This window comes from Pinus tabuliformis, chromosome 4_1 (genome assembly GCF_031772625.1).
Source record: "Pinus tabuliformis cultivar Carrire ecotype Pingquan chromosome 4_1, CPIR1, whole genome shotgun sequence".
Lineage (NCBI taxonomy): Eukaryota > Viridiplantae > Streptophyta > Pinopsida > Pinales > Pinaceae > Pinus > Pinus tabuliformis.
In genome coordinates this window covers 178,336,828-178,408,916 of record NC_142303.1, presented here as the reverse complement: position 1 = coordinate 178,408,916, position 72,089 = coordinate 178,336,828, and the positions used below count along the sequence as shown (strand labels likewise).

The 72,089-nt window shown below is 39.8% G+C and overlaps 1 pseudogene; it reads right to left on the bottom strand.

Annotated features, from left to right (window-relative positions):
* Positions 1-15,171: 15,171 nt before the first annotated feature.
* Positions 15,172-45,764, bottom strand: LOC149174770 (glutamate synthase 1 [NADH], chloroplastic-like; annotated as a pseudogene).
* Between the last annotated feature and the right edge of the window lie 26,325 nt (positions 45,765-72,089).

Below are 72,089 nucleotides of genomic sequence, written 5' to 3'. Positions count from 1 at the left end.
CCGGTCATTGAAGATGAACCAGCTGAATCCATACCCGACGAAAGTCAAAAGGTCGAGGCGGCAGTTGACCCGGTCTTGCCTTCAGAGGATTTATCTTCGAATGACACAGTCACTGAGGAGAATAAGGATGACACCATCCAAATTCTCTTCATCAACATAGACTCCGACGAGCACGGGGGCAATCCACCCATTCCCTTATCGCAGGAAGGAAGTTCGTCAGAGCCGTACCTAGCCGTCTACTCGGTCCCACCTCCAAGCAACCTAGTTGTCTCCTTCGACTGGAACCAACTAGGCAGACCTCGTTTGCCAGCAAGCATACCATTCAGAATTATCGTCCAAATATACAGAATGGTCATGGCTGGCACCATCATTGATGAGGGGGCATCTGTGAGTATCCTTTCCTCTATTGCTTGGAAAGCGCTTGGTTCGCCATCACTTTTGCCTGAAATGAGAAATCTGATAGGCTTCGATAAAGGAACCAGTTGACCTTTAGGGATCCTCCCCAATGTGCCCATAACATTGAAAGGGAAGACCGTTCAAATGAACGTGATGGTCGTTCAAGGACCCTTGGATTATAACCTACTCCTTGGACGAGACTATATATATTGCATGGGAGCCATCGTCTCCTCACTCTTTAGAGTAATGTGTTTTCCGCATGAAGGAAGAGTGGTCAAGATCGTGGACCAGCTTTCATTTCTCGGATCACGCATCGCAAATAGTCATATACCATCCCTAAATGGTCTCTTTACGCAAGAAATGTCTCAACCCATGGTCCGTCCTCCCGGTGAGCGCGAGTAATTCGGAGGGATATGACTGGAACCCAGGGGGCATGCGTCCTGGTCTGCTTCGGCAGGAGAACTTTGGGTATAGGGTAGGTTTCCGCGGGAGAATATGACTAGTTTGTAACCCGTCCGTGATTGGAAGAGGGGTTGTTCTAGAATAAGATTCTTTTGTCAAAGTCATGTGAGTTGGCGGGCATCGTCGCTCATCTTTGTTTATCTAGGTAGACATTGCCGAAGAAGTGTTTTGTTTGAAAGATTAATAGAACAATCTTTGGGTGACCTGAAAGAGGTAGGCCTCTCTCGGTAAAACAATTGTTTTGGCGGAAGTGAAGTAGAGGTAACCTTGAAACTCTGTTTTATACCTGGGGGCATGCAAACCTTTTGGAATGCAAGCAAGGGGTTGCTATTTATTTTTTAAATTTTTAGGTCCTCCCTTTAAACCCGTAGGTCTAACCCTTTAAACTCGTAGGATTAGTCGTTTCGAACTTGCATAAAGAAAGGATGCGGGGCATAGCTTTGTAAGGCGCAAGCCCCATAAAAAATGGAATCTTACATGAGACATTCTTATCATATGACTGGAAGATCGAGCAGTGTTACCGCAAGGTTCAAGCTCGTTAAAAAATAAACCCGCATCGAGCAAATGTTTCCACCCGCGTTTAAGCTCGTTAAAAAAAGAACTATCCCCGGTAAATAACCACCGTGAATGAAACAATATCAGCCATTAAAGCCTTGGTTGTGTTTGCACCATCACCTCCACTTTTCCATTGGCCGATCATTCACCTCCATTTGATTGTTTACCCATTTTGAGGAACAGCTGCGAAGAGTGATTTCACTAGCCATCCTTGTGACACTGCCGTGCTTGGAAAATTCCAACCCTTACCTGGAATCAGCTGCTACCCATTTTTATCACTCGTTCCTCAAAAGACGAGTCTTCTTTAAGCTCTTTTCAATTGACTCGTAAAATATGAAAAGATTGCCGAGTTTTGGCCTTCCAGCTTGTTAAAGCGACCGGAAGAGCTATCCCTCCTCTAGATTTTAATCTTTTTGGACCTGAAGGATTATTGCACAAAAAGATCGAGCGCTTGTTTTGTTCGGCTCGTTAAAACTATCGAAAATTCATCCCTTCTGTATTGTTTTATACTTTTTCGGACTTAAGGGATTAGATGACGAAAAAGGACTTCCGGAGTTAACTTTACGTACCTTTTCAGACTCTCTAAAAATGAAAAGGATCGAGTTATCTTTGTCGTTAGACTCGTTAAAAACATTAATAGCAACAAACTTGTCTTTAGACGAGAATGAGTTTCACTATCGCTAGGCTCGTTAAAAAATAGCGATGGGTTTGCCCGAAGGGAAAATTATAGAACAAGCATATGTTATCCTCCTCAAGCTTGAAAAAAATAAAGAGGTACTGGTCAGCAATGACTGGGAAAAATTGGGAAGAAACTCAAAGAACCTTTATTGGTAGCAAGTCGCTCTTGAACATGACACTTCCACTCCGTGCCTGAGTCGGGTTGGGTTGTTTCATTCACCGGTCACATCGCCATGGTCTCGCCATACCATCCACCTTTGGGGTAAATGCTACCAATCCATCATATAAGTGTCGCTGATATGTTCAAGAGAAGTCATCCAGAGAAGTCAACCGTATCCCATCCACTACCATACATTATACTTCATTCCTTCATGACCGCCACCCTGAACCATATATCATCAAATCGTTTTCACCTCCATAAAAATCATTTGCTCCGTTCCGTGTCACTGATGTGGGATACATCAAGGCCCTCCTTTGACGGATCATTTCTTGTCGACATCAGCTCATTATCCAAGAAGTTGATCTAGGAACACCCCCTTCAGTACTTTGAAGCTTGCATGCCTCAATGGCAAGTTTCTCACTTCCGGCGACAGGTATACATCAATGACCTTCGACCGAAAGATTTTGCGTGGTGTTCGATGCCAAGTCCTTTATTCACACCATGTGAATTGTACTGCAGTACCTTGAGGGTCATTATCATTATCGGTGATTCCTCTCGCGCTTGTTAACAGTTTACATCATTGACTGGTAATCAAGCGATGTCTTTCCATGTTCGACTTCAAAACATTTCTCACATGGATCGACTTGTACTTAGAGTGAAGATCGGACGATATTGAAGACCCTGGATCTAGTTTCATCCATCCGGGCTGCGATATACATTCAGGAAAAATAAAGACATTGACATGTACAGCATTGCAGAACAAATAATCATCCTACCAAAAGGATGATGATTTCATCAGAATCATCAGTCTACCATCAGACGATTGTCTGTCCTATGTACGTAAATTGAATTTATAAAGCTGAGCATGGGAATGCCCGCCTCAGCTAGATCATGAAAACAGTATGAAAAATAATGTATTGTATTGTATCTTATTACAGGTCTCCTCCCAGCATTGAATGAACTTCGGATCCTCCTAATAAAGCATTTCACCCGATAAACGGCCTCATACTTTAGGGGGCAACTGTTATAGATATTTTTGTGCCTTACAACTATAAGCATGAAATGTCCATAATTCAAGGGATCCAAAGTCCCTAAAGATGTTGTTACAGCTCCTAAAGGAACAAGGTCAACCAATGACAGCTGTTACACAGTAATTTGTCACCATCCCTGTTACTCCTCTTGTCGTACTTTGGAGGACTCATCCCGGGAGTTATAAGAAGTGAAAAAGTCTAAAAACACTTGCATTATGTTCCCCTGAGTATGTACTTCATGTTCCCTGAAGACACCTTCTACAGATTATCCCTGAAAAGTGCTCTTTTTCCATTGGCGCAGGTCCACAGTATCTTACCCGCGCCAATCATGGAGATCCTCAAAAGAGGGCGTGACCATTGGCGCTCTGTCTTAGAGCAACAGTCGCGCCAACCAAGTTTGGTCATGCTTTTTGCCTTAACGCACGCCCGACTGTTGTTTCCTTCATTACATGGAGCTTTTTGAGGATAAAAAATCAGTCTTATGTCGAGTTCTATCCTATCTCCATCCTTAATGGCTTTTGGGGATAATGTTAATCCACAATAGGTGTCCCGGTTCATCGTATCCTCCTCCCTTCTTCATCTATATAAGCTTGTCCTTATGCATTTGACAAGCTAGTCATGGAGTGCTAGTTGTTGAGTTCTTGAGTTCTTGGAGGAATGCTAGTTATGATTATCATGAGTGATAATGAAGCATAGAGAGGTTATGCCGCCGGAGAGGAGATACATTGCAAGACACATATAGTTGCTCACCCAGCCAGAGGAGAGGTTCAACGTCAGAACCTTGGTTGTAACTTTTCCTGTCTATTATTAATTAATGAGCGACTGCTATTATAGTTCCAATCTCATTGTCTATTATAGTAATGTGTGATTTATTTCCTTTCTGACTGAAATATAGTTGTGCCTTGGTGGATTTTATGCTGGTATCTGTTTCTTCCTTTGCATGTGCAGGTGTCCGTTTATAATCTGCTGGAGCGAGGGAGCGGGAATATCAACTTTTCTTCGACTACAGCGTTGGATTCCAGGTTGGTCTTCTTAATTCACCTTTGATGCATAACTAGGAACTTGCGTGGCAACATGGTTTGATTGTGGCTAGTTCTGTTTTAGACTAGTGGGATCGCCTCTGTCTGCAGAGGGGATTTACCTAACCAACAATTTGGCGACTCCACTGGGGAGAAGCTATTTGGAGTTTGTCTTGCATGTTAATTTTCTATTGCTTGCTTGAGTGGATGAGCTTCCTGGGTCAGTTTTGAGTTTATTCTTTACTGTTTGATCCATCTGAGCACTGTCAACCCGACCTGAGGTCATGTTTTTTATTTTTCTAGCCGGCAAGCTTGATTGGCGTGGTTATTACTCTGACAGTCGCGCCAGTTGGCGCATGTTGCTCAAAAGCAACTCGCGCCAATCCTTTGGTAGCGCAAGTTGCAGGCTGACAGTCGCGCCAGCCCTGTAAATTTTGCCTGTGTATGGGTGGAAAGCTCTTTCAACCTCTTTTTATATCTCTTACAACCTCTGGAAGTGTGTTGAACCTCTGTTTGACTGGTTTTAGCCTTTATCCTTCAGTTGTTTGCTTATTTCTATTGATTTTCGTCTCAGCCCTAGAACATCTAGTGACTTTGCATGTCTAGCCTTCTGTGGGAAGTTTCGGTCTCTTGATTATCCAGTCAACTTGTTGGTTGTGTCCTGCACCTATCCAGTGATTTTTTAAAGCTTGACCTTCTATACTCTGAGTGATTCACTTCTAGCCTCCTTGGATTTTACTTGACTTCATTTGAACTTAGATTACATGGTTCATTGAAAGTCTTTGTGTTTTTCCTTGCTTGCATAGTTCATTTTGGTGTTTCAGAGTTGGTTCTATTTTATTGAGTGAACTTGGATTGTGTATATCTCTTAAGATTTGTTTAGATGCATCATGCCATCTTAAAGGAAATAAAAAGAAAAAATTTCATTTCTTGTTATTAGTTGCATTAGGATCTTTGTTGTTTGTTGAGTGATCATTTCGTTTGTGTAAAGATCTCAACCCTTCTGTAGATAGAATTCATCGAATCAAATGATATAGTTTTGGCATATAGTTTGCATTTAAGAAGTTTTTTGAGATATCACATACGGTAGGACCAAAAAACTGAAACATAATCGAAGATAAACTTTAAAATAAACTCAATGAACATAACAACGCATTGGAACATAACGCAAATACTCTAGAGGTCTAGGTTAGAGACGTGTTCCGGCGTCTTTAAACCTGGTAGTTTATCGTCGAGTGGTTGGGTGATTCCTCCACGGTGAAACGATAGGTGCCAATACGGACTGAGCTCCCACGTACCGTCGCGTATATACGGGAGACCCCACTAGGCTATTATCCTTTATCCATAGGAAGCCGAGTCTGCCGCCTTACAAGCCGTAATGCACTGAACACAGCATTCGGGAAGATTGACTGCAGTACGGGAAGTCCTTGGTTTTCATCTGATTGCCAAGGTGTATAAGCAGTTTTACGGATTGTTTGGTAAACCTTATACCTAGAGTCTCCAGAGTAGTCACTTTTGATCCTTTTCGGACTCCCTAAAAGAAAAGGTGCCTGTGAGCGTCTTGTCACTTCGTGCTCATTAAATATTCGAAGGAGACTAGAGTCATCTTTTATCCTTTTCTCGACTCTTAAAATATGAAAAGGTCAAGTTCAGTGTCTTAAAATTTATTGGCCACGATAACATCTACCCAATTAGATTTTGTTTGCGTTAGCTTGAGTAGGATTATTTCTCGTTCAATGGCAGCCTTCCCGGCGCCCACCGGCCAAGGTGTTCCTCCTGATGGGAACCCTCGTCCATTTCCTTCTGTTGGAAATGTCGGTGTTCAGTATATCGCAACATTGTCTTTGCCTGGGTTGACCATTGGTTTACCCGTATGGTTGTTTTCAAACTCGGTGGTCTCGAGTGTGATAACTCCTGTTCCGCCACCACCTCCTCCACCCGAACAACACCATGTTGATTCTAAGGTGGACCCTTCCCCTTCTTCGCCCATTGCTGCGTCCTCATCTTCTACTTCGCCTGGTGAAACCTTGGATTTCAGTAACCAGGTGGCTAAAAAGAAGAAGAAGAAGACCAAAAAGAAGAAGTCTCCTAAGGGAAAGGTCGCATCTACCACAAGAATATCTGAAGTGGAACCACCTTCTGCTCCTCCGCGGAAGGCTAAGTCTCCTTGTCGATTATGCAAGGAGGACCATTTTCTTTCTGATTGTCCCGGTATTCCCAGGATCCTAGATATATGGTCCCGTGACCCGCCTCGCCCCTTGTCGTCACAGATCGACGATATCTTATCAGTTGGTAAGAGAAAAGGGAAGGTTCGTTTCCCTTGTCGACTTTGTGAAGGTAATCATCTCCTTCGCCTTTGTCCACTTATGGACGAAGCCTCCCATCTTTTGGAAAGTCTGTCAGTTCCCTTACCCCAACTACCCGCTGGATATCAGCGTCTTTTTGCAACTGCAGATCATCTCTCCGCCAACCAAGTGATCAAGCATGATTCCTCTTTGGTCCAGCCCTCTCTTCCCGAACCTAGCTATGCTCCGCCTGTTCCAGACCAGTCCCTGGTCAGAACGAGTGTTGATTTACATTCCTCATCTATGCACCACTTTATCATCAAAGATGAACCACCTGAGTCCAAACCAAACGAAAGTCCAAAGTTCCAGATTACAGTTGACCCGGTCTTTCAAAAGGTCCAGCTTACAAGTGACCCGGTTTTGCCTACAGAAGTTCCATCCTTAGATGATCTTACATCTGAATCCAAACCAGACAAAAGTCAAAAGGTCCAGCTTACAAGTGACCCGGTTTTGCCTTCAGAAGTTCCATCCTTAGATGATCTTACATCTGAATCCAAACCAGACAAAAGTCAAAAGGTCCAGCTTACAAGTGACCCGGTTTTGCCTTCAGAAGTTCCCTTCTCAGACGATGTTATCACTGCAAAGAATGAAGACCCCACCGTCCAAATTCTATTCATCAACATAGACTCTAATGATCAAGTGATCATCCCTCTCATTCCTTCGCACCAGGAAGAAAGTCCATCAGAATCATATCTGTCTGTCTATCCAGTCCCACCTCCAAGCAACCTAGTTGTTTCCTTCAATTGGGATCAACTAGGCAATCCTCGGTTACCAGCCTCCATACCATTTCGAATTATAGTCCAAGTCTACCGCATGGTTATGGCCGGTACAATTATTGATGAGGGATCTCCTGTGAGTATCCTTTCTTCAACAGCTTGGGAAGCACTTGGTTCCCCACTGCTTCTGCCTGAGATGAGAAACCTTACAGGTTTCCATCGAGAAACCACTCGACCTTTAGGAATTCTTCCCAATGTACCTATCACATTAGAAGGGAAGACTGTTCAAATGGGTGTCATGGTAGTCCAAGGTCCATTAGATTACAATTTACTCCTTGGACGAGACTATATTTATCGCATACGTGCAATTGTGTCCTCACTCTTCAGAGTGATGTGTTTTCCGCACGAAGGAAGGACGATCAAGGTCGTAGACCAACTTTCATTCCCCGGTTCACACTTCACATATAGTCATCTACCATTCCTAAATGGTCTTATTTCCACAGGCAATGCCTCAAAATCCACTCCGTCATTCTGATGACGGCAGTTGACCCGGGCGCGTGACTGAGGCCCGGGGGGGCATGCATCCTCCTTCAAAATCGAGTCTTTCCAAGTAAACCTTCATTCCATCCACTTCGTGAATGCCATGAAGCTTGGGGGGCATGTACCTCGATTTGCATTATCATGCTGGGGGCATGCAAATTTATAGCAAGCATAGTTTTTCGTTTCAAGCTTGTGTAAACATGAAACCAAATCCAAGCAGAGTTCTCCATGGTTCAAGCTTGTGAAAAAAATGAACCCATACCTGATTTACATCCCGTGATTGCCTTTTATCTGCTAAATTCTGCTAGATGAGCCTTGGTTGTTTCATTCCATCGCCACCATCTCTTTGGCCGATCATATGCTTTCACTTGGTTGTTTCTCCTTTCCTGAGGAACCACAGCGATGAGTGGTTTTATTAGCCAGCCTCTTAACCTTTAAATGTTTCGAATAAGTTCCACCATTACCGGAACCAGTTGCTACCCTTTATACCACTCGTTCCTTCAGGACGAGTCGCCTTTACGCTCTTTTCTGACTCGTAAAATATGAAAAGATTGCCGATTATTTTTCCTTTTTGACTCGTTAAAGAAAATAAAAATGGAGGTCTGCTTTTAGCTCTTTTCTGACCATTTAAAGAGGAAAAGATTGCCGAGTCGCTCCTCTTGACTCGTTAAATGTTAATAAGGGGCGGTCGTTTTAAGTTCTTTTTGTCGACCGTTAAAACATAAAAAGATTACCGGGTTTTTGTCGTTTCAAACTCGTTAATGGTTACGAAACGACGTGGTTTTGACCGCTTTTTTACTTTTTCAGGTCGAAATCACTAATTATGAAAATTACTCCTCGATCGTAATGATCAGGTGGTTCTTTCGGGTATTATTTTATACTTTTTCGGGCCCGAGAGACACAACTTTACGAAAAAGGACATCCCTGGAGTTTCCTTTTCTGCTGTCTTTTCAAACTCTCTAAACATGAAAAGACGCCGAGTTCTTCCTTCGTCAGACTCGTTAAAACTTAATGACATCGGATTTTGTCACACCACAAGCATATGCTATCCCCATCAAGCTTGTTAAAAATAACTGGGGTACTCGCCAGAAATGGCGAGGGGAAAAGAAAATTTTTGAACCATAATTATTACCGTGACGGCAGTATGTCGCTCTTGAACATGGCACTTTTCTGCTTTCGTGTCCAGGGTGGGGATATCTCATCTCATATCTTTCACTTGCTTCCATGGACTTGGGTACCTTATTTGACCTCTCATCCACTCATTGCCTCATCATCATGACCTTTGATACATTGATGTCAAATACTGCCGATTCCGTTAATGTGCCGCCGATATGTTCAAGAGAAGTTGGCCTCTGCAAAGAAACAACCTCCCTCTGATAGTTCGCACAATCTTGATTCACAACATTATCTCTCTGTCTCGTGTCGATGATGTGGGAAACCTTATGGCCCACCTTCGATCAAGGTCACTTCCTGTCGACTTCAACTCATTATCCAGGAAGTTGATCTAGAGACTCCTTTCCGGTGCCTTGGAGCCTGCATGCCTCAATGGCAGGTTCTTCGTGTTCGACGTAAGGTTTTCATCATTGGCCTCCGATCGAATGATTCTGCGGGTGTTCGACTTCAGATCATTAATTCACACGCCGTAGATTGTACCTATAGTACCTTGAGGACCATTGTCATTATTGGTGGTACCTCTCGCGTTTGTTAACAGTTTCCACTATTGACTGGTAATCAAACGATGTTCATGCATGTTCGACTTCAGCTCATATATTCACATGCTTGAACTTGTACTCTTGTTTGGGTCGAGATGGAGCGCAAGACCCTGGATTGTGTCTGTTGTAATCCAGGCGTGATTCTTGATACTTGACTCATTCACTGGATGGCTGCGACCATACCTGAGTCAATTCGTTGATCCTAACCAGATGGCTGCGTCCATACTATGGATCTAGATTATTTATGTACTCTCTTATGGATGGTTGCGACCATACCAAGTACATCATGTAATTGAACTATCAGTCATGTCTCTTAACACAGATCCTCAGCGGCAGCTCTATATATGTGTTCTTGTGTGTTCTTGTAAAGCATTTCACCCCTCTCCACCTCTCGGACCTCATGCTTTAGGGGGCATCTGTTACACAGTAATTTGTGACCATCCCTGTTACTCCTCTTGTCGTACTTTGGAGGACTCATCCCGGGAGTTATAAGAAGTGACAAAGTCTAAAAACACTTGCATTATGTTCCCCTGAGTATGTACTTCATGTTCCCTGAAGACACCTTCTACAGATTATCCCTGAAAAGTGCTCTTTTTCCATTGGCGCAGGTCCACAGTATCTTACCCGCGCCAATCATGGAGATCCTCAAAAGAGGGCGCGACCATTGGCGCTCTGTCTTAGAGCAACAGTCATGCCAACCAAGTTTGGTCATGCTTTTTGCCTTAACGCACGCCCGACTGTTGTTTCCTTCATTACATGGAGCTTTTTGAGGATAAAAAATCAGTCTTATGTCGAGTTCTATCCTATCTCCATCCTTAATGGCTTTTGGGGATAATGTTAATCCACAATAGGTGTCCCGGTTCATCGTATCCTCCTCCCTTCTTCATCTATATAAGCTTGTCCTTATGCATTTGACAAGCTAGTCATGGAGTGCTAGTTGTTGAGTTCTTGAGTTCTTGGAGGAATGCTAGTTATGATTATCATGAGTGATAATGAAGCATAGAGAGGTTATGCTGCCGGAGAGGAGATACATTGCAAGACACATATAGTTGCTCGCCCAGCCAGAGGAGAGGTTCAACGTCAGAACCTTGGTTGTAACTTTTCCTGTCTATTATTAATTAATGAGCGACTGCTATTATAGTTCCAATCTCATTGTCTATTATAGTGATGTGTGATTTATTTCCTTTCTGACTGAAATATAGTTGTGCCTTGGTGGATTTTATGCTGGTATCTGTTTCTTCCTTTGCATGTGCAGGTGTCCGTTTATAATCTGCTGGAGCGAGGGAGCGGGAATATCAACTTTGCTTCGACTACAGCGTTGGATTCCAGGTTGGTCTTCTTAATTCACCTTTGATGCATAACTAGGAACTTGCGTGGCAGCGTGGTTTGATTGTGGCTAGTTCTGTTTTAGACTAGTGGGATCGCCTCTGTCCGCAGAGGGGATTTACCTAACCAACAACAGCTTCTCCCAGAAGTTCTCCACCAGAAACCACTCAGAAACAGTCAATTCAGGATCAATTCAAGTGTTCCACTAGCTGCTTGCGTTGCAAAGCACCCCAATACACTGTCTAGGTGCGTTGCAACGCACTTGAATGCGTTACCCAGGTGCGTTGAGCGGGAAATGACAAGTGGCAGAGTCATCCAACGAGGTGGAAATACCATGGAAGCTTCCAGAATCTTCTCCAATGACACTTGCCTCACTGAATTCGACCAAGTGATGAGTAAGAGGCTCTCAGTCTCCAAGTGGAAGCAAGAACTGACAGAGAGAAGCCACAAGTCAAAACATAAGCTGACTCATCCTCTCTGCTTACATCTATATATGGATCCCTCATCCCAGAGATCTAGAGGCTGGAATTTTGTACTTTGCAGAGAATTGCTGTTGGTTTGAGATTGAGATTAGTACATTGGGTGATTTATGCTTTGTTGGAGGAGAGGAAGGGATTCCTTTGCTGGGAGGTAGATGCTGGATCGGGACTCACTTGGTTGTATCTCCTCTTGGACTTTCTTATTCTATCAATAAACTATTTGAGTTTCTCCTACATGCTTTGTACCAATGATGTTTTGTTATATTTGCATGTTTAGCTTAATCTGATCCTGAGCTTTTTATGAATGTATATCTATATATATTCATGTAGTTTCTCTCTCTTGTGATCTTGCAGGAATTCGGTGAAGCTGGGCCGGAAAGGGAGCTGGGAATTGGGAGCTATTGAAGAGAGGAGTGATTGGATCAACAAAGTAGCGAAAGACACAGGTTAGTTACATCCTTCCTCCTCATTTACATTTCATAAAGAAGAATACTCAAGTAGTTTGTCTTGTTTGTTGCTAAGGCACTATCACACCTTAGAGTGGGATAGGGGCATTCTGAATTAGATACTTTTCCCAACAACAAGCGGTAGAGAGAGCGACAGTGTAGGGAATCCTAGGACAGCGCATAGCTAGCAAGCTGCAACAATGCGAGAGGCACAAGTGTTTTGCACAGTGCTAGGTGGCACAGAGAAGTGTGCAATGGTGCGCGATGCATGGAGATGTTGCAGTAGCGTAGATGTCAGAGAGGGAGCACTTGTTAGCAGCAGGTAGAGCTTCAGCATCAGAGTATGTTCCTAGCCAATAGAGTGGTCAGTTGGGAGTGTTTTTGTTCCAAGTGTTGTCGGAGCAAGTGGACCGGGCAAATGTGTTGCATGCAAAACATTCCAGAGTTGTAGGATAGGGGTTGCAGATAATCCATATCTTGTTGAGAGGGAGTGTTGAAAATGCAACAAGATGATGGAGCTTAGTGGAAAGGAGTCGCCTTCACTAAGTGGGCCCATAGGCTATTTTTGGCACAAAGTCTATTTTTAGACATATGGATCATGGTCTATGAGTTGCAGGTTGCTATTTGTGGATGATTGGTCATGTTGGTAAAAATAGATGGACTTCTATTTTTAGACATATGGGCGGTTTCTATTTTTAGACTGCCAGGCTAAAAATAGAATAGTCGAATATTATTAGCTCATAATAATATTTGGACTATAAACATTATCTTATCCTCTTGAAGCACTTCAGTTTGAGCTACAGATGTGGCACATGTAGCTGTCAGAAGGAAATATGCTTTTCTTGTGGGTCAGTTGAGCTATTGCATGCAGGACTTCAGTTAGAACTCGTGGTTGAGTTTGGTGGAGTTGATTATGGAGTTGATGGAGTTGTGTTCAGTTTGACTTGGTTAAACTAGTTGTATTTAGTCTAACTGCAAAATACACTAGTGATGAGTGATGTGAATTAATTGTTAAATTAATTCACTAATTATTAACTCATAAAGCAACTAAAGAATACATCAGTTAACTTAGTGCATGGACAATTCAGTGGAGACAGGTGTTAGAGGTTGAGATTGCTATCAATTGTGACTATAGTTGTGCATGAGATCTTGCACAATCAATGGGATTGAGTAATTCCAATGAGGATTGTGTGGTTCAGCCAAGGAAATATGAGTTTGCTTCAGCCATTCATCATTATGCTCATGCAGGATTGCGCAGTGGAGGCAGGGAAACAGTGGAGGAGATTTGAGGCTTCAGATCTAAGCTAGTTTGTGTGTAACAGGTGGAGATAGTACTGAGTACTTGAGAGGAGTATTGTACTATGTATTTTTACATGTTCTCAATCATTATAATATACAGATAGTGTGGGGTTTTCAGCTGTATGCTTTCCCCAGGTTACATACTGTGTTAATGTGCGCATGCGATTGATGTTTCATTGTTTTTAATGCTGCTAAATTGATGATCAACGTAGAGGAGGTTATGTATTGTGCATGTATTCAGCAATAGTGTATAATCGGGATAATCTCTATGAATAAGTGTTTAATTATTCAAAATTTCTACATCATACATCCTATAACAACACTACCATTAAGAAGAAAGTTGGTGATCAGATGGGATCAATGCTTGTTTGCATCAAAGGTGAAAATAAGAACAATCAATACAGGGTTGGAGAATGGAGAATGCCTCATATATTTTACATTTATAAGATACACACATACTAATAAGATGCACAACATATGATTCCATAAAGAATAAACAAAATTTATACAGAGGAAGGTAATGGAGATATGCCATATAGTATACTCTTAAAAAAAGGTATGTTAGGATCACTTCCAAGCATAGGCACCAACTGCTACGTAAAATTCAACAATGAATGTAACCCTTGAGACATTAGAGTCTACTTGTGACTTTGCATAGTAGTGACAAAGGAGATAGATTTCCTTAGTACAAAAAACCATTGTCACATTGAGATAAGAACAAAATCCCTATATTGACATATTTATGTTATTTGCAATCTTTTGTATAGTTAATTTACATCCAGTAATTCCTATGAACATGAGTGACTATCTATCTCTCCATTTTATGGATAGAAAGGAAAGGCCTTGTATGAGAATTATGTCACTAACTAGCTTTTGTATCCACAACCGAAATCTTTGCTACAAAAAGCAGAGCGTACATTCCCTCTAGTCTTTGTGTGGACTTAGAAGAGCCACTTTTAGCAAGTTGAATTAATGGCTCCACCAAAGGTATCATCTGGTTGAAAAATAAAAAGAAATTAATTCAATTAATACCATCTTCAAAAGAAATTTCAAGATGGGGATATTTCATTTAAAACAAAATATTTAAAGCTATAAAATCATTTATCACTTGAAACTTTTGAACCATTAGAGCCAGACCACAATTATTACCCGTATCAAAATCTTTGAGTTCTGACGTGCTAATTTCAGACTACGAAGGTGTGCTCTTCACAAATGTTCCTTCTCTTTAAGTCTCATAGCAAAGAAAAAAGCAACATCATGTACAAAGCCATTTGTTGATTTTGCAATCTAAGAACCCAAAGACAACAATATTGCAATGCGTGCCTCGACATACCTGTATCTTCTTTCCAAGAAAGTTACTAAAAAAATCAAATAGCATACTAGAAAAGAACAAATCAAAAAATAGAAAAAAAACCAAACCTGCACAATGGTTGTAGGACCAGGAGTTATGTTCATGCACATCTTCAGTCCTTCTTGGATTTGTCATTCAAACGGAGAAGTTATCCATTGTTTAAATAATTTTTCTAAGTTTCTCTTGTCAACTACCTCGATACAAAAAGATTCATTTCTCCTTCTGAACCACTAAACAACTATCACCATGCAAAATCCTAAGAGAAAATTCAAGTGCCATGTCAAGAAAAAGGACTAGGAAACCACATTTGCACTCCTCCAAGGGAATAATTATGGATTTCAAACATCAACATCATAGTCAGCGTACATAGGCAGAAAATGGGATACAATTGCAAATGATGAAAAGTCTATTGGGACTTAAATCTCTCATATAGACCCGTTTTCCATCAAAAAGTCCTTAGACCAGGCAGTTAATGCTTCCAAAAGACCCTCATTGTTAGTATTAATGAATAGCAATGTGAGATATTCAAAGAAGAGCACTTGACCTTTGATTCCTTTCACAATTTCAATAACAAGGCATGTGAGTGGCATGTTTGACATGTTGTTGCCATTTTTCCTAGGATTATGACTTTCTATAACAAGTTTCTTAGGGGGCACTTATGTTTTAAAAGTGAACATTGGGCGCTTATCCTTGTCCTCCACTCTATCTTACAAGTTTTGATCAACTCGTATTCCTTCATCACAAATTTATTTATTTGGGAAATTGTTGGTCTTGCTTCAACAATGGCCCAAACAACTAGTGATTATCCACATCTATAGTCACCAACAACAAAAACACCATCAGTAATTGTTGCAAAATCACTGAAGTTGGATTTAAAATTTGATGTGTTATCGCTTTCTATATCAAGCTTCTCTGCAATACTCTGTCAAACCAAATAAAAAACTAAAATTAGAGTAAGGAGGTAAATGGAGAAATTCTAGAAAATATAGTGTGTATGTCCAATATCTTTTAGACATAGAATATAAATGTTGAAAATATGTCTATTCAATGTTATGGATTGGGAAGGATGCAATTTCAATTAATTACTCAATTTTCCAAAGAAGAAAACATAGTCCAATAATGAATGTTGTCAACTAAATTCATATTGGATCTGAATCGTTACATTGTGCTTATCAATAAAAATTTAAAGGTTTATGTCACCTTAGTCGCAACTTTGATGCTTAGGAAAATATAACTTACTTGTTCTAGTCCAAGAAATCCCATTGCTAAGAAAACAAGTTTTGCTTCTATATTCTCCTTTGTGCCCTCCATATATTTCAATTGGAACTTTCCACTCTCAGCTTTTTCCATTTGACCTTGATCAATTCAACCCCTTTATCATTTCCATTTTCATCATCTATAAACCTTTTTTTCAAAACTTCATATGACTTGGGATCTTTACCAAACTTGGTAATAGCTTAATCGGAAAGCCTTAGGCCACTACCAAAATGTGAACAAAGACCCATAATCATGGAATTGTACTATGATACAACATGCTAGAAAATAATAGATAGCTAATTTTTATTTAGATGAAGATGAATAAAGACAAGCCTAAGGCCAAAGATTCCCAAGAGCACGTGAATTGGGGGGTTGTGGAAGGAGCTCCAAATTCACAACATTTCTACATCCATGTCTTATGGTTTTTGCATACAATCAATTCCAGTGTCTCCTCTAATGGAAACCACCCTTTTCCCTTTTGCAGAAATAAACTTTCCATCTTGCATTTCATTGTCCAACAAACTCTTGGTATTTGAATGAGGGAACTCCATAGAAAAATGTATTCCCATTAATTCACGGCCAGTCATAGGAAGATCCCTGCAATTTATCTATATATATATATATATATATATATATATATATATATATATATATATATATATATATATATATATATATATATATATATATATATATACATATACATATACATATATATACATATACATATACATATACATATATATACATATATATATATATATATATATATACATATATATATACATATATATATATATATATATATATATATATATATATATATATATATATATATATATATATATATATATATATATATATATATATACAGTGTACAACAAGGGCCTGACTCCTATGGGAAAATTCTGAATTAAAATCAAATATAGAAAGTGTACCTTGTTTTTGTTGCACCACATGCCAAAAGAAGAACATCATTTTGAGTGTGAAGCTTCTCCATAGAGAAAAGAGAGTGAACTCCTACATTTTCATTCATAAAAAAAATTAACATCTTCCTCTACCATCAGATCAACACGTCGTCAGATAAAATCAAGTTTGTTTTTCATATTAGGAAATCCATACATCGTCAAACCTCCAATTTGATCAGCACGTTCATAAATAGTGATAGAGTGCCCATGAGATTTATTAAGTTGATCAACAACAACCAAACTAGCTGGCCCACTGCCCACTATAACAAATTTCTTCGACCTACACCCAATGACCCATCCATATCAAGATCTATGTCACCACATCGTAGAAAACAAATATATTATTTTCAAAATAATAAGCATCATAAGAATGACATTAAGACTTATAAAGGAAAGACACATACCCTGTCCTCTTCTCAAGTGGGCATGGAACCATGTAACCTTCTCTGAAAGCTTTATCAATGATGGTACATTGAATACTTTTAATAGATACTGGATTTTCAATTATTCCTAGTACACACAAACCTTCACAAGGGGTAGGGCATACACATCCAGTGAATTATGGAAAATTATTTGTTTCTAGCAGTCGGTCCAATGCTTCTCGACAATGCCCTTGGTGCACTAATTCATTCACTGAGGTATTTTGTTCCCAAAAGGACATCCACTATTATCCTGAATGGATGAAAAAGTTTCACACGTTCATAATACAAACAAGTGTACAATCTATCAAAAAACAAATGTACATGAACAAGGAATCTAATTAAGCAGCTTTGCATTATACAAAAAGGAAACCACTCAAATAGTGAATATAAGTTATAACATATGAAGTTTGAATTGTATGACTACATTATGTTTCAGTTGCTATTTTAATAAATAAATCGGGGAAAATAAATGATGTCTAGATTTTAACTTGATGACAAAAGTGGGTTCCAAAATTCATACACCTAGCAAATTGTGTCTTCAGCAGTGGCCCTTGCTTGTTTTCCTCAACCACTTCTTTCCAATCATTCATCTATGCTGCAACATCTCTATATGCAAGACTCTCACTCTCATACATCAAAAAACCACTTTTGTAGGTCTTTGTGCCACCACTTTCTGTTCACTTAGTTGCAAAATAGATAGAAATATTAGCCCCATGACCAAGCCATCACACTCAACATTTATACAAGTTAACATTTGATGACATTTTCAAATCATTTGAAAGAGTCAAGGATTTTATACGGCGGAGTTAATATTTGATGATGATATACATGCTATACAATTGAAATTAAAATAAACAAAAAATGAGTTGAACTACATGAAAATGTACCTTGTAAGCCTTGTCATTTTTTTATGGTGATTTGAAGAAAGTTTTTCCATCCTCTTCAATTCCTTAAAGGAATATTTCTTCATCTAGTTAACCTCCTCTTCTTCCTTCACAATATTCCTAGCCTTCATTTCTTGGAACATGCTTTTATAGTATTGTGGGAGTACTTTCACAAACTTTGGGAGGAAAGATTCAAAATCAGCAAGGACTTCTCTTGCCAACTAACTGTTAGAGTGATGCTAGTACTGTTGTATCATCATCTTCAGTGTCATGACATCATCTTCCTGTTCAAAATTTTCAAGGTCTAGCAACTCAATATTGCATCTTGAATCAAAGTTTCCATCAACATTAAGAGCATAGGAAATACCTCCACTCATTCCAACTTCAAAATTCCTCCTAGTTTCTCCCAAGATGACCATAGTTCCACCAACCATGAATTCACATCAATTATCTCCTGCTCCTTCAACCACTTCTTTCGCACCTAAATTCCTCACACAAAACCTCTCTGCTACCATGCCATTGAAGTACGCTTCTCCATTTGTTTCCCCATATAGAGAAACATTCCCAATGACAATGTTTTCTTTAGGATCAAAATCGCTTCTTCTAGGAGGGTAAACCACGATCTTGTCTCCTGATAAACCATTACAAACATAATCACTTATGTCCCCTTCTAACTCTAGGGTAACACCTTAACAAAGGAATGCCCCAAGGATCTGACCTGCACTGCCTGTTATTTTACAAGAATCATGTCTGTGGGAAAACCTGTCATATTGTATCTTTTTGTAACTTCATGGCTAGGAATTGTACAAAAATCTCTATTGACATTCCTTATGGGCATCTCCACGTAAGCAGGTTTACCTTTTTCTAGATCTGCCATTGAAATCATGATCATCTCTTGGTCCAAGGCCATATCTAGACCATAATCTTGGGCCTAAACATGATATTGAGCAACTTCTGGGTGAATCTCCATTACAGGTTGAAGTAGAAAAGAAAGATTGATATTTTAAAGCTTCTAATTACTGTCTATAACCTATTTATCCATATCTAGCATATCTGCATGGCTAACCATATCCTTTAAAATTTTGAAACCCATTTCAAACATAAGCTCACAAACCTGTTTGGCAAGTATGAATAAGAAATTAATGACATGTTCGAGTTCTCTTGCAAATTTTTCCCTTAAAATAGGATCCTGAGTAGAAATACCAACCAGACATGTGCTTTTGTGACATTTTCACATCATGATGCAAACTAGACTAATAAGGGGTGATGTACTAAAATCAAACTCTTTTATACCAAGAAGAGAAACTATGACAACATCTCTTCCTATTTTCATTTGACCATCTATTTGTAGAACTGTACGACCATGCAAGTCATTAGCCACCATTCTATGTTGAGTCTCTGCTAGCCCAAGTTCCCATGGCAGCACACCATTTTTTATTCTTGTCTAGTGAGATGCTCGAGTACCACCATCATGTCTTGAAATAAATACATGATTTGCATGGCCCTTTACTACACCACTTTATATCACTCGATATGCAGCTTCAGAGACCAACTTTATGTTGATTGTAGCTACTGGATTAAGATTTTGCAGCAAAATCCATCAAAATAGTCAGATACATCTTTATCACCTTCTAAGACTACAAACCTCATATCTCGAACATGAAACCTTACAACATTCAAAGGCCCCCAACATTTGGTTCAGAGGAAAGCAGATGGTTTTGACCCACTTTTGTTGACGATCCTTTTAGGAGATGTACATTTCATTGTTTAGTCTAACAAACATTGGAAATTGTGTGTGGTTTATGTTAGGCGCCTATACTACTAGTGTAACCCCTTATTGTTATTAGTACAGCCTCCTTATTATATTGTTGTACCCATGTAGTCCCCATATTGTTACTATTGTGCCCCATAGAAGCCCACTATTTTTATTATTGTGCCCTTACATTATTATTGTTATGTCAGCTCTGATTATATTATGACTCCTTAGACTCCTATATATAGAAAGGAGGTCTTGTCATTTGTATCATCGAAGAATTGTTTGTTGAAAAGTGTGCAACAAGAAATGCTTGTTGAGAATGCAACAAGATGATGGAGCTTAGTGGAAAGGAGTCGCCTTCACTAAGTGGGCCCGCAAGCTATTTTTGGCGCAAGTCTATTTTTAGACTATGTCTATTTTTAGACATATGGATCATGTCTATGAGTTGCAGGATGTTGTTTATGGATGATTGGTAATGTTGGGAAAAATAGATGGACTTCTATTTTTAGATCACAGCGGAGTGACTGTCAGTCTAAATATAGAACAGTCGAATATTATTATCCCTTAATAATATTTGAACTATAAACATTATATTATTCTCTTGGAGCACTTCAGGATGAGCTACGGATGTGGCACATGCAGATTCCAGAAGGAAATACGTGGTTACCTATGGGATGACTGATCTTTACATGCAGGACTTCAGTTAGAACTTAAGTGAGTTGAGTTTAGTGGACTGGAGGTGGAGTTAATGGAGTTGTGTTCAATTTGACTTGGTTAAGCTGGTTGTATTTAGTCTAACTGATCAATAGACTAAGTGATGAGTTGGGTGAATTAGTTATTAATTAATTCATAAATTATTAACTCATAATGCAACTGAAGAATACATCAGTTAACTCAGTGCATGGACAATTCAGTGAAGACAGGTGGTAGAGATAAGTGAAAGGGTGAGTTGTAGCTATCAGTTGTGCATGAGATTTGCACAAGATTGAGTATGCCCATGAGAATTGCCCAGTAAATAGCCTGTGCCCACGTGATTCCCAGTGTGAGTGACTTTTACAAGGTAAATAAGAACTTGGAACGAGTTTGAATTCATTCATTCTCAACAGGTATTGTGCAGTGGAGGCAGGCAAGCAGCGGAGGAGATTTGGAGATCAAATCTGAGCTGTATTGTGTGTAACAGGTGGAGATAGTACTGAGTACTTGTGAGGAGTATTGTACTATGTTTGTTACATGTTCTCAATCAATATAATATACAGATAGTTGGGGTTTTTAGCGAGATGCTTTCCCCGGGAAAATACTGTGTTGATATGTGTGATTGATGCTTCTATGTGCGCATGTTATTGTTTCTGCATCTGTAAATTGATGATCAACGTAGAGGAGGTTATGTACTATGCATGTTTTCTACAATAGTGTATAATCGGGATAATCTCTGTTGAATAAGTGTTTATTATTCAAAATTTCTACATGGTATCGGAGCTGGTTGATTTGTAGAAAAATTTCTACAGGATATCAAAGCGAGGATTGATCATCGGATCTATTATTCAGAAAGCGTTTACATTTTATTTCTTCAGGCAGAGTCTATAATCAGGCCAGGTAGCCTCTGGATTCATCCTTCTTTTGGAAGGTGAGATATCCGGTGAATGCCCATACAGTCGATCTCTGTACAAGAAATACTTTGTTCTCACGAATTTTAGATCAGAAGCGGTTGAGTTTTGAGCTGGTGGAATGGCGCTCAAGGATAAACTCAGAAACATTAAGTGTGAGAATGGAGACAGTATGCCCCAGTATCTCACGAAGTTCACCCAATGCTGGGATGAGCTGGGAAGTGTGGGGGTAATTGTTGAGGATGAGGATATGGTGATTCTAGCACTCCTTGGCCTTCCTAAGAGTTGGCATAGCTACTAGGACTCGGTGAATGGAAGGGAGAAATTGCCAGGATGGGAGAGACTTTGGTCGGATCTTGTGCAAGAGGAGATTAGATGACGCACTAGAGATAGTTCTTCATCTATGCATGATGAGGAGAACTATGCCGTAGCGAGTAAGGAAAAGAAGGGGAAGGGGAAGGTTTCTCTTTCCGAATCCAGTTCTTCCAATGATGGGAAGAAGGTTGACAAGTCGAAGGTGAGATTCTTTCGTTGTCATGAGTTGGGCCATTATGCTACTAATTTCCCAAAGAATAAGTCCAAGAAGGGATCTGAGGAAGGATCTGAAGGTGAGGCAACCTCACTTGCTTCACAGTTTGAGTTGGACTTCACACTCTTCGCATGCATGGTTTCATCCATGGTGGGAAGTGGTTGGTTTCTTGACAGTGGAGCTTCTTTCCACATGACCGGTGACAAAAGTTTGTTCAGTACTTTGGAGGAGAAAGATCTCCAGATACTCATAAGGATGGGTAATGATGAGAAGTATAGTGTCTCAGGTGCAGGCATGGTTATTTTTCAGAGGGAGCATGGAGCTCGCCTTACCTTGACCGATGTCAAGTATGTACTAGGACTGAAGAGAAACTTGGTGTCGATTGCGATGCTGGAAGACAGAGGCTATGGCGTAGTCTTCAGTAAGGGAAAGGTTTTCCTTAGACACATCATCACTAGACAGGTGAAGCAGATTGGTTCACGGGTCAAGAACCTGTATGCTCTTGAGGTTCAAGATGCATGCAAAGCCTTGAGCAACAAGGCAACTGATGGAGACTTGGTGGTTGAGAGGGAGCGTATATTACCTCTCAACATGCAGAGCCAGAAGAAGTCTCAGACGATTGTGGAGGAGCCATGATTGGTGCAATAGCTTCAGGAGGTTGTGGAGCAGCCACAACAAGGGAAGCTGAGAGGAGATCGAGTAGAGACATCTACTCATGCAGAGACCTCCAGTAGGGGGAAACTTCGAGCCAGGTGGGCTGAGGGATCACATGCAGCCATACCTCCAGGTAGGAGGTGGGGTGATGTGGATTGATCGTCCCAAGGAGGAGGGGCAGGATCCTTGAGGTACCCAACCTCTTGGATGAGACCTTGCTACGAGATCCCTAATGTGGAGTAGCAGGAACTGACTGATTGGGTAGAGACAGATGCGGATGGAGCGGCAGAGAGAGCAACAGTGTAGGGAATCCCAGGATAGTGCATAGCATGCAGGCTACAACAATGTGAGAGGCACAAGTGTTTTGCACAGTGCTAGGTGGCACAGAGAGGTGTGCAATGGTGCGAGATGCATGGAGATGTTGCAGTAGCACAGATGTCAGAGAGGGAGCACTTGTCAGCAGTAGGTAGAGCTTCAGCATCAGAGGGTGTTTCTAGCCCAACAGGGAGGTCAGTTGGGAGGTGCAGTGCGGATGCAATGCTGGGAGATAGAACCAGTAGCAGCATGGATGTAGTCAGAGATCAAAGTAATAGAGGCTAGAGCAGTCAGATACTGAAGAGCACAGAGATGCAGATTTTTCAGTCGACAGAGGCAATAGCAGTCAGAGACTTTGATGACAGAGCAAGTGGATCGGCCAGATGTGTTGCATGTAGAACATTCCAGAGTTACAGGATTGGGTTTGAGAGGAAGCCTTTCTTGTTGAGAGGGAGTGTTGAAAAGTGTGCAACAAGAAATGCTTGTTGAGAATGCAACAAGATGATGGAGCTTAGTGGAAAGGATTCGCCTTCACTAAGTGGGCCCGCAAGCTATTTTTGGTGCAAGTCTATTTTTAGACATATGGATCATGTCTATGAGTTGCAGGATGTTGTTTATGGATGACTGGTCATGTTGGGAAAAATAGATGGACTTCTATTTTTAGATCACAACGGACTGACTGTCAGTCTAAATATAGAACAGTCGAATATTATTAGCCCTTAATAATATTTGGACTATAAACATTATCTTATTCTCTTGGAGCACTTCAGGATGAGCTACGGATGTGGCACATGCAGATCCTAGAAGGAAATACGTGGTTACCTATGGGATGACTGATCTTTACATGCAGGACTTCAGTTAGAACTCAAGTGAGTTGAGTTTAGTGGACTGGAGGTGGAGTTAATGGAGTTGTGTTCAGTTTGACTTGGTTAAATTGGTTGTATTTAGTCTAACTGATCAATAGACTAAGTGATGAGTTGGGTGAATTAGTTATTAATTAATTCATAAATTATTAACTCATAATGCAACTGAAGAATACATCAGTTAACTCAGTGCATGGACAGTTCAGTGAAGACAGGTGGTAGAGATAAGTGAAAGGGTGAGTTGTAGCTGTCAGTTGTGCATGAGATTTGCACAAGATTGAGTATGCCCATGAGAATTGCCTAGTAGATAGCCTGTGCTCACGTGATTCCCAGTGTGAGTGACTTTTCCAAGGTAAATAAGAACTTGGAACGAGTTTGAATTCATTCATTCTCAGCAGGTATTGTGCAGTGGAGGCAGGCAAGCAGCGGAGGAGATTTGGAGATCAGATCTGAGATGTATTGTGTGTAACAGGTGGAGATCAGATCTGAGATGTATTGTGTATAATCGGGATAATCTCTGTTGAATAAGTGTTTATTATTCAAAATTTCTACATTGTTCATTTTTGTAATGTAAAGGAGGTTTCCCACTCTAAGACACTGATTTCTAAGGCATTGATCTTGCTTTTCTATATTTTTGTGAGCTGGTTTCATAACATTTGGTATCAGAGCTTTGGATTCTAGGGTTTTGCTGCTCCAAATAGGTCATCATGGCATTCTCGCTATAAAAAAAATTTCTACGACGTTTCAAAATAAAAAAAAAAAAACCCATTTGAGACGAAATCGCACTGAACGTTGGGTCTGAATTTCAGATCATTTTGCGCTATATTTTCGGAGATATGATCTGAGGAAGTTGGCCTTTTTCTAGAATCCCGAATTACATTCCAAACAGGTGACCTGGGGAAAATAGTCATAACATTTGTTTTGAGCATCAAATTGAAATTTCATAAGAAGTTACAGAAAGAGGATGGACTTTAGTTTCCTGTATATATTTTTCAGATCCTAAGGTCGAAACAGTGACACCTGGCACTTCCTACAAGTTCGCTCTACTGAACTAGTTTATAATCAGGTCACCGTGGGAGATTTGGCATAACTCTTTCTTGGAGAATCCAATTTGGATCAGAATGGTGGCATTGGAAATAGGAAACAGAGGGCTACTGTAGGTCGCAATTTCAGAACTGGAAGAACCAAAATTACAGAGTTATAGTCGTTTCAAGATCGAGCTCCTAAAATCAAGAAAAGTCGATATGAGGAAGTTTGATGGCAAGGATCCGGTAAATTTGATACTCTAGATGGAGCAATATTTTGATCTACATGGTGTACCACTGTTACAAAAGGTATGTATTGCATCTTCATATTTAGAATCAGATCAATTTTTATGGTATAAAGGGCTTTGTTCTTGTAAAAAACTTGTTACGTGGTCAATTTTCACGGAGGAAATGATAGCACATTATGAGGATACAAAGAGCAACACCTTCTTTAGAGCAACACCACAACAATTGGAAAGAGTAAAAGAGCTTTGTTACATAGTGGAAAGTAAAATTATGGCAACAATGAAGTCTACCCCTCACAACTATAATAATGGAAGTGTTTTTTCTCCTAGCCTTCCACAACCTACAAGGGTTACACCACAACAATTGGAAGAGAAAAGAGAAAAAGGGCTTTGTTACAATTATGATAGCAAATGCACTAAAGGTCATAAGTGTGCTGAGAAGAAATTATTTTACATAGATTATGAAGAGGAGGAAGAAAAGGATCAAGAAACATCAAAAGAAGAGTATATACACCAGGAACCAACCCCAGAGAAAGAAGAAATGAATCCGACCATATCTTGTAAAGCATTGGCAAGAATTACCACTCCTCAAACTCTCAGGATAGAAGGACATATCAAGAAGAAAATGGTTCAAGAAGTGAAATATCACATCAAGAAAGAAGAAATGAATCCAACCATATCTTGTAATGCATTAGCTAGAATTACCACTCCTCAAATTATCAAGATAGAAGGACATATCAAGAAGAAAAATGTTCAAGAAGTGAAAGATCACATCGAGCATCAAGAAATGAATCCGGCCATATCTTGTAAAGCATTGGAAGAAATTACCACTCCTCAAACTCTCAAGATAGAAGGACATATCAAGAAGAAAAAGGTTCAAGCAGTGAAAGATCACATCGAGCATCAACAACAAGTTCTCCAACTTTTAAAGGATAACGCTACTTTCGAGCAAAATTGAATGAAACAACAGGTAGATCAACATTGTAGTGAAAAATGTTTTGATGTAGGTGATTGGGTATTTTTACTGCTACATCTCAAGCAAGCTATTTATGAGAAGGAAATGTTGGAAATACTACATGCAGTTAAGAAATGGCGACCTTACCGAATGGGAAGACACTTCAAGGTCAAAATGGATCATGATAGTCTTAAATACTTTTTAGAACAAATATTATCTATATAAGAACAGAAAAAATGGGTCACAAATATATTGGGTTATGAGTTTGACATCATCTATAGAAAAGGGAAGCAAAATTTTGTTGCAGATGCACTCTCAAGAAAGGATGAGGATGTGGAAGCATTGTTTTGTGTTATTTCTACTATCCAACCAGATTGGATAAATGAAGCAAGGGATGAATGGAAGAAGGACGAAGAAGTGTGGCCACTCATTCAAAGGTTGCAAAAGATCCCAATTCAAACAATATTGCCAAAACTTGAAGAGGAAGGAAAAATCATATTAGAACCTGGAGCAGTCACAGAAAAAAGAACCAGACAGCTATGAAATCAATCAATTTCAGAGTATCTCATCAAGTGGAAGAACTTACCCACTGAATATTCCACATGGGAGGACAATAATATTCTACAAAAGCATCAATAACTACTCAAGCGTTGAGGACAACACTTTTTGAAGGAGAGGGGCATGTTAGGCCCCTATACTACTAATGTAACCCCTTATTGTTATTAGTACATCCTCCTTATTATATTGTTGTACCCATGTAGTCCCCATATTGTTACTATTGTGCCCCATAGAAGCCCACTATTTTTATTATTGTGCCCTTACATTATTATTGTTATCTTGGCTTTGATTATATTATGACTCCTTAGACTCCTATATATAGAAAGGAGGTCTTGTCATTTGTATCATCGAAGAATTGTTCATTTATGTAATGTAAAGGAGGTTGCCCCCTTGAAGAGGCTGAATTCTAAGGCGTTGATCTTTCTTTTCTATCTTTTTGTGAGCTAGTTTCATAACATTTGGTATCAGAGCTTTGGATTCTAGGGTTTTGCTACTCCAAATAGGTCATCGTGGAATTTTCGCTATAACTTTTTTTCTGCGACGTTTCAGAAGCGAAACAAAAAAACCCATTTGAGAACAAATCCACTCCAATTGATAGAACAAATCCATTCTATCTCTTTTGAGCTGGTTTCATAACAGTTTAAGAAAAAAGGATTGGGAAAAAAAGATAATACTCAAAGAAGACTCCAAATTCCAGACATCCAGAACACGCACATCAAATTATAGTCTACAGTTTAGATGAAATTTGTGCCTGTGCATTTCATGTCAGAAAAAAAAATGGCTCTACTAGTATTTAAGCATAAATTATGAAATGAATTTTGCACAGATTAGTTGATAGAACTACATATAAATTTCAGGAATAAATCCTTTTAATCTTCAACTAGAATGCCCAACCCATCTCCTTCTAAGATATCCCAAGGCATGCTAGATTATTAGACCACTATAAGTACTGAATAAAAATAAAATAGCGCATAATAGAACAATGTGTACATAAAGTAAAACAAAAAATCTTCCTTTAAGTCATTACTCTATAATTTCCTCAAAATCATAAATAAGTTGTGCTAGATCTTCAATGGAATAAATATCATGATGTGGAGGGCTAATAACCCCCACATCGGTAGTTGAATTTCTTGTAACAACCATATCACCAATGACTTTATGGCCATGAATTTCACCACAGTCACCAAGCTTTGCACCCTGTAGAGGAACATTTAAAATAAATGTTAATAGAAAATATCCAGTCTAATGTAGGAAGGAGCATTCACATGCATGACTGAAAGTATACCATGCATAAAACATAATAAGCCTAATAACATGTCTTGGCAATAAGTGCAAATCGTGGTGTTATCTTAGAATATGTGCTCTCCCAAACTGCCACCTGCATCATCTATGAAGTTCATTCATGTCTAAAGAAAATAAAAATGAGAAGTTGGTCAAATGGCCAATGGAGCAGCATCCATCATAGATGGGATTCTCAAACTTCTGGGCACATATACACATGAATGCACATATTTTCTAGTCATCTTGTAGACCTTGAAACTTGATAAAAGTCGACAGAATTTCAGAAAGATCAAGCACACAATAGAGAAGTAACATAATATCTTTGATGTGCCAAGTGACACTGAATGAAGGCAACTTTAATTAAAATTTTGAACCACAGGAGGCAGAGGAAAATAAGTTTGAAAAACATTTAATAAAATTTGGCTACAGTTAATAAAGAAATTGATGTTTTTTAGTATTTCATCGTTTTTGTAACCATGAAAAGTGTCTTTGAGATTACAAAAGTAGTGTCTATGTCATGACAAAATCAATGTGTCTGTTTTCCAGTAAAAGAGATAGAAATGAAGTTATGTGAAATGCTAGAAAAGGAAAGTTCATTTATGCGAGAAACCAACAAAATGATCAAGATGAGTGATTCATTTTCATCCTCATAAACATACAACTGGTTTATAAGGAAATATAAATACTCTTCTTCTTGTTAAAAAAGGCCTGCGAATTTTTTACAAAAAATATATCAAAATGGGAAGTTTTTCCACTTGCAGCGAACTCTAGGCAATATAGAATTCAAGAAGAATGCAGAAGAGTACACCATAATTCCATAACTAAATACCTTGGAAATATTTTTAGAGATTAATTTTACACATACTCCTTGAGGATACATGAGTTCACTAAATTTTTCTATCATATTCCTCTCGATCACCATGGTCATCGAGAAGACAACTGCCCATTTCTCACTTGACCCAAACCAAGCCTTGCATAAAACTATATACCCATCTCCCATCTTTGTAACCAAAATTCCCCCTACAATGTACCCTATCTTCAAACCAATGACACCGAAACCATAAGATTCTTTTTTCTACTTAAACATAATTTGTCTCCTAATTAAATACAAATGCACGCAGTCCATCCCCAAAGAAATACCAATGGTTTTCATTTTCACAACAACTCTATGTTTAGAGGGTGGCATAGAGTTTATGGCCATACCAATTGTTAGAAATTCCTTCCAGCCCAAAAAGCACAGTCCAATTGATAGAACAAATCAACTTCACAGAACTCACTATTAAAGACAATGATCTGATGCCTACAAGACAACCTCTAAAACTCAACAATTAGCAAGTTCTATTGGAATTACACTTGATCATAGCACTAGTTAAAAATGCATTGGAAACAAAGCCAGTTCCTTTGATATCCACAACATAATCTCTCATCGTCCTTCTAGCTACTAAAGAGCTAGAGGAACCATCCATACTTAACCAACCAGTTAGTGCAATATTGATTAATGTTTCTATGAACCTTGGCAATATTAAAGAAGTTGTGTTGTATTTGTTCTTTAATTAAGGAAGCAGTCTCATATTCTTCTACTAATAACATTGACTACCCTTTTCCACTCTAGGAAATGAAGTTAAAAAAGATATCCAAACCCAATACCCTCACTTCTCTATCTACTTGACCTGAGACATATGATCAGCAACATTATCCAGTCATCATCACCTGCTCCTCTAATTGGAATGAAGATATAAGTTACTCTTTCCAAATGAATTATGGATCAATATCAAATATTTCAAAAACTGCAAGGGAATCGACCTCTTAGTCACCTTTGTCAATCTCCCATTCTACACATGAGACAAGCCCTGGTTGCACCCATGGCATTCTTTTCCCAGGAAACACAAACATGGAAGTAGGCACATGATGTCAAACAATCATTCAGAGTTCCAAATATTTGATGAGAAAGCATGATTGTGGTCTCTTCCTCTGTCCAAGACATAATGCATCCACATACCCCTCCACATCTACATATCTCTGGAGTCTGCAGTGATTGCTACAGAATTTAAAGGAAGGAATTGGAATGAGATGGACTTCATAGCATGGGCATGGTAGATATATTTCATGAATTCCTTCATGGAAGGATGGGACATGTTGTTATATCATAAAAACATCAGGAGAATAATGTGTGCTCAATATAAACCCACTTATGCCTTCAGTTTGGGATCTCTTTTGGTGGCTGGAACATCTCTCTCACTGATCTCTGAATCAAGCCTTCCTCATAACAGGCTTGTAATAAATTTCCCACACAAGCGAATCCCGCTTCAGAAAACCCAGTGGTTCCCCTTACAACTTCACTAAAGCTAGTCATTGTATCCATCCAAATATGTTTATGATAACCAACATAATCATGCATCAACTTCTTTCACTGTTAAATACCATCATTTCAAAAAACACTAGAGTGTGAAATTTTCCGAACCTCTGAGAATAAAAAATCATTCATCGATCAATCCATTTTTTTTTCCTCCTTGCAAATGCTAATTTGTTCCCTTAATGTTTAATTCTGCCTGTTAGTAAAGGAAATTACTTAAAATATCAAGGAAAATTTTATCTACTTTTTCAGTAGGAAAAGAAAGGCCTTACATACCAAAAATTGGTAAAATTAACAAACCATGAAAGGTGGAGAAAATGACTCCTTGCAAATTCTAACTATTGCCCTTAATGTTTAATTCTACCTATTAGTAAAATAAATTACTTAAAAGCTTAGGGAAAATTTTATCTGCTTTTTCAGTAGGAAAAGAAAGGCCTTACATACCAACTATTGGTAAAATGAACAAACCATGAAAGGTGGAGAAAATGAGGAAGGTAAAATTATCAATGTTCCAATTATGAGGAAGGTGAAATGTTCCAATGTCTTATAAATTATGTTTTGGTCCTTCTATGATTGTTCAACATTCTTATATCTATTTTTCCAATCCTCTATTTCCCTACAGTATGCTTCTTAGAAAGTAGTATAGTTTAAAGTCAGGAACTCATAACTTTGCAAAAACTACAATTTTAATGCCCACTAATTTTCTCACTCTTAACTTGTTCTTGCAAGATACGTGTAAGTCCACATACCACTAGAACAAATCATATTCTCACCATATGCAGTGATCAAATCTTTTCTACCTAAGAAATTCGTCCAAACCATAGACACTCCCTTTTACAATTTAACCAAAAATATTTTTACAACTTGAAAGTTGAGACAATAGAAAAGATATTTTTGGATATGCCTGAACTTTTGTCCTCCACATAACATCTTTTTTTGTCATTTATATAGTTTCTACTACTTTCCAGAACTATGTTATTTTCCCCATGACATGGGTAACACTTTGAAGTAAATGCATTTTTGGTTCATAAACATTATAGTTTGAGAAAATGCCAAAGCAATGACTCCTAATCATAAGTGCAGAGCTAAAACTAAATAGAGAAACATGGATGAAAGTAGTCCATGATGAGCCTTTCCACCTTACTCCAGAAAAGCCAACCCTGGGATAGAGGTGTTGTGTTCTCCTAAGACCAGGCATCTACACTTGTTCGTCCATTAAAACCCCTTTCATTTCAGTTTTTGGGCATGAAAAGGGCAACAGAGAAGCATTTCATCCAATTCTGGGCATCATTTGAAATAATTTCCTATGGCAACAACCTCAAATAAGTCTACCTATGGAGTAAAGGATGCAGATCATCTAGCACTGAAGCCCTCTTGGACATATTTTTCCTTGGACAGTCTTCACTTCATAATTTATACCCTTGAAAACTCGTTTTATAGCATACATGGAGAGTATTTTAACAGTGTCTAACAAATGAACACAAAGTAGGTTAAAGACACTTAGGGTTACATCGAAAGCAAACACTACGAGACTTAAAAATGCATAATAAATGGTTGACTATAATTAAAGGAGCTAAAAAGTAGACTCTATTCCAAAAGAAGTAAATTGGAATCTACATATAAGCTAATCATGAACTTTTGTAATTCTAAAACCAAACAAAGAAATATGGATGAAAGTAGTCCATGCTGAGCCTTTTCAACTTACCGATCAATAAGTCATTCATTATTATTTGTAAAAGCAAGCCTACTCAAGACAAGAAAGCCTGTGATAATTGGATTTATAAAAGAAATCCTACTCCAGACAAGCCAAGCCTGGGATAGAGTTGTTGTGTTCTTCTAAGACCAGGCATCTACACTTGTTTGTCCATTAAAACCCCTTTCATTTCAATTTTGGGCATGAAAAGGGCAGCATAGAAGCATTTCATCCAATTATGGGAATCATTTGAAATAATTTCCCATGGCAGCAACCTCAAATCAGTCTACCTATGCAGTAAAGGATGTAGATCAGCTAGCACTGAAGCTCTCTTGGACATATTTTGCCTTGGACAATCTTCACTTCATAATTTATACCCTTGAAAAATCATTTTATAGCATACTTGGAGAGTATTTTAATAGTGTCTAGCAAATGAACACAAAGTAGGTTAATGGCACTAGGAGTTACATCGAAAGCAAACACCATGGGAATTAAAAATGGTTGACTATCATTAAAGGAGGTAAATAGTAGACTCTATTCCAAAAGAAGTAAATTGGAATCTACATATAAGGTAATCATGAATTTTGCAATTCTAAAAATGAATAGAGAAATATGGATGAAAGTAGTCCATGTTCAGCCTCTCCACCTTACCAATAAATAAGTCATTCATTGTTATCTATAAAGGAAAGCCTACTCCATACAAGCAAGGCTGTGATATTTGGATTTATAAAATCAAGAATACTCCAGAAAAGCCAAGCCTGGTATAGAGGTTTTGTGTTCTCCTAAGGTCATGCATCTACACTTGTTTGTCCATTAAAACCCCTTTCATTTCAATTTTGGGCATGAAAAGGGCAGCAGAGAAGCATTTCATCCAATTTTGGACATCATTTTAAATAATTTCCTGTCACATCAACCTCAAATCATTCTACCTAAGCAGTAAAGGATGCATATCAGTCAATACTGAATCCCTCTTGGATATATTCTTCCTTGGACAGTCTTCACTTCATAATTTATACCCTTGAAAACTCATTTTCTAGCTTACTTGCAGAGTATTTTATAGTGTCTAACCAATGAACACAAAACAGGTTAATGGCACTAAGAGTTACATTGAAAGAAAACACTATGGGACTTAAAAATGCATAATAAATAGTTAACTATAATTAAATGACGTAAATAGTAGACTCTATTCCAAAAGAAGTAAATTGGAATCTTAATACAAGGTAATCATGAACTTTTGCAATTCTAAAACTAAACAGAGATATATGGATGAAATTAGTCCATGTTGAGCCTTTCCACCTTACCGATCAATAATTCATTCATTGTTATTTATAAAAGCAAGCCTACTCCAGACAAGCCAAGCCTAGGATAGAGGTGTTATGTTCTCCTAAGGCCAGGCATCTACACTTATTTGTCCATTAAAACCCCTTTCATTTCAATTTTGGGCATGAAAAGGGAAGTAGAGAAGCATTTCACCCAATTTTGGGCATCATTTGAAATAATTTCATGTGGCTCAGTCTACCTATGTGGTAAAGGATGCAAATCAACCAACATTGAAGCCCTCTTGGACATACTCTGTCTTGGATAGTCTTCACTTCATAATTTATATCCTTGAAAACTCATTTTATAGCATACTTGGAGAGTATTTTAACAATTTCTAACAAATGAACACAAAGTAGGTTAATGGCACTAAGAGTTACATCGAAAGAAAACACTATGGGACTTAAAAATTCATAATAAATGGTTGACTATAATTAAAGGAGGTAAATAGTAGACTCTATTCCAAAAGAAGTAAATTGGAATCTGCATATAAGGTAATCATGAAATTTTGCAATTCTAAAACTGAACAGAGATATATGGATGAAAGTAGTCCATGCTAAGCCTTTCCACCTTATTGATTAGTAAGTCATTTTATTTTTTTATAAAAGAAATCCTACGACAGACAATCCAAGCCTGGGATAGAGGTGTTGTGTTCTCCTAAGGCTAGGCATCTACACTTATTTGTCCATTAAAACCCCTTTCATTTTAGTTTTGGGCATGGAAAGGGAAGCAGAGAAGCATTTCATCCAATTTTGGGCATCATTTGAAATAATTTCATGTGGCAACAACCTCAAATCAGTCGACCTATGGAGTAAAGGACACAGATCATCCAACATTGAATCCCTCTTGGACATATTCTGCCTTGGATAGTCTTCAATTCATAATTTATACCCTTGAAAACTCATTTTATAGCGTACTTGGAAAGTATTTTAACTGTGTCTAACAAATGAACACAAAGTAGGATAATGGCACTAAGATTTACATCGAAAGCAAACACTATGGGACTTAAAAATGCATAATAAATGGTTGGCTATAATTAAAGGAGGTAAATAGTAGACTCTATTCCAAAAGAAGTAAATTAGAATATACATATAAGGTAATCATGAACTTTTGCAATTCTAATATAAGATAATATAATGTTACTAATGTCCAACAAATGACCACAAAAATAGGGCAATGGGAATGAAGAGTACAACCAACATGAATATAATGTGGGAGTGCTAGTGCAACTCCTAGAAAGTGCCAAAAATAATATAAAGCAACAAACCAACATAAGTATAACATAAGAACATATGTATAGTAGACAAAATACATGTGGGAACCAAGCAAGAGATCAACCTTCAGATATCTATATGAATTTTGAAATGTTGCAACCTTTACACCTAAACTTATTTTTGTTGAAAAGGAGATCATGTGCAACATGATATTTGTACAAGTCTCAACCTAAACAGAGATTCCTAAGATCAAATGACCAAATTGATTTTCTAGTATTTTCCCACTCTACTACTTAGAATCAATGGCAATGGATTGTTCCGGGATAACCTAAATATGTTCCTCAAATTCATACTAAAGCCTCTAATGATTTCTGAATTATCTATAGACTCTGGCTGGAAAACCCTAATTGGAAAAATGGTGGCATTGTAACCTACTTGAGTACATTATATGATGATATGATAAGAACAAGGTCTTTAAGAACAAACATTTTCTAAATACACAATCATGAACACTCCTTGCAAGTGATACATACCAATTGTACAAACTCATTCCCATGGAAACTTACACCACTAACCATTACTTTATCTATTGTGCTATCATTGATAGACCAAGAACAACAGTCTTCCAGTCAAGGATTTTGAAGCAATGAAACCAGAGTTGTCAAAGGTAGCCATGAATAACTTCAAATCCGAAATGTGAAAAAAATCTTACAATACCCTAGTCTAGAGCTAAGTGGCGTTGAAGGAGAAACATATAGGGCATAAATTAACTCCCAATAAATGTCATCCTTAATGGCCACATTAATCTCATTTCTGTTTAAAGGAGATCAGTGTGGTGTACATAGTGCAAAATTACAAGGATATATGTAATCTACAAAGGCACTCATTTTGCAAAGAACCAAAACTTATTATGCTCAACACACCCACCAAATAATTTGTAAATTCAATAAACTATTAGACACGTATGTTTTTGAACAGTTGCCTCCCACGAAATTGTTCGTATGTGAATAAGATATAAATTGTATCTAGAGAAAAGAAGCAACAACACCAAAGTTTGTGTGAACACAACAAAAAATTGACAGTTCAACTCATTATGAATTCAAGCATGATTTTGTCAGCCTCCTCCATGTATGCCAACTTTTTTTCTTGAACCAAATGCCCATATTTTAAAACAATATAGCGTCATAGGTATCACCAAAACAGCCAAGAATTTCATCTTAGATGGGATGCCCAAAACATGAAGTTTGAAACACTGCTTATTTAAAAATTCATGGGGGGAACTTTGGCATTAACATAATTCAGACTTAGGTGACATGCTAATAGTTCATCCTAAATTGAACTCTCAAGAAAATTGAAAGGTGGGATATGAAACCTCACCCTTATATGTTACATGAATTCTCAATGGAGTTGTCTTTAGTGCGACTTTTTGGACTTTCTGGTGCCATAATTCACCGGAAAAATTTGAGGTGAAATGTTGATTTGTGTTATTTAAATTGGTTTTTTGACTATATATATAGATTCAGTAGCCTGAAAAACTCCTAGGGCACTTCGATTGTGTAGAGGTTACCATCAAGCTTGTGATTTAAATAAATTCTTGCTAGATTTTAAAGAAATTAGACCACAAAAACCCACCAGAAAAGCTTCCAAAACGTCGCACTAAAGACAACTTGATTCTCAATGGAACATCTTCGAAATTCTCAATAACACATCTTATACTGTTAGATCCAATATTATGGCGTGTGTTTGCTAGCTTATATATTGCACTTATTTGTACCCACTACCCAACTGATATTTCAACATCACATAGGTGGATTCACTCTACATGTTACTTTTTATTAACTAACACTTATTGCATTTAACAAAGCAACAAATGTAGAAATAGTAAAGACTAGCTACATTTGATTTTTAACACCAAAACTATAATGATTGGGGAAATAATAATGACACAGACAAAGCAATGATGTCGATTAACTAGGATGGGTAAAGGTGGGGATAATGTCCTCCAAATGCTATTGAGGAACAAGAACAAATTAAATGTAAATTGTTGGGTTGTGTTATATTCTTTCCACGACTAACCCATGTAGTGAACCGGGGGGTTAGAAGGGGGGCAAAGCCCCCCCTTCGTTGCGCCGATTGCACAGCGGGGGGGTCACGGGGGAGCGGCAGCCCCCCCTATCCAGGGGGTTTGAGGGGGGCGGTAGCCCCCCTCTACGAGGTCCGGGGCAGCGCCCCGGGAAATTTTTTTTTGGACCCTATATTAGGTTGGGCGAACCTACCTATGGTTTTCGGTCCTTGGTTTTGGATGCGATGGTTTTTGGTCCATGGTATTGGATGCTTCGGCATGTATAAATATGTATTGTAACATTGAAAGGAATATAATGAAAAATCAAGCTGGTAGTCCCGATTTTGGGATCCAGGGGAAAATCTCTGTGTATATGTGTTTTATGTGTTATGCTCTCGCATTGTTTATTTTTCTATTATTTAGAATTCGTATGCAGGTAATTTATGTACGGGGTTAAAACCTACATAAATATCCAAATATCTATATCAAATGTAAGTTTTGGGATTTGATCATATGTTTCCATATTCATGTCTTACATTATATGTAACTTCTTGATCACAAATCTAGCTAAACTTTATTCCCAATTTGAAATGAGATGAAAAAGGTTAACTGTGGTCACGTTTATCCAAAGAATATATGTGTCCCTTGGGTTTCTCCTTGTTGACGGTGCTAGAACCGCCAACATTCAAGGGATCACCCAGGTATGAAGTCCCAACTAGAACTCACACTATTTGGAGTGGGAGTCCCATCCAGTATGATGGTCGGGTTTCCATTATCTTAAAGATTTGCCTTAACTCTTGCTTTTCAGTACAGGAGAGTGGTTTGCTTTGTCTTTAAGTAGTGAGGTTTGCATGCCTGGTGATTGCTAGTGTTACTTGTGTCTATGGTTCTTTCACTGTAGAGGGAGAGGGTGGGAGTGAGTCCCAAGTTAGTTGGGAGGAAGTGCCAACTCTGTTAGGAACACACAACACAACAAGATGTGCATAGCTTCCAGAAGAACAGTCCACGCGGATGCGTCAGTCACAACACACAACGGATTATAACACGTACAACACTCAGCGGATGAGTTCGCGCGAGTGCAATGGTTGTTATATCAAGTTTTATGTGAAAGGTCTTTCTGATGTCCAGCAAGGTAACCAACATGGTCAGGACAATGTTAATAACATATACAACACATTTTCATTAATATATATGTATTACAAAAAGTGAATGAGTTCAAGTGTGTTAAACACGGGTTAAAGAAACATGCATTACAAGTGTTCAAGTTCAGTCTTACAACAATACAATACATGTTTGAAAATGTGTTGGCATGTTAGTAGGCTTTTGAATTAAGCGAAAGTTCCAAGACACATTGTTTCACCATACATCACTAAACCGATAAGTGGGCCGTTGGAGCCAAAACTTACTCCTCAAAGAAAATATTACAGACTCTCAAGGCTATGTGGGAGGAGCTGAGGTGAAAAGTCCTTTGCATGTACAAATGAGGGGGTGTTTATAGCCAAGGGTGAGACTGACCCTTGTGGATGTTCGACTACCCTCATGATTGTTTGACTTCCATGACTTTTTGACTTTCCATGACTCTTCATACAAAAAGTGGGTCTCTTGGTCTTCCACGTTACATTACATTGATTGACAGTATGGCCCACAATAGAGATGTGGATGACATGACTCATGACAAGAATCAACATGACAATGTTGGTACATTCGTGTTGCTGCTGGTCTGCATGTCAAGCTACAGTGTTGCTAGGTGATGGATGTCCTCATGGTGTGTCACAGCTTCACCTCCACATGGAAACATGCGCGGAGTCTTCGATGGTCGCTGGGATTGCTTGATGTTGCATTCACACATTTCTCCTTGCTTATATGTTGGTAAGATTGACAGGTTTGTCCGTTCACAAAAAGTGCATGTTCATTGTTCGTCTATCCGTGAAAACATCTTGCATGTTTGCTCGTTCGTTCATCCGTCCACGAACACATCTTTGCATGATTGTCTTTTCGCAAGCACATCTCTTTGCATGCATCGTTTGTTTATCTGTTGGCGAACATGTCCTTTTGCATGTGCTCCCTTTGTTCATCCCATCCATCATCGCGTCGTGTTTATTTGTGTACCTGTCTCTGCAATCACTCATGACGAGATGACATCAAATCCATAAACTTCCTAGTCTACCATGATGCATGATCGTTTCAGATGGAGGTGACCAGGAGAGGAGACAAGGTTGAAAGCTGGGATGGAGCCTTTAGGCACTACTGGTGAAACGCGCAACAGTCAATGGGTGATGGAGATGGGTAATCCAGATTGACAATGACTATCTGCGGGGTATGAATTAGCTGGGGACAAAACTGCACAATTTTTGAGAGGAACAATCCCGGCTGCAGGAACACTGGCATGTAAAATCTGCTCAATTTTCGAAAGGAGCGTACAGCGGGAGCTTGGCAACCAAAACTGTGCAATTCATGTATGGAACTGGCAGCTGGCTGTTGGGTCACTGCACGCAAAAACTGCACAGTTATTTAGGGTAATTGGCATTCAGCTTCCAGGAGCTTGGCAGTAAAAACTGTGCAATTCTTGGAGGGAACTAACAGTCAGCTATTGGAGCTTGGCAGCAAAAATTGCACAATTCCTGGAGGGAACTGGCTGTTAGCTGCTGGGAGCTGCTAGAAAGAAAATATGTGATGATGTTGGGAGGTAGGCATGTTGATCACCTCTGCATAGTTTCTGAGCTAAGTGGACTGTTGGGTAGTAGAGGGCTTGGTTATGAAAGTTGCACAGTTTTATGGGTGAGCAGTCAGTTGACTGACTGGTGGGCTGGCTGGAAAAACTGTGCAATATGCTAAGGGAGATAGGGACGAGCACTGGGTGTTTGTCCGGCCTATCTACACAATTTTCTTAGTCAGCAGAGTGAGCAAGGTCTGCAACCTCTGCACAATTTTTTAGGGGAGTCAGTCCCGGGGTGGCTGCTAGGTCAAACTCTTCGTTTGACCAACATGAAGGTTGACTGAGCTGCTTGCATGAATTGCAACTTGAAATGGCTTGCATTGTGCTTCTGCACTGTTTTGGGTGACAATCGATCGAGCCGATGGCAGGGTGATGGTATGGCTGTCAAAGGGGAATCAGGTCGTCAGAACTTCAGCAAAGTGAATAAGTGTGTGAATGAGTGAAAGATGCATACCTGTTCTTGCAAACACACACTTACATGACTAGACGACGAGACGACTCAAACCATCCAGACACATTTTCTCAACATGACTAACCGACGGTGTGAGCGACAAGTGAAACGCTTGTGATTGATCGTTGGGTGATCATGACGACGCTTGCGCGAGAGTGAATATGACTTCATGCATGACCACGACAAATGCTTACATAGTGAACACAACATGTACACACGAAGCAAAGACCTTGAGTATCACCAGAACATGATCGCAAGCATGACATTAACATCAACATGCAAAAATTTGGGTGGAATGATCAAGCAAGGTGGGTGCGAAGACTCACACGAGCTCATGGAGTGAACTCGAGTGCATTCAGTCATCAAGTGAAACTCTCATAAGAGGCTCCGAAATTGGACGCAGGCCAAAATTTTGGTGGGTGTTGCAACTGCTACAACACTTGGTGACACACTGGTAGAACTCCAGATTCTCTGTTTTGGTTCATTGTCAACATACGGCCTCGGTCTTTTGGGGAGTATTGAATCATTTTCTAGGTTACTTTGGCTTCCCCACTTACCCCATGGACATACATGATTCACCTTTTGCCAACTCAGTCAAACACAATCAAAAGTTCAGCGTGATCACAGTGTTTCGAAATTAGGAAGGGTAGTTTAGCTCAAGAGTTGAATGTTTTCAGAGTATAATTTTTCATCTCTGGTGTTGCTCCGCTGCCAGCAGGCCTGGACATTACCCCGGTCAAGTCACGCAGGAACACACTCATTGCTCCACTGCCAGTGAGCCCGGTTAGTACCCCGGTTGAGTTGCATGCTTCATGTCTCTGCGCAGGAATCCTTTCTCTTCTTTCGGCCTTCTATATTTTTTCAAGAGGACTGTGCATAGGCACTTATTTATTTTTTGGGCAGGAGAGGGATCCTGACTTATTAAGAGCAAAAGAAGTTGTTCCTTCACAGAAGCATGTAAGACCTCTGACATAGGCTTGCTCATTTAGATTTCCCCCTTCTTTGTTTCTACTAGTTGGATGAGCTTGAACATACAGAGGAGAAGGCTAAGTACAGGCATGGGGCTTCCCAGTGTGGACACAGGTTCATGGTTGGCCCAAAACCTCCCTTGCAGACAGCTCATATTTTCCGTCAAGACTTCATCAGCTGAAGGTTATAACCAAGCACAGAGAATACAGACACAAGACTAGCCAAGTGCTATAGTGTCACAAGTCTCTTCATATCTCAACCACATACTCATTCAAAAGCCTAAACGCAGTAGTTGGCAACACTTATTTCCAGAAAAAAAAAAAGTATGGTATTAAGAAACTCAAACAAATGAAAACAAAAACAGTAAGAGAATAAAACCAAATAAAAACCAAAGATATTAAGGAACGCAAACAAAATGAAAATAAAAAGCAGCAAGCATACTATGTACATAGCACGGGGTGTAGCCCGGCCTCCTAGAAATAATGCTTGAGGTCTTGGTCATTGATAGGAAGGTTGTCAATCCTCTTGTCAAGTGATTTCAGATGGTACATGTGTGGGCCAAGCTTCTCATGGACTGTGTACGGACCAATCCATAGGGACTGGAACTTTGAATGTTTGCCTTTGTCTTCATGGGACTTATCCCATTTCAGAACGAAGTCACCAACATTGAAGTTAGCTTTCCCTATAGACTTCTTATCGAACCATCTCTTGATACGGTTCTGGTGGAGTGTGAATTTTTCTTTTTCTTTCATCCTTTCTTCCTGAAGCTTATGGAGAGTATCCATCCTACGCTGAACTAGCTGGAAAGGCTTACCTTGGGATTCTTGGGAAAGCTGAAGTGCAGACAAGTAGATGTTGGGTGGAAGGATGACTTCTTTACCATAGACCAGGAAGTATGACGAGGTATTTAGAGAGGGTTTGGGTATTACATGGTTAGCCCATAATTCATTCATCAGGGTGGTATGCCAATTGCGCTACTCAGAGAAAATGGTCTTTTTGATTATGTGGATGAGGTTTTTATTCGTGGATTCTGTGAGACTGTTTCCTTGCGGGTAATAGTTAGATGAGTGTTTCAGCACAATACCATTTTGTAATGCAAAAATCATAAAGTTTAAAAGATGAAAAGTACATTGCATTATAAAAAAAAAGTGATACTAGAACGCCGAAGCGTGAGATGATGTTTTGCTGGAGGAAGTTGATGACCTCCTGGTCGTTCACTTGTTTGAGTGGAACTGCTTCTGTCCACCGCGTGAAGTAATCAGTTGTTGTTAGAATGTAGTGGTGTTTCTTTGATGAATGTGGGAAAATTTCCCCAATGATGTCTAGGCCCCACTATTGGAATGGTTTGGTCACTGCAACAGGGTGTAGTGGGGCTGCTGATCTTCGTGTCCTGTCGGCACATCACTGACAGACTAGGCACTTGTGGGCATAAGCATGTGCATCCTTGAATAATGTGGGCCAGTAGAAACTGGCTCGCATAACTTTGTGCGCAGTGGTGTTTCCCGCAAAGTGACCCCCGACGGGTCCATCATGTAGATCTTGTAATACCTTCTCTGATTCATGTGCCTCCAGGCACCTGAGAAAAACTCTGTTACTGTGCTTCCTGTAAAGCACTCCATGCATCGACTGATATGCTAAGGCTTTGAGGCACAATGCCCTCTTCTGTCTAATGAAAAAGTGACAGGGTATAGTGTCATGCTCGAGGTAATGGCGCATATCTGTGTACCAAGAGGTTCCGTCTTCAGTGGGTGTTGCTCGTCGTATATCATACATCTCAATTTCCTGCTCCCAGCTAGCGAGCTCTTCTTCACTCTCTGGTGCATGTACTGCTTCAGTTGCAAGTTTGCAGAGCCCATGTCCTTTGATCGTGTGAACTGGTTTGATTTCAAGATCATACTCTTACAAGCCTTTCATCCAGTTCACACGTCATTCACCGAGTTCTTATTATACAATCAACATGCGTACTACTGAGTGAGGGATAAAGACTATGCAATGGTTCTTCAGCAAGTAGGTCCTGAAGTGTTTCGCCGCCTTGTAAACTGCATATGCTTGCTTTTCAACAACAGGGTATTTGAGTTTTAGTCCCTGCATGCTTTTGCTCATGAAGGAGATTGGGCGTTCATCATTCATCTCATCCTTCTAAGTGAGTACTGCAGTGAATGAATTATCGGAGGCGAAGGTGTATAGTAGGAAGTCTTTCTTGAATTTTGGGTTGTAGGGTGCAAGCACTTCTGCAATAGCCTATTTGATCCAAGTGAATGCATACTTTTCCTTCTTGCCCCATCTATAGACTACATCTTTCTTGATCATGTCCTGCATGGCCTTGACTATCTGCGCATAATCCGAGGTGAACTTCCAGAGGAACTTAATCTTGCCCAAGAAGGACTGCATGGCTTTCTTGTTGGTTGGGTGAGGGATGTGTGTAATGGTCTGGACCTAGTACAGATCCACCTTGATCCCGCTTTTGGCAACAATGTGTCTGAGAAGGTTCCCCTCAAACACTACGAATATGATCTTTTTGGATTTAAGAAAATCTCGTATCTTCGACATCGCTCAAATATTTTCTTCAGATGACGTATGTGGTCCTCATGTTTTCTTGATAACACAGTCACATCATCGAGGTATACCACTACACTCTATCCGATGAGTCCATGAAAATAGATGTCCATGGCGCGTTGAAATTTTGTGCCTGCATTTACAAGACCAAACGGCATTCATTTGTAAGCAAACGTAGCCCACCTAGTACAGAAGGTAGTCTTAAGTCTATCAGATTCTGCTACCAGAACTTGATTGTATCCTGAGAAACTGTCAAATAGGGAAAACATTTGTGCCTGAGATATTATTTTCAGAATGTGGTCCATAGACAACACGGGGTAGTTTTCTTTGTTTGAGGCGCGGTTCACGTTCTGGAATTGAACACACGGGCAGATTTCCCCGCACTTCTTGCATACAGGAACAAGGTTTGAAACCCACATGGAATGACGAACTTTGTATATGATCCAGCATTCAACATCTTGGTAAGCTCTTTCTGAATGAGGGGTTCAAGTGACGGGTGTACTTTCCTTAGTTTCTGCTGATATGGCTTGACCACTTCTTTCACCGGAATGATGTGTTGGATGATACGTGTGTCATAGGTTTTCAGATCATCATACGTCCACGCAAACACATATCGGTATTGTTTGAACAAGAGGACAAAGGCTTTCCGCTCTTGTTGTGTGCAACATGTACCAAGACTGACGAACTTTGGATCTTGTTCTGTTTCCAGGTTTATCAATTCATGCCTCATGGTGGAACTTTGGGTCTTTTTGTTCCTCGACCCCTAAAAATGTTCTTCCAAGTCATAAAGCTTTTCCAATGTTTCCACACCTTTTGTGATAAGGTGGCCTTTCCTGTTACCAGCTTCTACTTGCAGAGAGCACTCGTGCTCGTCATCATCTATCGTTGCATCTTTGAAGATGTTAGCGTTGGAAATGAAATGCAGTATCTGTTGATCATCATTAAACACACGTAAATTAGTTATGTTATCCAGGATATATGGCTTGTACAAAATTTCAATAGTAAATCTATCCCTAATCGGTGACATTCGTGAAGCTGGATTTTCTAGAGCATTGCCAGCTGCATTATGCATACATGGAACAACAATGATGTTAAATGATTGGAAGTTAGAGATTAGTCACCATACCTCTTGTTGGTAACTTTTGAGATGCGGTGACAAACAGTGAATGGTGTTATGTACCTATCATACCACTATCTTTAAATCACCTACCACTTTGAGCGCGGCCACATTGAGGAAAATGGATTTATGCAAGCCCAACACGAGTGCTTCGTACTCAGAAACATTGTTCATGCACTCGAACTTCAAGCGACTTGAAACCAGATGCTTTCTGTTTTATGGGTCGATCAAGACACACACAGCTCCTGAGCCATCCTGTGTCTTTGATCCGTCAAATTGCATGGTCCACAACTTGTCTATGCATGGACCATTTGACGCACTAGTACTACTACTACTACCATTGCTACTACTGCTACTACTACAAGAAAGGAGTCCCAACTGTGTGTCTGGTGGGGTTGGAGCTGGCCGGGCAGGATAACACCCCAATACTTTTCCAGGAGGTATTTTCCAAACATGATTTTTGTGAAGGCCAACGATTCATTCTCGTCATTAAGGGGAGTGACATTATCCTTCATATACTTCTCAGATAACACCGAGATTTGGTTGCATTTTCCCTTGTACGGAAGCCACATGTGCGACCAGTTTGTAGAAAAATATCCGTTTACCTTGCTGGACCAGTCTCTGCTGAGTAGTAGACCATATTCTCCTTGTATGTCCACAACAACAATGTTAATGCATTGGTGGACTCGATCATCATGAGATAGTCGGATGGTCCCATCTCGTAGTTCACAAATGGTTAGTACTGATGTTCGATCAATTTGGATGATTCACGTGCATTGATCTTTTTGGCAATGGAGAGTGCATGAGGTTGGTTGTTGCACCAGAATCAACCAAGCAGTTGTGAACATTGCAGTTAAGAACTTCAAATGAGAGAAGGAATGGAGGGAAACCTGAGTTCACTTCTTCCATTCGGAGTGTGTTAATCACAATAGAAAGTGATCTGGGAGGTGTGCTTGCTCCCTTACTGGTATAGGTTGCATTGTCCATTGCTTTCTGTCCCAATGCATGCAATAGGATGTCTCGATGACTCTGGATCTTAGATAACTTGAATAAACTGATGTTCGCTCGAGTTTTCTTAATGTCATCTACAATGTTGTAGTCCAAAGCTAGTAGACTCACTGAGGTGTCTGGGGTAGAACTGATGTTGGTGTTGTTCGGTGAAGTGTTTTGCAGTTTGTTGCTCATGGACGTACTCTTGTCCGCCACTGTCTTCCTGGACTTTTTTTGTGCTTTCTGCTTTGGGGCAGTTGGTGGATCAACCTTCCTCAACAACAGTCTCATCTTTTCTTGTACTTCCCCAAGTGTAGATGGAGCACCTTTATTCCTAATATTGTAACAATAATTTTGCTTTTGGGGCTTCTTCTCAGTGTTCATCTTCGGCATTGCTTGCGAGCACTGATACGCGTTCACCACATCCCTAGAGCTTGATGCTTCATCAGGTGTAATACCTTCGTCATTATCAATGTCATCTGACTGCTCTTGCATATTGTTTTCTGCATCGAATGTATGACTGTATACAGATTTTGCAACTCGCTTCCAGTCTGAACAAGGGCTCTCAGGGTGATGTTCTTCATGAATTGAACAAAACGTAGCATCTGTGCACTGTTCGAGCTAGAACACAGAGCTTTGCACATTTTTTGGAGCGAGTTGGTTGTTGCCTAATGAACTGTTTCCTTGTCTCTGTCTGGGTGGATGGATGCTTGTATATGTGTCCGTTTTCCCTTGTTTAAGTTCGAACACTTCTTTTGTCAAGTTCTTGATGAGGCAAGTGAGGGTTTCAATATCATTTTCTTCCTTATCTCCACCCTTGCTCACGATCGCTTGGGACTTCCTGCTCACGTCTTTGGTGTCCTTTGTTGGTTTATCATCCTTGATGACTCCAATCACGCACAGGTATTTCTCAATAGAAATAGTCTCCTCATAGTTTTCCAATTGTGTTGGTTTCACAACTCTCTTGATGAACCGCGCAATGCTGGTTATTAGTGCGGATTTGTAGTAATCAACAGTGATGGAGTCATGAGGTTTGGTGTCCATTGTAAATTTGTTCAATATGCATGTAAAGCTCTGATTGAAGACTTTAACCTTTTCTTTCCCCTCCATCTTCAGGCTTCCCAATTTTTTGAGTAACATGGCTGGGGTCTTTTCATCAGCAAATTTTTCAAGAAACATGCATTTGAATGCACCCTAGTTATGTATGGAGTTTGGTGGAAGGATGTGATACCATGCAGTTGCACGATCGTCTAAGGTACATGGAAACAATATACATGCTACATCGTCATACTGTACCTTAAGGGTTTGCAGCTGTAGGTATAAGTTATCCAAATGGTCTTCTGCCTTCACTGTGCTATCAAGGCTGAACTTGATGTTCATTCTCTCTGCTTGCTTTGACATCTTGTGCAAAGCACCTAGGAGAGCCAATGGTCCCTGAGTCATCCATTCCAGATTTTAATCACCCATATCTTCTTCTTCTTCTTCCTCCTCCTCTCCTTCAGAATATGATGGTTTCGGCTCTGAGTCTGTTGGTTCGTCTCCGCCTCCACCTCCTCCACTGCCTTCCCCTCCACCTCCTATACCAGAGTCTAATCCCAAGATCACAAGGGTGTCTCGTTCCCCTTGTTGGAAGACCAGAGGTTCCTCTCCATCTTCAATAGCTTCTGCCAAACCTTCAAGTGTGGCAGGAACCGCTTCTTCCACTGATGATACAACAACCCCTGTGGAGTGGCTTTTGGCCTCCTTGATGTGTATGGAAGATGTTGTATGCTTGGGATCAGTTCAACTTCTTTCGTGAACTGGCATGTGATGGGACGAATGGAGCGAAGGCGATGATATGGAATTTCTTGTTCAGTCCTGGGAGGTGAGAAGTAACCAACTGTAAAGTCACGCATAGGTGAGAGGGAGTGTGATTTAATTCCTTGACCATATGGTTGATGAGTGAGTCTGAGAGGATCTTTAGCCATATACAACTATATGCCCTCCTTTTAGCGCCAGAGATGATGACGGTGTTGGACCTGCCAACATTCAAGGGATCACCCCGGTATGAAGTCCCAACTAGACCTCACACCATTTGGTGTGGGAGTCCCATCTGGTATGATGGCTCAGTTGCTATTATCTTAAATATTTGCCTCAACTCTTTCCTGTCATCACAAGAGAGTGGCCTGCTTTGTCTTCGAGTAGTGAGGTTTGCATGCCTGGTGATTGCTAATGTTACTTGTGTTTATGGTTCCTTCACCGTAGAGAGAGAGGGTGGGAGTAAGTCCCAAGTCTATTGGGAGAAAGCCCCAACTCTATTAGGAACACACAACACAATAGGATGTGCAACACTTCTGGAAGAATAGTCCACACGGATGTGACAGTCACAACACACAAGGGAAGATAACAGGTACAACACTCAGTAGATGGGTCCGCACGAGTCCAATGATTGTTGTATCAAGTTTTATGTGAAAGGTATGTTTGATGTTCGGGGAGGTAACCAACACTAGAAGGACAACATTAACAACATATACAACACATTTTCATTAATATATATGTATTACAACAAGTGAATGAGTTCAAGTGTTAAACACAAGTTAAAGCAACATGCATTACAAGTGTTCAAGATCATTCTTACAATAGTTACAATACATGTGTGAAAACGTGTTGGCCTGTTAGCAGGCTTCTGAATTAAGCGAAAGTTCCAAGACACATCGTTACACCATACATCACTAACCCCGTGGGCGGGGCATTGGAGCCACTACTTACTCCTCAAAGAAAAGATTACAGACTCTCATGACTATGTGGGAGGAGTTGAGGTGAAAATTCCTTTGCATGTACAAATGAGGGGGTATTTATAGCCAAGGGTGAAACTGACCCTTGTGGTTGTTCGACAACCCTCATGACTGCTTGAATTCCATCACTTTTTGACTTTACATGAATCTTCATACAACAAGTGGGTCTCTTGGAATTCCATGTTACATTACATTCATTGACAGTATGGCCCACAGTAGAGATGTGGACGACATGACTCATGACAAGACTCGACATGACAATGCTGGTACATTCGTGCTATTGCCAATGTGCATGTCGAGTTGCAGTGTTGATGGGTGATGGATGTCCTCATGGTGTGTCACATCTTCACCTCCTCATGGAAACACACACAGAGTTTTCGATGGTTGTTGGGTTCGCTTGATGTTGCATTCGCATGTTGCTCCTTGCTTGTATGTTGGTAAGCTTGACAGGTTCGTCCATTCACAAAAAGTGCATGTTCGTCCGTCCGTCTATTCGTGAACAAACCTTTCATGTTTGCTCGTCCATCTGTCCGTGAACACATCTTTGCATGATCGTCCATTTGCTAGCACATCTCTTTTCATGCATCGTTTGTTCGTCCATTGGCGAACATGTCCTTTTGCATGTGCTCCCTTTGTTCATCCCATCCGTCATCGCGTCGTGTTTGTTTGTGTACTTGTATCTACAGTCACTCATGACGAGATGACATCAAATCCATAAACCTCCTAGTCTACCATGATGCATGATCATTTCAGATGCAGGTGAGCGGGAGAGGAGACAAGGTTGTGAGCTAGGATGGAGGCTGCGGTCTGGCTCAGCTGGGGGACAAAACTGCATAGTTTTTGAGAGGAACAGTCTAGGTTGCGGGAAGGCTGGGTAGAAAAAATTAGCTCAATTTCTGGAAGTAGCGGGTAGTGGGATCTTGGCAACCAAAACTGCGCAATTCCTAGAGGAAACTGGCAGCTAACTTCTAGGTCACTGGCAGCAAAAAATTCTCAATTCCTGAGGGGAACTGGAAGTCAACTGTCGGAGCTTAGCAGAAAAAACTGTGTAATCCCTAGGGGGAACTAGCAGTCAGCTGTTGGAGCTTGGCAGCAAAAAATATGTAATTCCTGTAGCGAACTAGTAGTCGGCTGCTAGGAGATGCTGGTGGGAAAACTACGCTGATGTTGGGAGGCTGACTTGCTGAACACCTCTGTGCAGTTTCTGAGTTGAGCAGACTAATGGGCAACAAAGGGCTTGCTCAGGAAAGTTGCGTAGTTTTCTGGGTGTGTAGTTGGTCGACTGATTGGTGGGATGGCTGGAAGAACTGCACAATTTTCTGAGGGATACAAGGATAAGCACTAGGTGTTTGTCTGTTATATCTACGCAATTTTCTCAGTCAGTAGAGTGGGCAAGGTCTGCAGCCTCTGTGAAATTTTTGAGGGGATTCAGTCCCTGGGTGGTTGCCATGTCAAACTCTCTGGTTGACTGATATGTTTGCAGGCAAAGTAGCTTTAAATGGCTTGCTTGGTGCTTCTGCTCTGTTCTGGGTGATGGTCCAACTATCAGAGCGGAATCCGGTCGTCAGAACTTCAGCAAAGTGACTAAGTGTGTGAACGAGTGAAAGATGCATACGTGATCTTGCAAACACACACTTACATGACTAGAAGACAAGACGACTCAAACCATCCAGACACATATGCTCAACATGACTGATCGACAATGTGAGTGACAAGTGCGACACTTGTGATTGATCATTGGATGATCATGACGATGCTTGCGCGATAATGAATATGACTCCGTGTGTTAGAGCCACAAATGCTTACATAGAAAACACAACATGTACACATGAAGCGAAGACCTTGAGTATGACTAGAACATGGTCACAAGCATGACATTAACATCAATATGCAAAAGATTGGGTGGAATGATCAAGCAAGGTGGGTGCGAAGACTCACCAAAGCTCACGGAGTGAACCCGAGTGCGTGTAGTCATCAAGTGAAACTCTCAAAGGAGGCTCTGAAATTGAATGCAGGCCAAAATTTTGGAGGGTTTTGCAGCCGCTAAAAAACTTCTCTAGACCACTTAGGTCTAAATTATCCTTCTATGTAAATCACTTCCTCAACATCTTTATTACCCAAACAATTTTTCCAGCAACATTCACCATACACATTTTCAACTTAAGCCAATATCAATCTCTTGATATCAAAACTCTAAAAAGGTAAAGCATCTTATTCTTCAAGATCAACATCTTCATCACTCATCTATCTAGAAAAATAGATGAAAAGTCACTTCATCCTTTGTCAGCCTGTATTCGATCATATTTGAGACATATTCCAGTGCTAATCTATACAAGTCGTGGGAGGATTCCTTTGACCTATGAAGAGGTGGAATGCCATTTAAACATTTCTTACATGTGACCACCAAACAAACTTAATAGCCATGACGACTCAACCACTTATCACCATTTCCATACCAGCCACTTTTTTGAGAAATAAAACCTCATGGGCGATATGAGACTACCCACTTCACTTACTAGGTTGTCCTTTGGTTGCAAATTACTTATTTATAATAGAAAAGAAAACACATTCCATTGTCTTGACTCTTGAGAATAGAGAACTATATAAGCTAAGCCTAAGGAAAAGACACATAATTCTTATTGCTTCAAACAATCTACTTCTCTTATTGAAGAATAGTGAAGCTTGGACCCTAGAGAGACCCACAGATCCAATGTAGAAGATCCCTACAACAACCATCAAGAAGAAATAGGATAACTGTTAGAGATTTTGATTAAAATAGCATCATTGGGTTATTCACCTCTTTATGGAGGATATTGGAAAACTTCCATGGCATAAATATGCACAAAAATACAAAACTACTTCAACTCAACCAATGAATTAAGGGATATGAGGTAGGGTAATTAGTTTCTTCATGTCTTGTAAAACACACACTAAAAGACACAGAAGCAGATCAATGCAAATAGAACCTGACAATAGGGAGTCCAAAGTCAATTTCTTGATTCACCATACTCACTGCTCCATCAAAATTCAAAGGAAATGGCCTCTCTGAGTGCTCATTATCACCTGCAACATCCCCCGCTCCCTTCGAGCATTCACTATCTAGCATTGGGGAGTTTGAGTGACTTGAGTTTCTGACCCATTCCACTCTTCAATGCCCCTAGTTTTCTACACCACCCCACTTCACAACCCTGCTCCACGAAAATGAAAAAACATGCCCATGGTTACAAACTTATTTTAGAAAGGAAATCATATAATAACCTCGTTGAAAGCCATTAAACCAATGACATATTCAAATCCATCATAGTGTTTAAGTTATTCTATGTAATTAAAAGCCAATACTGGATATGACATAATAACACTTAAACATACATCATATATGGACAATGTCATTCCAAACATCTCCGAAATTCACCTCAACATTACATAAAATCCTCAGGAACCTTAGGAAAAATTTAGTAAAACAACAAGGAGTTACCTTAAATGTAGATTTCCACCACATTCAAAATAAAACCCTAGAATTGAAATCTAGCAAATGCAGTTAGTGTGTGGAAAAATCTAGCAAATTCAATCAAAATTTGGGATGATAAGCTTTACCTCAGGATCGGGCAGCACAGACTCTTGATGGCTATTTTTTTCCAAGGTGGGACAACAACAGTGGAAACAAACTCTAAAATGTTATAACTCCCACCAAATTAATAAATACATGGAGGGAAATATAAAAGTGAAAGTAAAGCAAACTCGTGATCACTAAAATGGGTAAAAATAGGGCTCGATAAACGCAGGGAAATAAGGAGGGCTTTGTTACCTTTTCACCAACACCAAATTCTAATAAGGAAAAAGGACCACTTCCCAATATTCAACTTTATTCCACATTGATACATACCCCCTTCTCATTCTATGTAGACTAATATATTCAATTGTTAAAAACTAAATTAGCAATTGCATCGAGAGGTTCAAAGGAACGCTGAAAGGAGGAGCCAGGAATGTGGAAGGAAACTATCTCCTTGTGCTACATATTAGGGTACATTGTCAATGTCACCTTATGGGGTGCACAATACCACGCTGAAGGGGAAAAACTTTCTAACCTCCAAACCTCAAGAACCACTCTATTCCTTGAAATCAAAAGGGGTTGTGTCAATGGATGTGATCTCTACTTGAGTCTTACTTTTCTATAGCATCCACGGATGTTATAGATGATAGCACATCCAACAAAATGCCATGGATTTTGGGCATCGACAAGTGGTTTTCCATATGTATGTTATGAGACCAAGTTATGAAATCGGATAAATAAACAAGGATAACGATTTTTTTTTTTGTCCTTTTAAAGATAGAATAAAGTTTGATAGTCAATTTGACTATTGCGACAATGCTCTAGACCAAGTTATCTCTTAATGGGCCTGATTTGATTCTTTCCCCAAAGATTGGAGTCAAACTTGAGTCAACTCAACCCTGGAGGAGTTTGGTAAAGAGGCAATTAAAAGACCAGTATAGTGCCAGTGGGAGAAATACCTCAACTCCAACCCAAAACAAAGGGGAGCTAGACTTATAACCTAAAAATATATACTTTCAAGTTTCAACCATTTTACCGTAATAGAGCACCAACGATATCAGGAGAAGAGTGGCTCACCTGGTCAAATTGGTTTTCACCGATCTTTTATTCCATCTCATTGGAATCAAAACAAAATGTTTGCGATGAGAATACGGTATGGTTTCCAAGATTGAGATAAAAATACTAAGAACTAGACCTGAGCTGAGAACTACGATAACCAAAAGTTGTCATGGATTGTTAATCCATCGTCGCGACCCTCTTGGTCTAAATTGTTGTAAAATTTATCTATCGAGATAGTAGAATCACCTTCCCTACCCTATACTTCAAGTCCAATATGGCCCAAAGCAGTGATTGAGAGCTATCCTTCCTTGAATCCCAGTCGACAAAAGAGAAGGAATACTAAATTTATCCACCTCATTGTTTAAGGTTTTCCGCAAGGAATTTGAGGGATGTTCCCCATATTTCCAGCATTGCCCTATAGCAGAGATGTCACCTTTGTTTACAGTGCTAGAATACCTACAACCTAGATCATTTACGTAATCTAAGGGATTTCGAAAATATCTGCGTGTTATACAATAACCACCCTCTGATGACCCAATTTCACGACCATGAGTGACTCTTCCATTCAAACTGAGAGGTGAGCGGCTAATAGTGGAAAACCTCATGTACACTAAATCAACATCCTATTTCAAATTTGTGGAAGTCTAATATGCGACCATTGGGAGACAAATATCATGCTACGTAGCAGACAAGCGACCTGATATCTACACTGGGATTCTATACTTTTGAAACGTGACTCAAATCAAACCCTAAAATCAAGCTACGGTCGCTACTAGTGACCATGTTTAATTGATTTTAAGATTTCACATTTCAGACATCGATTGAAATCTTCACGAGTTCCACTAAATTATACATGAGTTCATGATAGTGCAGAATCTTACGTGTTGAATTTAGAGGACGACTCTGAGAGCGCAACTTCCTCTTCATTGAATAATCCTCATGTCTCTAAAGTCTACATTCAGATCCTCATGTCTCTAGAGTCTAAATAAGCCTCATGTCTCTAAAGTCTACATTCAGTGATTTAATTCGTATTGGTGTTGGATGTGAAGAAGAGGAACCTCAGTGGCATCGTTTGGCAATCAAAATTATGGTGGTTGTCTTTTGATTCTATTCATTTCTAGTTCCAGACCTTGAACTAGACTAGTTTCACCCCCAAACCGATCAAACTGGACAGTTCCACCTATTTCAATTTGGTTCTAATAACATTGTTTCATGCTTCACATTGCACACTCCCCTAGAATCAATCACTAACTCACCCACTTGAATCAACACACTCTCCCAAACATAATTCTTCATGATGGAATTACAATTCTCCATCATGGCCTTTTGCTATACTTTCTCATCCACTACTTCCCCATAACTAAAAGGATTAGCATCGATGATGTAAGAGATAAATGCAGCATAATTAAAAGAAAAATTAGGAGGTTGGCGCACTCAAAAGTATATCTTTGGAGCTCCAATTTGCTTATGTGCACCTTGCAAGTCTAGGTAAGACACCTAGGCTTCCTAGCTACACTAAAAGGTTATGAAGCTTCAATCCATTTTTAAAACCTTGCTTATCTGATTTTAAAAGTTTTGATTTCTCCATATCAATTTTTAAGACAGCAAGTGTTTCTCCCTCCTTATCCTCCACTATAGGCTCTTGAGACCTCGACAACCAAGTATCCTCATTGAACTTCACTTCTTGACTCACTATTATTTTTCTCTATGATAAAATGTAGACTCTATAAGCCTTGAAGGCATCACTATAACCAGAAAAAGTACCCTTCCAACTAAAGAAATCCAATTTCATTACTCTCCTCAAGAATTTGAACATATACAAGACAACCAAAAAAGTGTGATACCTAGGGTTTCTCACAAATGAGAGCTTCCTTCGATATTTTTTTCCTTCAATACCCTAGTAGAACGTCTATTAGGATGTAGTTAATTGCATTGCATACCTCTATCAAAAGTTACATAGGGAGATCTAGGTCATGAATCATAACTTTCATTTTCTCAACGATGGACCTATTCTTCCTTTTAGCAACCCCATTCTATTGTTGGTTGTAAGGCATTGTGAAGTCCCTCTTGATACCCTACTTCTCCACAAAAGCAATCAAACTCATTTGGGGGACACTCTCCTCCATTATCAAATCTCAATGCCTTCAGCTTCTGATACGAGTGCCTTCAGCTACCAGAATTATCTAAGATCTTTTGCTTTTGTGATGTTGTTATAATTTCATTTTAAAGAGCATAAAACAACATAGGTTCATGCTTAAACAAGATGAAACATGACAATGATCAGAAAATCATGAACACAACACATTTGGTAACGAATTTCATCTAGTGTGGATTACGTCTCCAGGCCCAGTGTCAAGATGGTGGAGGCCACTTCATATACTGCTGGAAATGATGATGAGGTACATGGAAGACTCTTTTTCATAGCAAGGACACACACCCTCAACAAGTGTGGCTTGTATCTCCACAAGAAATTTCGCTTACAGGAATTCTCACTCAAGAAGGCTTCCTCTCATCATCACAACTAACTAGATCTCACACAATGTGGTAATAAGTATCCCTTCAACATAGCTACACAGGGATCTCAAAAACAATGCATAGCAATACAAGCTAAATACATCTCACATAATGTGGCAAAAGTGATCCCACAACATAACATCAAGCAGGGATCTAAAAAAATAATACATCATCTCCGCAATTATGAAGGAAAACATGACACGACCAATTCATGTACCTGCACCTCTAAAATTGGCCGAAAAATGGAAGGATCATCTACAAAACCTGACTACACCACTAAATTTCTGTCTGCGAGAGGTGTAAAAGCGACTATCCATTTGTCAAATTCTGACACTGTCAAAATCTGGGGATGTAGGAATCTTTTAGATTCTGTTCTCTAGCCTGTCTGAAGATCTACAAATCAGATCAGAAATCTGATCTCGCCATCATGATCCTTACGAGATTCTGATACTTTTGAGTGTAAACTCGGATGCATTCTAATTCTGTCCATATTCAGCCTCCAAGGAATCTAGAAGATTCCCTCAAGATTCCTTAAAGATTTTGCTATGCTAGGAATCTGCAAATCTGCTTCTTAGATGGTAATTCTGATTTCACCATCGGGTTCCCTACGAAATTCTCGTTAAAATGACTATAAACTTCATATCATTCTAAAGAAATAAAAATTTACTTCCCTAGAGAATCTTTCAGGCATCAAAAAATATTCTCTGTAAGATTCGTCTCGAAATGCGTGCAATCATGGTTCCGCCTCTAGCCTGGCTCATGATTCCATCACTCTGCTTTCCACTTCCTTGTTCCATCGCGCTACTGGTCCATTGATTCCTGCCCCATGCAAATGAGTGAAGAAGGGTTAAGTATCGACATTCCAATGGAGACACCAAAGAAACGAGCCATGGCTTATTCGTTGCAGAGGCAGTTATGTTGGTGGAGGTTGGGTTTCGATTCCCTTGCCACCCCCAATTTGGTGTTTTTTTATATGTAAAGATGCAAATTTTTGGTGTGTTCACCAGTTAGGCATGCATTTATCATATTGTTTGTTGTAACATACGTGGCAGTCAGTTATACTAAATGTAGAGGCATGTTATTTTAACTTGGTTGACCATATAATGTGCCAACGGTTTGAATTTTTTTGGAGGTTATGGCTATGGTTCCGAACCATACCAATTATATACAACCTTACCTTTATTTAATTTTTTTGGAGGTTGTGGTTATGGTTTCGAACCATACCAATTATATACAACCTTACCTTTATTGAATTTGTTGCATGGTCTTTGTTATGGTATTATAACCATATTAATCCAATATATTTTGATGTGGTTTATATATGGCTTCCACCATACATGGTTTCTAAACAAATCATGTCGCCAAATCCTTCGTTGGTTTTCATATTTAATCATAACTATTATAACCATGGCATAAGGATATATTATATGATTGATTTTATGATAACCATAAAATGATTTTTTTAATTATTTTGCCTTTTTAGGGACTTTGTCTCATATGAGTTTTTTTATATGAGATTATGTATTTTTTTGTATTTTTGCAAGTGTAAGAAGCTAATGATGGAGTTCCATGTGTCAGTGGCTAACGGGCTACAATGTGGGTCCCACTTTCTGATTAGGATGCCATGTGGCATACTGTGGCTCCCACATTTTCCATGTCTTGTCAAGCTTTAAAGAGGCATAAGTTGGTCATATAGACTCATATTGGAGTGTCGTTCACACCATTTGAATTAGGGCGATGAGCACTTCGATCTGGTCCTAGTTCGAGATAACTATGACAACTTTTAATTTTGAGATATTATAAGCCCTCTTTGACCTCTGAGTTTGTCTCGAGACACCTGGATCAACTTCTTAGTTACCTAGTTATACACAAGGTCTTTGAAATATTGGAACCTATCAAATACCTTTGAGATTCAAAAAACAAATCTAAGTTTTCCTATTATCAACGAAAGAAATGTAATATATATTCTCTGTCAAGAAAGTTGATGAAATTGGTCAACACACATCTAGATCAAGAGCTTCTCTCAATCTATACTCACTACTTGGGAAAGTGTTGAGTTACGAAATGGGAATGTATTTACTCTTAATTCCATCACCTTTTTCCTCTTTTCTTATCTCTTTCATATCTTGATACACTAATATATTGATGGATTATGATAAGAAATGGATGAACTACTCTCGATTAATATTTAGCCACCATAACTAACTTTTACTCCTTTTTATGCAGAGAAACGACGAAAGGAACAGTTGTTGTTCCCTAGAGACGGAACAACATAAACCAACAAAGGAAGAATGGGGCACATCGGTTGCGGTCAGGTCGGAGGACAAATCAGGAGGATCAATGCTAAATATGAAGGGTGTCAGAAGATAGCATTCAGTTGCGAATCCCTCAGGATCTCCCGATCCTGAGGGATCACATTTATCTTTTACCTCTTTCTGACTATAAAAGCAAAAGACTATAGGATGAAAGGGGATCGATCTCCGTTTATTTCCAATTGTAATTTTAATTTACAGACTCGTCCTATTGGAGAACACAACTGTATTGTAATGAGACTTGATTTCAATGGCTAATATATAATTTACATTGCTTTTCATTCATATTCTCTAAGGTAGCTCAGGAGTATTCCTTGGTGGCTAAGGGCTAGCCTCTGGTGGATTAAACCACTATCCCTTGTGTTATATATTTCTGATTCACACAAGTTTGTGTGGTTTGATATTTTTCCAATTTTCTGTGAGTTTATCTTATTTGCTATTTACCAATTTCCTATATTGAAGTAGTACATTTTCTTTACATGTTTTGTAGCATTGTCATTTGATTCTATTTACGCTTATTGTAGATTATCTTAATTAGTCGTTAAGACAATGAACCTTATTGATTTAATTAGCTGAAAGAGTTTGGTTATCGCTATTGAACTCTCGATTGACATCATTTCCATTTGGATTTCTTAATTGAGATTGAATGTGATTTAGATTGAATCAGCTAGATGAGATTGGTTATTGCTACTGAACTCTCGATTGATGCTATTGTCAATTGAATTGCTTGTTTGAGATTTGATTACGATTTCAGTTGAGGATTAAGTCTTGATGCTTAGATGTAATATTTCCTTTAGCAGTTGCAATTTGAGTTTTATAATTGCATCCGTTTACTCTTGTATCAAAGGTTTATGCTTCATTTTAAGAAACATTACTCTCTAGATTCATAGCATGCACATATTGTGTACACTCTTGGAATAAAAGGACTTGCCCGGGTTGATGATTAATGTGAGGTAATTGGGAGTTTTAAAAGACACCTTTTATCACGCAACATTTTGGTGCCATTGCCAGGGAGAGTGTCGCCATTTTACAAAGAGTGATGTATACCTGATAATTGATGTTGAGAAAGAATTGGGTATTGAAAACGGAAGGTAAGAACCTACGTAACGAGCAAGTAAAACGCTTGTTCCTCTGCCCGCTTTTCAGCACAGTTACAAGAAAGTAAAGTAGGTGTTTTTTGTTTTTCTGCCGAGAGAGAAATGGGTATTAAAAATGGAAGGTAAGAACCTGCTTACGAAGCAAGTAAAATACCTACCCCCCCCCCCCCCCCCCTGCGCCCGCTTTCTAGCAAAATTGCTAGGAATTGAAGGTAGAAATAAACATTTGAATTTTTTCATGAATGACCAAGAAGAAAAGACCAGAAAAAAATATAATCCCACACCCCAAACCTGAAAAATATAAGGGACCGGTGACCCTTGGACAATCAACTTTTATCGACGAAATCTTAAGAAAAGCTGAATCTCAGCCATCAGTAGGTCCCCGAACCGTTGCTTCTAGACAACCTACTGTCTCCCTTTGGGCCACAAGCTCACCATATGTAGCCTATGTTGAGGTCCACAGTAAAACTAAAGGGATTGAACAGAGTTTTCAAGATATTGAAAATTCGCGATCTATTCCCTCACAAGAAGGGAATTCTTGCAACATCCATGAAGGAGGAGGACAAACAAGGGAACCAGAGGAACCAAGATCCCCTGAGGTAGTAATTGATCAGAGGACACTCAGTGTCCCAGATCAAGGGAGTGTTGTTAGGATCATTCCTGCCTCTTCTAGACATCCAAGGGATAACTCTCTAGCTCCAGAGATCTCAGAAGGGTACTGGCATATCTTTGATCAAATGGCCAATAATCCACAAACACCCCAGAACTCTACATTATAGTATCCTATTGTTGACACAGTTGTCAACGCCCCCATGAAAGCTATCCCTCTACAAAATATTCCCACCTTTCATGGACTCACTTCAGAAGATCCGGATGCATTCATGTTTGAGTTTGATGTCCTATGTCGGGGTTATGATTACACCACCGATCCCCAGAAACTTGAGTTGTTTCCCTCCACTTTAAAGGGAGTAGCCCTGCGTTGGTTTATGGGACTGGGAGGAGGCACCATCAATGATCCAGATTTAAATAGGAACGCAATAAAATATAGAGATAACCATAAAGACAGATATGCAGCGGAAATAATACTTCATTTCATTAATGGAAAATACTGAAATATGCTTACAAATAGAAATAGAAATAACCCAGCTAGGGCGATGGTAGCTTATCTCTGAGAAGAGATGTGTCAGCTACATGCCTCTGAACTGTTCCGAACTGTGTTTACAATGAGTCTCGAAGGCCTATTTATTATTGAGAAACAATGGAAAACCCTTCACATTCCAAAACCTAACCCTAGAAGATGAAACGCCAAATTGTGGGCCCCGTTTTGGGGTGAGTTGGACAGCCAACTTCCCGGGGTGGCGAATTGGTCGTATTATCTCCGATTGACGCACATGATAGCCCGTTGGAAAGATCTCTCCGAGGAATACAATAGAAAAGATGATTTTTATCAAAAAAATCGTTGGTCGTAGATTTCCCAAAAAACGTCGTTTAGGGCCTCAAAACGGCTCCAGAAGTTTAGGACCCAAAAAACTGCTAAAAATAGTAAACTGCGCTATAATTAAGGAAACTGAAAAACTGAAAGAGACAGTTGTGGGGGTCCAAGTGGGATAGGTGGGTGGCCACCAACATCCACCTGGATCATTCCTCCCCCCTTAGGAAGCAATGGTCCCCATTGCGTTGAGTTCCTCCTTGAGATGAGGAAGCTTCTGCTGAGTTGGGTCTCTAGTGAGCTGTTTTGCAATCTCTGATGTGTCCAGAAATGGTGGGAAGCATGGTCGACGATGGTCCACATTGAACAATTGGTGCAAGCGAAGGAATGGATGAGTGCTGTGCTTCAAAGCATTGTTGCCCACAGCCTTGTTACTGGTGTAAGAACCATGTCGAAGTGGTCTGAGTTTCTGATGGGTTCTGGTAAGGCGTTCTCTCTGCAGATGTAACCAAACTTTGTCACCCACCTGAAACTTGTGTGGTACCCCTTTGGGTAAGGATAAGTTGTTCCTGTGTTCTGTCATGACTGTATCCCTATGTTGTTGTTGTTGCGTGGAGGAACCCTTTGTGGGGGTCATGGATGTAGCAACGATCTTCCCCTTACTTCGGGAGCGAACCAGATAGAAAATAAATTTCCTAGTCTGTGAGATGAGCTTGCTGCCTTTCTTAGCAATGATCAAAGAGGTGGCGGTAGGTGGAGCTACCTCTGGTATCCTGTATAATGAATTATCCAAAGAAATAATGACAGCGCGAGGCCTTGAATCATACACATCATGTCACCGCCACAAGTATGGCTGGCCTAATAGTACATCACAAACATCCAGAGGTGTAACATCACACAATACCTCATCTGTGAAGGGCTTGATGCTGTAGGGAAGGCGGCACTGCTGGCGAACTTTGAGATCTCGTCCTTCGTGAAGCCACCCGATACTGTACGGTTGTGGGTGTGGCGTAGTTGGTAGGCCCAACCGCTTCACGGCCTCTGCTGAAATGAGGTTCTTTTGGCTGCCACTGTCGACAATGAATTGCAGCGGCGAACCCTTCACCCACATCTGTGAGTGGAAAAGACGTTCTCCCTCCTTTGGATCTTCGGGTTCATTCTTCTGGATCTTGGTAGTGGCAACAGTGGCACTAGGATCCACATCAATGATTTGCTTCCCTTTGTCGTCCCCCTTGTCGGGTTCTGGCTCAGAGTCGGAACATGCATCTGATTCGGAAGGCTTCAACTCGGCCACCAGCGACTGCTTGGTCCGACACTCACTTATGTTATGAGTGGGACTCTTGTGGAACTCACACCACTTTCCTGTGTCCTTCTTCGGCTTTGTGGTGTTGTTCTTTTCTTGCAGCTTCGAGGGGTTGTCTTGGGTCACCCCACCTTGGCTTTGTCCTTTGGGTTTCGGATTTGCAGATCCAAAGTCTCGCTTCTTCTGTTTGAACTTTTGCTCGATTTTGACAGTGTATCGGTATGCTGTGCCGAGTGAGGAGATGTTCAAGAACTCCATCTCTTCCTGGATGTATCTGTGTAGGCAGCCGTGGTATTTGAGTACCAGATGTAGCTCAGAATCTTTGATACCCAATTGTGTGCGAAGGGTATGAAAAATATTTGTGAACTCTGGCACATCTTGGTCTCGTCCCTGCCGCAGTGTGGTCCATTTGATGTATTTGTCCTCATAGCTTTTGACAGGGTAGTACTGCTCCTTGATGGCATCCTGGAAGTCATTCCAAGTGGGGGCGGCTGAAAACAGTGAGCCTGTACTTTCATCCTTCTACTCGCAGTATGTTTCCCACCAGTCCTTGACGTGGGGGGCTGCTTTGAGAAGAGCGAAAACAATCTTTTCCCAAATTGAAAATTCATGAACAGAAAAATACCCATCTAGCAGATTTAACCATTTATCTACGGCATCTGTGTCTATTTGACCCTCGAAGATGGGGATTTCAAAATTAACTTGTACCTTAAACGGTGTGGCGTTTCCAGAGTAGCTGCTAGAAGCCGATGTGTCACCTCTGGGTAGCCGCTGAAGGATCTGCGCAAATCTATCCATCATCGCGTTCCTTTGCCGCTCGAGGGCTTCTTCGAGCAAGATTCTGATAGGATCTCCTGCCCCCTCATCTTTCTTCTCATCCGCCATGGGAGGTCGTCGATATTTGCAAGGCTGGTCTTGCAAAGGTTCGACCAATTCAAGCCCTAACTCCTTATATCCCGACCTCGTTGGGGACATGCAAGAAAAACAGAGAAAAAGCAGACCGCTCTAATACCACTGGTCGGGATTTAAATAGGAACGCAATAAAATATAGAGATAACCATAAAGACAGATATGCAGCGGAAATAATACTTCATTTCATTAATGGAAAACACTGAAATATGCTTACAAATAGAAATAGAAATAACCCAGCTAGGGCGATGGTAGCTTATCTCTGAGAAGAGATGTGTTGGCTACATGCCTCTGAACTATTCCGAACTGTGTTTACAATGAGGCTCGAAGGCCTATTTATTATTGAGAAGCAATGGAAAACCCTTCACATTCCAAAACCTAACCCTAGAAGATGAAACGCCAAATTGTGGGCCCCGTTTTGGGGGTCGTATTATCTCCGTTTGACGTGAATGATAGCCCGTTGGAAAGATCTCTCCGAGGACTACGATAGAAAAGATGATTTTTATCAGAAAAATCGTTGGCGTCGTTTAGGGCCTCAAAATAGCTCCGGAAGTTTAGGACCCGAAAAACTGCTAAAAATAGTAAACTGCGCTATAATTAAGGAAACTGAAAAACTGAAAGAGACAGTTGTGGGGGTCCAAGTGGGATAGGTGGGTGGCCACCAACATCTGCCTGGATCAATCAATGATTGGGACCAAATGAAAACTGCCTTCCTTAAAAAATATCAAGATTATTGCATATCTAGTGAACTAAAAGATGAGATATTCCAAATGATAGCAAGGCCTAGCGAAACTTTGGAAGAGCATGTGGAGCGTTTCCAATATAACCTCCAAAGGTCTCCCTATGCAAATCTGCTTTTCCCTAATAATGTGTTAAAAACCACGTTGATTAAAGGGATGAAAGACCAATAGATAAAGACAATAAATATCATGGGTAAAGGTGATATCTATCAAGAAGACTATGCTAACATTATTGATTTGTGTATCAGGTGCTCGAGGGGCAGTACAAGATTGAAACCAACTGAACGCGATATGATCACCAGGGACAGTAAAATCTCTGGCGGAAGCATTACTTGTACTGAAATCGGCAACTTGCTGGAAGATTTCAAAATGGATATCCTGGAAACTTTGACAACACAATTAGATATCATGCAAAACAAGCAGAAGTAGGTCGAAGCAGAACAGAACTTGGTTATTTTTTGACCTCGATGCAGGAAGAAACATAGTCATAAAGAATGCCCACTGGATATGGCACAGACCTGTGCCATATGCACTAAAGAACATGCCACAAAAAATTTCCCATCGCTCCCAAGATTAAAAGTGGTCTTCAAAGAGGTAGAGGAAGAAGCGGAACTAGTCTACCTGTTAAATCAGCATCGCCAATGGCAAGCACGAAAAATAGGTATGCCTACCAACCCATCTTCATTCTTTCAGCCTTCACAATATAATTCTCAGCAATACACAGGAGCCACATGGCAGAACCAACCACCGTTTCCTAATTGGTCACAAAAAGCATTTTCTATGCCACCTTAGTCCAATCAGTCAAATCCAAACAATAGTTGGCCAAATTCCTCTTACTTTCCACCATTCTGGCAGAACAATCCATATCCATCTCAATGGTCCCCCTCCACTTCACAAAACCAAAACTGGAAATCAAGCTGGAAAAGACCTATGAACCAGCCAGTAGGGACAATCCCCCTGCCTCAACCTACACTACCAGTACCTTACATGTTGCAGTAGAATCCTCAACCCAATCTACGACCGCAACTCCTAGCACAACCCAACACAAATCCTAACAGCAGACCAGTCCAGTCGATACAAATTATTGAAGGTCTGGATACAGAAACTGAGTTGAGAGAATGTAATGAACTCAAATTGAGGTCTGGATGAATAATCGAGTCAGAGGATGATAAAAAAATACAATTGGAAGAATCACTACCTGTAGAACAAACACCTCAAAGGGAGAATATAGTCAAGCAGAAAAGCCACGAACAAACTATTACCTCTTCTCTGCCATTCCCAGAAAGATTGATTATACCTCGCCCAATCGAATATCCCGACTTCAATCTCCTGGGAGAATTAAAAAATCTTTGTGTAAAAATAACCCTCCTCCGGGCTATTCAGGACATTCCAATCTATGCAAAACCATTAAGGAATTGTGTACCAAAAAGCCTACGAGGAAAATAAAAGTAACACCAATTGTCCACATAGTCAGAACTTCGTCTGATTTATTATTAGGCAGAGAGATACTGATGAAATATGAGGACCTAGGAAACCCTATTGTCACAGTGAAAATAAATGGATGTTCCTTTCCCAATACGTTAGTCGATCTAGGGGCAGCCATCAATATTCTCACAACAACAACCTGTCAGAGACTTGGCATCGTAGCCTTAGATCCAACTACGACCTTGCTGGAATTTGCTGATCATTCGGTTATTAAACCAGAAGGGAAATTACAGGATGTAATGGTGTCTGTAGATTCTTGGGAGTACCCAGCAGATTTATTGATTATTAATCCTACAAACTGGCTAGATGGACATCCTCTAATATTAGGAAGACCTTGGCTAGCGACCGCAGATGCTTATATAAGCTGTCAAACAGGCAGTATGACTATAGCCAGAGGAAATAATGTGAAGAACCTAGCTTTATATCCTCCAGCTCAGCCAAGCTTAACCATAATAAAAACTAGGAAGCAACCTGTAACATATTTAACCGAAAATATTCAATCACCGCTAACTGTAGCAGATGCTCTTGAATTTAAGAATCAGACAGAAGATGGTATTATTAACACTTAGATTAACCACCCAGCTACTGTATCTAATCTGAAATGTCACGTGATTGAAGCAGCCCTGGATAACGAAATTGAAGAAGATCCTTTAAAAGACATCAATGACCAAACAATACCAACAACAACTGTCTATAACAACAAACCCATTGAAATTGAGCCAGGGAAAGTCCTTAACATTAACAAAAACCTGAGTGATGACCAACAGCAGAGGCTTATCCAAATCCTTAGGAAATATAAAGGGGATTTCGCTTGGGATTACCCAGATATGAAAGGGATTGACCCCCAATTATGTATGCACCACATCTACACTGAAAAAGATGCGAGACCCATTCGACAACCTCAGCGAAGATTAAACCCTCACCTAAAGGATGTTGTTAAAGACGAACTACAGAAACTGTTAGATGTAAATTTCATCTATCCTATATCTGATAGTAAATGGGTTTCTCCATTAGTTGTGGTTCCTAAAAAGAATGGGAAATGGCATATATGTGTCGATTACAGAGAGCTTAACAAAGCAACGCAAAAAGATCATTTTCCCCTTCTGTTTATCAATCAGTTTCTAGACACATTGGCTGGTAAAAAATTCTTCTCTTTCCTAGGTGGCTTCAGTGGCTACAACCAAATCCAAATTGCCCCTGAAGACCAAGATAAGACTACCTTCACCTGCCCCTAGGGGACGTTTGCTTACAAGGTATTACCTTTCGGACTGTGCAATGCACCTACTACATTCCAGAGAGCCATACTCAGTATTTTTGCAGACTTGATAAATGAGGGATTAGAGGTGTACATGGACGATTTTACACCCTATGGAGATGACTTCAAGCAGGCATTACAGACATTGGAGAAAGTCCTAGAAAGATGCATTGCTACTAGGCTCTACTTAAGCCATGAGAAATGCCACATGATGATGACCGAAGGCCTGATCCTGGGTCATTACATCTCAGCAGCTGGAATTCAGGTAGATCCAGCAAAAATTCAAGTAATCCTCTTACTACCTACCCCCTGCACTCAAACTGAGGTACGTAGTTTTTTGGGATTTTTTGGATATTATCGAAGATTTATAGAAAGCTTCTCCCAAATTGCTACACCATTATATGCTTTGATAGGAAATATCGATTTTATATGGACTGACAAATGTGACATTGCCTTTGTAGAATTAAAACGGCTAGTATCAACAACCCCAGTACTACGGGGCCCGAACTGGGATTTACCATTCCAGATTTCATCTGATGCATCAGATACGGCCATTGGAGCAGTTCTCGGCCAAGAAGAAGACAAGAAACCCTATGCGATATACTACATCAACAAAAATTTAACTCCTACTGAGTTGAATTACACAGTGACCGAGAAAGAGTTTCTAGCTGTAATCTATGCTATTAACAAATTCAGACACTATATAACAGGATACCCTATGGTCCTGTACACTAATCACTCTGATATCAAATATTTAGATAATAAACCTATTACGAATGGAAAAGTGACATGATGGTTAATATTTTTGCAGGCATTTGACATAACGATCAAGAATCAACTAGGAAAGGAAAATCTGGTGGCAGACTTCTTCTCACGTGTGCCAAGAATAGACGACATAGGGGTGGTAGAAGACCAATTCCCCGATGAGCACCTATTTGTTGTGACCGTGAAAACACCGTGGTACGCAGATGTCGCGAATTACTTAGCAGTGGGAAAACTACCCAAACACCTGACACCCAGAGAAAGAAAATTAATAGTGCAACACAGCACTCGGTTCTCCTGGATTAGAGGATACCTCTTTCACACAGGAGCCGATATGTATATCCACAGATGTGTCAGGGAAGACGAAATCTACGATATCCTAAAAGCCTGCCACAATGGACCTTATGGTGGACACTTTGTAGACCACAGGATTGGACATAAAATCTTACAAATGGGTTATTATTGGTCCATGATTTCTAAGGACGCCAAGAAATTTGTCCAGGCATGTGGCAACTGCTAAAGAATGGGCTACCCTAGCCAGTCCAACGAGATGCCCCTACATCCACAGTTAGTCATCGAACCTTTTGAATGTTGGGTGTTAGATTTCATTGGCCCAATAAATCCATCATCTAATCAAAAAGTCATATATACTGGTTGCAATGGAATATGTGACTAAATGGGTGGAGACAGAAGCATTACCAAGGGCAACAAAGGACAAAGTAATCCACTTTCTTTCCAAATTTTCGTGCGGTATGGCTTGCCCAGAGAAATAATTACGGATGGAGGACCAAAATTTGTAGACCATAAGATTGTTGCTACACTAAAAAACCATCACATTTTGCACAGAATCACATCTCCATACCACCCGCAGGCAAATGGCTAGGTAGAAAGTACCAACAAAGTAATCGAGTCCATTCTAACAAAGACAGTCGCCTCGCATAGATGCGACTGGGCTACCAGATTGCTAGAAGCCTTGTGGGCATATCGCATGAATTGGAGGAATGCCACAGAATACTCCCCATATCAGCTAGTGTTTGGAAAGGAACCTATCTTCTCCATAGAATTTGAAATTCAGACATTGAGGATAGACCAAGAAGTAGGGCTGGATTTGAATGAAGCACAGATTAACATATTACAACAAATAAATGAATTGGATGAAATCCGGCTATCATCTCTTTAGCATAGTGCACTTATTCAACAACAAAGAGCAAAATGGCATGACTCCCTCATTAAGAAAAATATATTCCATGAAGGTGACTAGGCACTTCTGTATGATTCTAGGTTCCAAGATTTCCCAGGCAAACTCCAGACTAGATGGTTAGGTCCCTACGAGATAAAAGAGGTGCACGATAATGGAACCCTTACATTAGCCACCATTGATGGGTCTAGCTACTCTTTTAAAGCAAATGGGCATCAGGTACACCTCTACCACAAACCACTTACAAGGGAATCCTTTTGCCAACAGATATGCGAAGACTCTACGATACAAATTCTCGCTGAAGAGGGCAACTCTTCGACAGCACCAGTCCAGTAAAAAAAAAAAAATTGAAACCTGTATATACAATTGTTTTTCTATTTCCTTTATATTTTATTGTATTTTCTTAGAACAGTAGAGATGTTTGTTTGTCGACTTTTTTTTCCTGTTTTTCTTTGTGTTCCCTACAGGGAACAACAATTTTCGTGTGCATTTTTCTTTGTTTTTCCCTATAGGGAACAATACTTTTCATGTGCATTTTTTTGTTGTTCCCTAGAGGGAACAACTGCTAAGGAACAACACTTTTCGTGTGCATTCTTCTTTGTTGTTCCCTACAGGGATTAGCTATTGTTCCCTATAGGGAACAACACTTTTCGTGTGCATTTTTATTTGTTGTTCCCTATAGGAAACAACACTTTTTTTGTGCATTTTTTTTTGTTGTTCCCAATAGGGAACAACACTTTTCACGTGCATATTTCTTTGCTGAGTTTTTGTGTGTATTTTGCTTTGCTATTCCCTATAGGGAACATCACTTTTTTGCGTGTTTTTCTTTGTTGTTCCCTACAGGGAACAACACTTTTTTTTGCGTGTTTTTCTTTAGGGAACAACACTTTTTGCGTGTATTTTTTTCTTTGTTGTTCCCTATAGGGAACAACACTTTTCGTGTGTGTTTTTCTTTGTTGTTCCCTACAAGGAACAACACTTTTTGCGTGTGTTTTATTTTTTTGTTCCCTTCAGGTAACATCACCTTGTGAGTATTTTTTAGAACACCCTTTCTTCCCCTTGCATGATCATTCCTAGCCCACCCCAGTTCACACTTTATGATCCTCTTTATGGCATAAAAGTACAATACATATCTAAGGACAACAAGTATGGAGTCTAGTGAAGTAGGCAAATATCTTGAAATTTATCATCTTTAACAAGATTGCTTTGTGATGATTGAAAAAGAAAGGACACAATTATCTATATCACTTCATTGTCCTCATTTCCACTATAAATGAAACTAATTGGTTATCTTTACCATGTTGGTTCTCCCCCGTCTCATATAATTCTCTCTATTTATCATCAATAATATTATGGGTATATTTTTTTTTCTATTGATATGTTCAAACTTCTTCCACCATCCCTACTCTTAAGGAGTATAGAGCCACCCTCTATATATAAAACAAGGAGTGTTAAAAATATATGTGTGTGTGTGTATTCACTAACAATTTTATGATTTTTTTTGTCCACAGATGGAGGATAGGGGGTCTCATCATGAGCCAACCTACCATGATCATAAGGAAGGAGTGAAGTGGCATTCCCACTATGGCCACCACACCAAGGATATGATCCAATAGATGCATCAAGAAACAAAGTCCTTGGAACATGAGGTCTCATCATGAGCCGGCCTGACCACTTTCGCTACTTCCCAGTGAATGGCAATGTGTTCATCTGGTTACCATGCTAGCACATTGGTCTCTACTATGGACATCATAATGCACTTCTCCAATTATACATAGAGGACCATGGCTCCCAAGCATTAAAAAGCAACTCTATCGAGGCTATGGATGCCTGCAGGCAATAGAAGCTTTGCTTATGGTATTGAAGTTTTATTTTCTACATCAATAATTATTACAATGCCCTCTTCTTATGTTTCTATTTTTTCTATGGAGAGATTATGTCCTTAACTTACCTTGAACCTTTATGCATGAGTTAATCTTTTAAAATCAATCACAACATTTTCAAGTGGAATAACGGTGGTAAAGTATCATCTCTTGCATATGCTGTCCTTTTTCTTTATCACATCACCTCATGGCTTCTTATCACTTATTAATAATTCTCGTTACACGCCTCATTTTCATTACTCCAATATCCTTTATGATCCTTTCATTAATATACGTACCTTGCCACTTTTGTTACCCAATCCATCACCCTTGTACTTCGCAACCAGCACATCATCCTTTCATCCATTCGTTCGTAAGCGACCTATAATTTCGATAGGGGGCGAGGACCTCCAGTATACTCATGCATGTGCTACCATCTTTTCATTTGATTTTGAAGAATAATACGAAATCCCATAATCACAGAGCGTGTGGCATTATAACAGTCCTCGATAACGGTATTTATGTTTATAAAGCATCACCTGATAGAGCCATTACAACCATTTGTTGTTCCATCTCTTGGCTCTGCTCGTTGTTGTGCTTTCTCCACTGCACTAATCATTTGCAGAAGTTAAGCATCATGGGAGGAAGAACAGTGCGCCGAGAACCTTTAACACTAGCTGTCTCCGATGAAGCCAAGGAAATTCTAGCTCGCGTAGGATGGACAACATATTTTACAAGATTTCAACCCCCCAATGAGGAAATCGCCATCGAATTTTTACGGCATCTACAGAATGGAAAATCCTTGGTAAGAGGTAGACAAATCACTATAACAGATGTTGTGATAGCAAAAGTGTCTGGGTTGCCGGCAGAAGGACCAGTATGGGCTAGCAAGCGATTAAGGCTGCATGATGCTATGGAGGTTTTTAGGGACAAAGGACAGGAGCTAATCAAGAAGGGTAAAGGAATTCGGCCATCTTCTCTTGGAGAGCCATGGGGAGAATTGGCACGAATTACCTACAATGGGCATAGAGACGTGGTAAGTCTGCGACAACTCAAAATTTTAGCAGTTTTAAAACAAAAATGCTCTGTTAATTTTCCTACACTGTTAAATTCATTATTCCATGACACTGCCAAGAGGCTGAGACGGTCTCAACATCCAGAAACAATAGTTAGCCACCATTGTCTGATCAAGTTAATAGTTAGTCACAACCTTGCCCAACAACAATCAACCTGGGATGATCTCATATTGGCCCTTGAAAGAGGTGAAAACTTGCCAACACCTAACCCTATTCCAAAAAGAAAAAGGACTGCCACTTCAGGAAGCATACCTCACAAACACAGACGATCTACAAGGTTGAAGTCAAAACAGGGAATGCTCGAAAATCCTCAAGGCAGTGCTAGTCAACCCATAGAATTATCCAGCCTGGTAAATGAACAAGACTTGCAACCAGAGTCAGGAGGACAAGATAACCCTGAACGAGAACCTAAGGAAGGAGCAGGGCATTCTAACAATGAAAGAAGAAATGAAGTGGGACCTCCTCCAACACCAAATATGGGTTCTCAAGATGATCTATTGCACGATTTCAAGACAGGGATGGCCCAGGTCTTGGCCAACATGAATGTCTACATGCAGCCTGAAGGACCGCTTAATATTAATTTAGGAGAAACCTAATCTCCCAGGAATTCTGGCTATAATAGAATTATGTTTTCCTCAAAAGATACAAACCGCGAAGCGAAAACAGATACAGAGGTTATTCAGAAATTAGAGAATCAATCTGGTGACACGTTCCCAGTGGAAAATAAGCATGAAGGTCTAGACACATAAAACATAGGCCAAGAAGAGGAAGCAGAGACAGAGATTATTCGGGAGTCTGATAATCAATCTGGAGACACAGTCTTATTAGAACAAAGGCAGGGTGAAAAATTGGGCTCTTTAGAGACAGAAGCCATTAACGAGACTATTAGCAGACCAGTTACTCCTCAGAAAAGGGATAGAGCCGGAACAAAATTGAAGAAGCTAAGAAAAGAACACCAGAAGCTTCATAAGATGGTCAAGAGGCTCTGAATAAAAATAAAAGAAATCACAATGGGAAAGGTTCTGAACAATACCCCTGAGGTTGACCATGCAAATGGAATCATATGAAGGTAGGGCTGCAGGAACTCAAATGGAGCTCATACCTACTCAAACAATCGTCACTCAAGAAGGACCACATCTAGATTTACTGGATGTAGCTACTCAGACGAAGGTTTGGAACTCCTACAATAAATAAGTACAGACATAAGATATCCCCTCTTATAGCATAGGCACTCAGATGGACATACAAGCCAAAGACATTATGACGCACCATGACCCCCTTCTACTAAATCTTCAAGAGGAATTGGCACAAGCTCGGCTCGCGTTGGAATGATTTGAACAAGAAACCATTTCTCAGAAGAAATATCAAGAGCTGCAAAAACAACTTCGGGAAATGAATACAACAGAGAGTGAGACTTTTGACAGATGTAGAAAGGTGAAAGAAAAAATGGAGAAGATCAAGCTCAAGCTAGATAGAGTCATAAGTCAGACAAACA